Here is a 67280-nt window from a genome sequence, read left to right as displayed (position 1 = left end):
AAAAGAAGAAGATAACAGGAGAGGAAGAAAAGGGGAGTATGTCAGAGGGGGAGACGAACCATGAGAGATGATGGACTCTGAAAAACAAACTGAGGGTTCTAGAGGGGAGGGGGGTAGGGGGATGGGTTAGCCTGGTGATGGGTATTGAGCAGGGCACGTTCTGCATGGAGCACTGGGTGTTATGAACAAACAATGAATCATGGAACACTGCACCAAAAACTAATGATGTAATATATGGTGATTAACATAACAATAAAAAAATTTTAAAAAAAAGAATCAGCAGAAGAGAAATGAAAAATACTTATCACCTAGACTGAGCCCCAAAGATTTATGAAGTCCTACATATTTTATAAAGTCATCACATTTTTTTATTTCTGAAAACTAATCAAGCAGAGCAATGGTGAGCTATGTCATGCTCTGCTGAGGTGTTTTTGAAAGCTAAATAAAGCACATGTTTGGAAAACAATGTTCTAGGGGAGATGATTCATTATACAGCAAGTAAAAAGAACTGAAGAAAGTTTTTCAAATTTCAGAGGAAAAGAAAGTGCAAACTTCAGAGATTTGGGTCCTCTGTCTGCAAAACGGTTGGAAGTGAGCAGGAAGGAAGGCTTAGTTGTAATGGGTGACCCTAGAAATGTACATGGAGCTGAAGACTCAGAATTGAGTCTTCAGGCCTTAATAACATTTAGCTTCCTCAAAATAAGACCCACTTCATTCTTCCCATCACTCATTCCATAAATACTTAAATATTCTTCAGGTACCAGGCTCTGCAAGGTTTAATAATATCATTGCCTCCCAGTGCTCTGATGGTTTAACCTGGCACAAGTATAAGACTTTTTTGACAAGTGTGAGAAGGTCCTTTCCCAACCCACCTGCTATACTGGACCCCCTCCTACTCCCTGCCTGGGCAGATTTAATTATTTTCATAGTACTACATTCCTATTTCCTATTGATCCTGTTCCTATTGTGGCTCCCTTTTATTTTACAGAAAGCTGTTCAGTGTTTTGGTCTATCTCTCCACTGGTCTCTAGGCACCATGGGCACAAGGACAATATGTGTCCTTGCATTCATAGCCCTTGGCTAAGAGCATGTCTTATACATCATAACCACTCTGTAACTATTCTGGTAATATTCAGCTCTGCCAACAGGTCTTGATTCCTTGAGCCTCAGTTTCCTAACTAGTGCCATGGATAGGACAAGAATGTTGGATCAGTGCTTCGCACAGGCAGGTGTGTGTGGTGACACAGGCCTCCTGAGCACGTTAGTCCTCCTTCTCCTGATAACATCAATTAATTTCTCTTTCAGAAGTCACCCTTTACCAGTCTTCAGTCATGTGATTTCAGTGCTGCTGAGACTACCTGCCTCTTCTCCCAACACTGCTCTCTAGGCTTGGGCAGAGGTTGCTAAGTGATTAGATATCAACTTTTGAGCTGCCAAAATTGCCCACACGCACAGCCTGCCTGCAAACACTTCATGTCAAGTCTTCATGATATCGGTTGTTCTCTTAGATCCACCCCAGCCTAAATCCTTAAGCTACTCCCGATCTTGCTGCAACAAAGTACCACAAATCAAGTGACTTAAACAATAGCAATTTATTATCTCACTGTTCCAGAAGATAAAGTCCAAGATCAAGGTGTTGGCAGGTTGGTTCCTTCTGAGGACTGTGAGGGAGGGATGTGTCCAGGGCTCTCCCCCTGGCTTATAGATGGCCCGCTTCTCCAGTGTCTCTGACATTGTCTTCCCTCTATACACATCTCTGTACCTACATTCCCATTTCCATAAGGACCTCAGTCACATTGGATTAGATCTCACTCTAATGACCTCATTTTAAGTTAATTATCTCTGTAATAATCCTGTCTCCAAATAAGGTCACATTCTGAGGTACTGGGAGTTAGGGCTTCAACAAATTTTTTGAAGGGGATAGAATTCAACCCATAACAGAGGAAATAAAGTCCCTTTTTACAAGAGCTGGTTTAAGCTGGGTTTCTGTCATTTGCAAGTAAAAGACTTCTTCTGCATGGTGCATTTCAATTTCCTTCCCTTACATAACTATTCTTTGAGGTCCCAGCAAGTTTCCAGAAATGGGTGATAATACACAGAGGCACGATTTTTATTTAACCAATTCAGTTCCTTCTGAGTAGTTCTTGAGGGAAACCAGAGATTCAGGATGAGGTCGTGCAGGAGGAGACCTAGGCTCTCATTTTGATTCTTCTGTTATGAATGAAGTAGGCCAAATCAACTACAAAGATAACAGCAATTTCATTTTAAAGGGAAGTAACATAATGTTGTAAAAAGCCATTAATCTATGGAGGAAAATGTCTTTTTAGATAAAATATTCTGACTCTACCATTTGCTTTCTGATATTACGTGAGCCCCTGAACAGAGCTAAAAACCTCCTTCCTTTTTATGAAAAGGACAAGGCTGATTTCTCACTAAGTGATGGTGAAGACCAAATAAAAAATGTGCGTGAAAGCTCTTGGCACACTATAGATCACTACACACTATTAAATATTGCGGACTTTTTTTTCCACTTAACCAGTACTGAGACACTGTATTGCTTTACATACATTATCTCACTTAATCTTCACAATCCTATTAGATCTATTATCCACCCCAGCTTCAGATAAACTGAAAAATAAGGAGACTAGGAAATTTTTCCCAAGTCAGCTAATTAATAGCTCACAGGTGGTGTAGTCCAGATTGGAATCCAGGTAATATATGTCCAGAGCTTCAGCTTTTAACCAAGTGAGGGGGCACATAAGGGATAACAGACGACAGCTACAGAGATAAAATATGCCTATAGATGAACAAAAGAACAATGGGAAAATTGGCCACAGATGTTTGGTAAAAATATTTATTAGATTTTAAATGGTGAGATTAAAGCCTGTGTTTATCCTCTGCTTCTCAAAATAGAACTGCTGGCTGAGTAAGTGCCCCAGAGGCTGAAAGACCAATAAGTGGACACGAATTCATTATTCTTTCATTCTGAGAGCAGCGGCTTCATGCACAAATCTGGCTCTCTCAACACAAGCACCACTCATCCCCTCGTAGTCAATGTGACTCCTTTGTTCAAGCCCAGCCTCTCCCTCTTGTGTTTCTCCTCACTAGCAGGCTGTTAATGGTTGTTCTTCTCACTCCATTGTTGTATTGATGTCTACTTCTTGTTCTAGGTTGAATTTCACTGAGTTTTTCAATGGCAGTGTTCCTTTGAGCTCTCTGGTGAAAGAGTGTCCTCCATCAGCTTACCACTGTGGAACTATTATCCTGGCATCTTATTGTGAGTCACACCTTCCCACTCAAGTCAAAAAAGCCACATCTATTTTTTACCTATGGTTGGACTGATCCCAAGCTCACCAGGAAAGGGGATTGCATTCTCTCAACTTTGGTTTTTCTAATTAAAAAACAAAAACAACAACAACAAAGAATTGAAGCTTCGAGATGAGTGTGTAACCTTGGGCCACAAGTGCTAAAGAATAAAAACTGCATGGTTCTAGTTACATAAGCTTCACAAGCAAGACAAAACTAACACATGCAGTTAGAAGACAGATCACGGTTAACTTTGAGAAGGACAGAGATGTTTGTTCCCGGGAAGCGGGGACAAAGGTCTCCTGGGAGGGCTGAGTGGGGGTAACATATTACATTCATTTTGGGATAATTGGCTTAGCATTTGTGCATCTTTCTGTACATATTATACATCAATTAAAAAAATACACAGTAGTGAATGGAAGAATTTGAGAAAGCAAAAACAAATAATTCTTATTTTATCCAGACACTTCTGTCAAGACATTTTACCCTAAGGGAAGCTGAGAAATGGGACAAAAGCTGAAGGGGTATTTTAAAGATGGGAGAAAATGACTATTTGGGAAACTCCACTTACTCATATTTGCCACATAGGAGAAACACCTGTCCTATTACTTACTTAATAGGTTTTCTTTAAATTGACTCATTTTTAACTTAAATTTAAAAAAAAAAAAGCAAATTGCATATCCTAAGTATCACTTGCCATAACAGATGTAACTAAAATTGCAATGAAAACAAGTCATTCAATTAAAATAATTAAAAACAATTAAATGTAAGCAAAAATCAGTCGAATTGAGCTACAAAAACGGACACCTAAAAATAAGTTCCTCAGTCAGAAAACTAGAGCTCTTCATGACCAGAGAGAAGAGCACTCTGTTCTGTTGCGGGATTGCAGGCTTCTTGTCTCATGGAGTCAAAGAATGAATCTCATGGACACAAAAGAGTGAAGTGACCTGAAAGTTTAGGATGTGAAGGTGAGAACACAAAGGAAAGGAAAAGCTCACTAGCTTGAGAGGGGTCCTGAATGGGCTGTCACTGAGAGCTTTTAGTGGCAGTCTTACTGAGAACTGACTGGGAAGCTTGTCACCTTGAGACTCTTCTGGCGTCTTGGTTGGTTCCCTGATCTCTTGTTTAGCTCTGTCTCAGCCTCTCCACCTGCCAGGAATAGTTTCAGAGCTTAGTCAAGGGAGTCAGGGGGCTCTTCTCTCTCCTGTCTGTCGCTTCACCCCTTCCCTATTCATGGGACAGGACCTGTGTGCAGAAAGAGCTATCAAGGAATGAGGGGTGACTCACTGGATACTTTTTAATTCGTGGGGGTTAGGGATAGCGCAAGTCTCCAAGGAATCTGGAAGCGAGGCTTTCAGGACCTTGAGGGGCCAGCTGCTACCAAGATAAGGTTCCTTTTAAACATGAAGACCCGAAGGTAGCCACGAGTTCCTTGAGGAAGGTCACTCTGCGTGTTTCAGGGATCTGTCAGTGGGCTGCAAGCTCTAAGGAGATTTTAATTTAAGTGACATTTCTTTTGCCTTTGTTTCCTACATCAGTTCCGTGTCTATATAACCATCACACTATTGCTCATCATCTTCAACCTTACACTGTAGGCATCCTGCTTTTCACACATTCATGTTGAGTTCAACAGAGAGGCGAAGTGAAAACGCAATCACCACAACTCTGTGACAAAGGACACGGACTTGCTCAGCACCTCGGGTCATTCCCAGTTCCCTGTCTCCATGGCTTGGAGGGAAATTTGGTGCTGAGCAAAAGCCTCCCGTGCTGCTAAGGAAAAGAACCCATTTCCACATCTTTTCTTGGAAAATGCTCCTTCTTGCCTAAGTGTGGGGGGGGGGGGGCATGTGCTCATCAGCTACGGCTGGCTGCAGCACCCCTACCTGAAACCAGATAGGGAGGAGGGGCAGCCCAGAGGGGCCCTGAATAATCACCCCTGTTTCACATTTCAGAGAACACTGCTCCATAACAGAGGTAGTATTTTCCAAATTAAAAATCAGAGTGCATGACCTTTCAAAAAATTAAAAATCAGAGCTGCCCAGAAAATCTGGAATTCATAGTACTGTCCCTAGGACGTTCATTTATTAGTCCACAAATTCTGACATTTTTTTTTATCAACACCAGGGCTAAACAGCAGATATGAAAATTAGGAGACATGATCCCTGCCCCCAAGGTAAGGTTTCCAGATGGAAATACAGAATACCAAGTTAAATTTGAATTTCAGATAAATATGGATTTATTTTTTAGTATATGTCCCATATATTGCCGTAGACATAGTAAAAATGTATCTTTTGTTTGTTTGAAATTCAAATTTAAGTGGTTCTGTATTATTATTTGCTAGATCTAGGGGCAAAGTTGATCAAAACAGAGAGCATGAGACGTGTCAGGGCGAAAGGGTCATCGCAAGGTGTTTGGGTGCATGTCAGGGAAAACTTCAGAAAACAGTCTTCAGCTAAGAACTTAGGGGTTGTACCACTCATTGCAGAATTTAACAACACACCATCATGATTTGTTCTTTAACTTCTTAATGGATACATGTTTTGTCTGCATAACTAGAGCCCAAGTTGCTTGAGGACAGGGACCATTTCCTTGTGTTCCCCACATCACCTGGTACGACAGGCACACCTAACACATGTTACTGCATGAATTGACTCAAATGTTTTTAACCTCTCAAAAAGTCAAAGGGTTCTGGGGGCGCCTGAGTGGCTCAGTCGTTAAGCATCTGCCTTCGGCTCAGGTCATGATCCCAGGGTCCTGGGATCGAGCCCCGCATCGGGAATCCGTGCTCCGCGGGGGGCCTGCTTCTCCCTCTCCCACTCCCCCTGCCTGTGTTCCCTCTCTCACTGTCTCTCTCTCTGTCAAATAAATAAATAAATAAATCTTTTAAAAAAAAAAAGTCAAAGAGTTCTGTTCAGTGAAACGTAACTGGTGTTTTCTAAAAGTTCCAGGCTTCAAACGCTGCAGCTGAGAATCCAGTCTGATACTTGGGAGTCAAATTAGCAGTAAAGGTATGGGCAGTTCATAGGACAGCAACCTCCTATGGATGCTTCATGATGGGGCTGGGCATCTTTCTGAGGTTTGGGTTCCTTCCTAAGAACCCCTTGTGTGGCACATTCTTGGTTGGACCACAGCTGGGCAGTCCAATGACTGTAGGAACATTTTTCTTACAAACATGCCCCACCCACGCTTAAGCTCCTCTTTACCCTCCTGCAGTTTGGAACTGTCCCCCACCAAACCCTGTGGTCAGTTCCAAGCTGGCCCAGGGTGAGGTCTACCCATGGCCATTGGAAGCCCAGTGAAGATAACTTTCCTGACCACTTCTCCTAGCCTCCACTCTAAAGACCAAAACTGGGGAGGAGGCAGCTCTGCACCCACTGAGCACATAACCCAAAAGTGACACCATTTCAACAATTTCTAAGGCAAAATATGTTGGCGAGATAGATGTTAAACTAATCATGAAAAGACTTTAAAAGAAGCATAAGAGAAACATGTACAGAAGGTCATCAGATAGCATTTTTTTTTTAACATGCTTCTTTCCCTTCAGCTCTTTAAGATGAGTAGGAATTATCATTCCTGCTCATCCCTGGGCCCAGAACACACTCTGTGGTCTGGTCTAAGGTTCTTCTCCAAATTTTTTACCACAATATCCCTGAGGAAAGAGGGCAGATACAAGGTCTAGAGTATCACGAGGACAGGAAGCCTCACCCCAGTGACCACCAGCGTCCAAAATGTCTTTGAAGTCTGTTCACCATACGGCTTATTTTCATTATTTGGCTGCGAAGCCAGCCCGCCTCCCCCACTCCACCCCATTTAGGTCAAAGATGAACGAAGCTGGACGCTAGGTAAAGCGCTAAGGACAGTTTTAATCAGTAATACACTGTTGGAAAAGGTAACAACAGTCCTGCTCCTAACTGATTTGTACTGAGGTGGGGCAGGGAGAGGGTTGTTTTAAAGAGAGAATGAGGGCGCGGGAGGACAGAATGAGGACTCAGCAGAGTCAGGGAGGTGAAAACGACAAAAACCAGGAAGGGAGTGTCCCCTGGGGCTGTGAACCAGCGATTGTAGAAGTCAGGCTCCTACCCTCCTGCAGACCCTGGGAGACCAGACGCTGCCATCAGGTGTTGGCCCGCGCAAACGGTAACTTCTATCGCAGCCTTGAGGGTTCTCAGTCAGGCACGTTAAAGGGGGCCAAGGTCATCCTGGGGATGTGACCCTGAGCTGTTAGGAACTACGTTAGTGTTTTGTTCGAGCCTTTCTAGGCCAAACATCAGGCCCCGTAGAGAGGAGGGCTCACGGCCCTGTGGATAGAGTGTGGTCCAGGAGCGACTGTCACTCACTTCCTAGTTGCATTTCTTACTAACCGCCCCTCTCTCCCCTCCCAAAGTCTCCAGGAAGGATCTAAAGAACCCTATAACTCGAGACGCATCTTCTGTTTCCCTGCAGCCCGCCGTGCAGCTGTCTCTGAAGAGCTTTGGGGTCAACTGCACACGACAGAGACTAAGGGACTAGTTTGCTGCAGTGATCTCTTTCGGGCTTTAAAACCCTACACACAAACACGCGGGGGCGCTCCTTAAACTACCGCAGGCCCGACGTCAGGACGCAGTCAGCGGAGAACTACAACTCCCAGCAGCCCCGGCGAGAGCGAAAACTACCAGCTTCCGGGAGCCGTTTCCCGTGAGCCAGCTGCTCCAGCTCCGTCCGCGCCTTCGGAAGGCCTGAAAGTATCGTGGCCGGCAGCGGCGACCGGGGTCGCAGGGCCGCGGCCACCATGGCGTTCGGCGAGGAGCGGGACTCAGGTCCCGGAAGCGGAGGTCGCGAGAAGCGGAGCCGGGGCCGCGGAAGGGCGCTCTGGTGTCACTTCCGCTGGGGCGGGACCTCAAGCTCTCCCGCGCAAATTGAAAAGTCCTTGGTGCGCGGCTGCCACCCGGCTGCCTGTGTTCTGCGCCGCCTGCCTCGGGCGCTCTGGCCCAGGTGAGTCGGGGGCGTCGGGAGCAGGTTTCGGAACCCTCCGCCTACCTGCCCTGAAGCGGACGGGGAGAACCCTTCCCGGGAACGGAGCGGAGCGGGCTGTGCGTGGGCCCAGGGTGGCGGCCACTCGGGACTCCGGTCGTCCAGGGCCAGGAGGAGGGTGTCCGGCGGGGTCCTCCCGCCCCGGCCGCAGAGTCCCGAGTGCTGATCGCAGTGCAGGCCGAGCCGAGGCTGCCCTGAGCGCAGGGAGGGTCCGCGGGCGCAGGCTCCCAACCGCCGGACTTCTGCAGGGCTGGTACCCAAGCTAGCAGCCCCCCTTTCACCTGCAGTCCCCACTCATAAATGTGGAAAAGTGAATTTTCTTCTTGATGTCTTGCAGGCGAAAGGAAGCGTGTCTTCTGGAATGGGCTTGCGGGCCACTCGTGCACAGCCTGTGGACGGGAGTGAGGCGGTGAGGTCGACGGTGTGGTCGTACCTCGCGGGTGGCAGGCGGGCCCCCTGAGATGTTGCCCGCCTTGTGGCCCCAGGTCATTCCCACTCCGCTGAAGAGGAAACGTTTAGGCGAGCGTATTTACCTAGCTTAGAAGAGACATACAGGTTTGGCAAAATGTGTACTACCTCAGTTTCCCTCAAAGGGGAAGAAAACTCTTTTTAGAGGCATTATCTGAGAGGTAGGAGGCTAATTGCTTCTCTGGAACTGTGGCTTGAGGAACACCTGCATGCCAATTACCTGCCGTATTTAAGAGTCAGAATCTGCCACCCGTCTCCACAATTGGTGAATGCACTGCTGGCCCTGAGCTCAGAGCTTTGATACAGTCTCAAGGTGAGGCGGACTTCTTACCCTGTTCTTTCTACCTTTCCCCCCAAACTTAAATGTTTGCTGGGAGGGGTTTATGTTTTGAAACACGAAGCAGCTGTTCAGCCCCATTGCTTCTACTTTTTATCTTGAGGGGTGGGGGTGGGGGGTGGGTGCTAGAGCTGACTCTTGAACCACAGGGTTTAGAACTGTGAGGGTCCAGGCGCGCTTGGGTGGCTTAGTCGTTGAGCGTCTGCCTTTGACTCAGGTCATGATCCCAGCATCCTGGGATCCAGCCCCGCATCGGGCTCCCTGCTCCGCGGGAGGCCTGCTTCTCCCTCTCCCACTCCCCCTGCTTGTGTTCCCTCTCTCGCTGTGTCTCTCTGTCAAATAAATCTGTACAAAAAAAGAACTGTGAGGGTCCACCAATTCGCTGGATTTTTTTTGATAAATGCAGTACAGTACTGTAAATGTATTTTCCTTGTGATTTTCTTTTTATTTTTTTAAAGATTTTATTTATTTATTTGACAGAGACACAGCAAGAGAGGGAACATGACCAGGGAAGCAGGGCGAGTGGGCGAGAGAGAAGCAGGCTTCCCACGGAGCAGGGAGCCCCATGCAGGGCTCAGTCCCAGATCCTGACCTGAGCCTAAGACAGACGCTTAATGACTGAGCCACCCAGGCACCCCTCCTTGTGATTTTCTTAATACCAGTTTCTTCTCTGTGGCTTACTTTATTTTAAGAATACAGTATATGATACATATAACATACAAAATATGTTTTAACTGAGTTTATGTAATTGGTAAGGCTTCTGGCTATTAGTAGTGAAGTTTTGGGAGAGTCAAAAATCATAGGTGGATTTTCGACTGGGTGGGGGTGGGTGCAAATAATCCCCCTCCTTGTTCAAGGGTCAACTGTAGTGCTTCAGAAGGGTCTGAGCCAGCTCCAGAATTGCTGCATAGAAGGGACTTTTAAGTCCTTCTATGCTTCTTCCTGGGTGGAAGGGGGTAGATCTTAACAATGCTTTTTTGGAGAGAGAGATTCTTGCACGTTTAGCACTTCCTGGGTGCCTAGGCTTGGAACACACATGATTCCAAGTGGAAAATCACTTTGGAAAGAATAAACGTTACGGAACTATCAAGTGACGTTAGAGTTGGTGATTAGCATAAATATTCTAGACTGGAAATTCTTGGTCGGAGCCCAGTTAAAGTATTAAAGAGCAGTGATTCTCAAATATCTAAGCAATAACAGTGGCTATATCAGTTTCCAAACCCTTTTTCTTACTTTTCTAAAACTTTTGAGTAAATATATTTTGCTCTAAATATTGCTGTTTTTCCTTTCTCCTCTCACATCGTGTAGTTAACTTGGCACTATGGGGATACATGGATTACTGCAGTTTATCAAAGAAGCGTCTGAACCCATCCACGTGAGGAAGTATAAAGGACAGGTAGTAGCTGTGGATACATATTGCTGGCTTCACAAAGGAGCTATTGCTTGTGCTGAGAAACTAGCCAAAGGTGAACCTACTGATAAGTAAGTTTGGACCTTGTATTAATTAATTCTTTGTCAGCTAAGAATTAGACTTACATTGGGATCGTTTTCATTCAATGCCAGGTTTATTAAGAAGTGAGACTGAGAACATTGCCAAATCAGGAGCGACTTCGTTCTGTGATGTAGTATCAAGACACCTGTAGACAAAAACCAAAGACTGTGTCCTTTATTCGTTACTGAAGAAACTGAGTCCTGTTTGCAAAACAAAGCAGTTGCTTCAAAGGGACAAGGTGTTCTGACTCCCTTTTACTTTACTTGGGGCCCAAAGTGGTCGGCCTTGCTGATATCCAGTCATAACTGCAACTTCATTTGAGGCATGTTCCATGGACTAATATCTTCTCTATTTTTTTACATAGAGACATTAGAAAAGGAAGCAAGTATAATTTCAGAACAGGGATTTTCTGGAGCGATTTGATCGCTATTATGAATTTTCTTTTTTGCAATATGTAATTTATCTCCTGGAGGAAAGGCTCCCGGATCTTGATACGACTTACTTAATCACAATGAAAAATAGGTAAAATGTGTTAATGCTGTTTGTTTCCTGGAGGAAAGAGGGAAAGTATTGAATGGTGGATGTTTCGGGCTTTCAGGCTTCTCCAGTTAATTTGACCAAAGGTGACCCGGACCAGTACGTGTGGGATCTGAAAGCTGGGGCCCTGCTGCCACTCCATCTGAAGGCCATTTCTTTTCTGCCACTAAATTCGAATAGTGACAGGTGTAGGTGAAGACTACAAATTTTTCATTCTACCTGCAGTATTTCTTTGAATAGTTCTTCACAGGGGAAGAACTTTCTCTACTTTTTTGTAGTTCTTAGAAATTCTGAGATTTTTGACTAATTGGAAGAGTTGTCCAAAATACAGAAAATATCCTTTATTAGAGATGTCGTTGATGAACTCCACAGATCTGCCATGTAGTAATTTATTGAACTAAAAAGTTTCAGGACTTCCTACAAAGTATTGTGGACTTTTTTTTTTTTCTCACAGCAACTAATAAGTCACATTTTTTTTTTAAAGATTTTATTTATTTATTTGAGAGAGAGCATGAGAGGGGGAGGGTCAGAGGGAGAAGCAGACTCCCCACTGAGCAGGGAGCCCGATGTGAGACTCAAACCTGGGACTCCAGGATCATGACCTGAGCTGAAGGCAGTCGCTTAACCAACTGAACCACCCAGGTGCCCCAATAAGTCACATTCAATAGAGTTTATTTTTCCTTTCTTATCCACCTTTGGATGAGGATATTACCTAGAAAAGGTCAGAAAATATGGATAAGTGTATGATAAGCCTTTATGACTACTATAAGAAACGAGGTAGATCTAATATGCTGACCTGGTAAGATTTCTGCAACAGGTGTCTGTTTGTATTCTGTCTGATTAAAAAAATATGTGAGTTTCCTTTGAGATTTATTACGATTTTATATTAGCTTTCCCCCTGTCTTTTACATGATACTTCATTAGTAGGCCCAGAATTAGTACAAAGTCACTGTTCTGTAGACAAATACATGTCTATTGTTACTGGTTTACAATAAAAAGAAGGACCACATAGTCCTTCATTAAGATGAGTATTATGTGATTTAAAAGATTATCTTTAATATGTCTATTTCTGTTCTTTAGTTAAAATATCCTTTATAAACGATGGAAGTTGTAATGTGGCTCTTTTTGTTGATTGCCTTGCTGGAATAAAAAAACTAAAAGCAATACATGATCCTTGTTTAGATCCTAGACTGTTGGGGGAGGGGGGTAGCAACATTGTGCTGGAGCCAACTCATACAAGTTGGCTATACACCATCTTCTCCCAGTTCAGCATTTGGTGACCCCGCATTGGTAGTTTATTTACCACTGTAATATATTCATGTCAGGGAATTTGACAAATGCTACGGAGCAGGCACCCCTTCCCACAGAACTGGTTGTTAAACCTTTACCAGGACTCCACTAGTTATAAGAAATACTGGAACAATTGGACAAAGTTTAATATAGACTGTTTATGTTAGATGATACTTTATTGCTTTTAAATAGCTCGGGTGTGATAATGATATTGTTGGAGGAATCAAATATTTATTGTACTGTTCTTTCAACTTTTCAATAGATTTGAAGTTTTTTGAAGCAAAAAAAAAATAGGGGAAAAAGGCAAGTTTTGGAACAAAATATCAGAACTGGAAGGGGTGTCAAAACCTTTTCATCTGCAGATGAGAAAAGCATAAATAACCCATCATTTGTCACATAGACCATTAGGATCCAAGGCAGGATTTGAACCCAAGTCTAAATTAGAGTTTCCATTTCCTGTGAAAACATTTGCTTAAAAAAATAGTAAAAACCTTCTCTTTCATAATCTGTCTCATCTGATTTTAAAAAGAGCAAGAGTATTACCTTACAAGATGCCACGCACCTAAATGCGTTTTTCTTTATATTCATAGGTATGTAGGATTTTGTATGAAATTTGTAAATATGTTACTCTCTCATGGGATCAAGCCTATTCTCGTATTTGATGGATGTACTTTACCTTCCAAAAAGGAAGTGGAAAAGTCTAGAAGAGAGTAAGTTGATTCTCTAGTCACTTTCTAATTTAATTGCATTTAAGTCTGTTGCTATAGTCTTATACCAATTTTCTTAAATTTTAATTTGTTGAGGCTTGCTCTATCATCTAGTACTTGAACAAATTTCTTTAAATGTTCCATGTGTGCTAGAAAGGAATGTGTATTCTCCAGTTACTAAGAGGAAGATTATATATCTGTCAGTAAGTCAAGCTTATTGATTATGGTGCTCAAATCTGTATCTTTACTCTTTTGTTTGTTTTTTTGTCTTTTTTTTTAAATTTTTGTCTACTTAATTCATAAATTACTGGGAAAAGTATGTTAAAATCTGGTAGTGGATTTGTCATTTACCTTATAGTTCTGTCCACTTTTTGTTTTGTTTATTTTGAATCAATTGGTTGCATTCAAGTTGAGAATTAGTTACATTTTTGTGGTAAACTGAAACAATATATAGTGACTCTTTTAAACTCTAGTTAGGCTTCTTTTTCCTAAAGTCTGTCTGTCTGATATTAGCATACCTATAACTTTTTTCTATGTTTCTACTGTCTTTTTTTTTTTTTAATTCACCTTTAGCTTTACTACATCATTGGTTTTTAGGTTTGCCTCTTATAAAGAACACATTACCATGTGTGTGTGTGGTTTATTTTTTTTTTTTAAGATTTATGTGTTTGAGAGAAAACTCATGTTTGTGGGGGGGGGGGGGGGTAGAGGGAAAGAGAGAATCTAGAACAGACTCCCTACTGAGTGGGGAGCCTGCCTGCCCATGGCTGGATCCCAAGATCTTGAGCCAAAATCAAGAGTCGGCCACTTAACCGACTGAGCAACCCAGGTACCCTATGTTTTGTTTGTTTGTTTGTATCCATTCTGTCGATCTTCGCCACTTCTTGAAAATCTTTTAAATGAAGAGTTTATTCCTTTTACATTGACCATTAATTATTAATATATTTTAATACATTATTTCTCTTGGTATTTTACATTTGTCTTCTCTCTCTCTGTTTTTGTGTGTGTGTGTGTGTGTTTTGTGGTTTTGTTTTTGTTTTTGTTTTTTGGTAACTCCTACCTTGCTTGACTTCTGAATTGATTGTTTTTCCGCCCTTATTATGTTGTCTCTTGTTTCTAGTTGAAAAGTGAAGCATTCTCTTTCTCTTCTTTTAATAGTTATCCTAGAAATGTTATTCATATTTAACAGATAATAGTTATTTTATAACAATAGACCTTAGAAGGAATTTTTTTATTTTAATAAAGCAACTATGCCACCTCATTCATCCATTCTTCTTTTCCTCCTGTATTTGTTGTTATGTCCAGGAGTCATTATTTTTGTATGGGAAAGACCACTAGGCTTAGTTGTCAAAGGTAGTGTGAGTCACACCCAGATAGAATTAAGCCTCGCTGAGGGAGCATTCTATTAGGGTGCTGCTTTCTTGGTTTTGCTCTCTCTCTCTGAGCCTAGAATCAGGTTAGAGTTTTTCAGATCTAGGTTTTTCAATCTAGCTGACTTGGAGGGCTCTGATTCTTTTTTTTTTTTTTTTTAATTCCAGTATAATTAACATACAGTGTTATATCAGTTTCAGGTTGGAGAGCTCTGATTCTTAAAGCCAAAACTATATAAAGTTTATTTACAAAGGAGTAACTGAAACTGTCTGAGCCCATGTTCTATTACAAATAATGTATAGTTTACTAAATATACTCTTAATAAAAAATTAGTAGATTCTAGGTTAGTTATAAAAGGATGGGTGACAGTCCCAAACTAGTATGGCTAAGGGATTAATCCAAATCAGATCCCACCTGGGTGTCTCATGTTCTTAATTCTAATTGCAGATACTTATTAATTTTCTCTTGCTAAGCTCAAAAATGGCTTAAAAAAAATGTTACAACTGTCTGTCTGTCTGTCTGTCTCTGACCCGTGAAGTCTTTTTGTCTTTGTAGGATAAGCTTTCCCTGGGCCACTATAGCAGTGGGAGAGGCACTTAAAATCCTTTTCTACAAGCCTCTTCATCTGTGGAGCCCAGTCTAAAAGTGGAACTAGGGAATGTGTGTGTATGTGTGTGTGTGCACATTTAAAGATCAGAACCTCATGAGTTCTGACGTTCTGACTGATTCTTCCAGTTCAGACTCACGACTGTAGAGTTTCTTCCCCCTCCCCCCCCCGTCCCACAACTGTAGGGTTTCTACTTCTTCTGTAATACATCTTTATCTCCTTTCTTCCATATTGAGAATCCTTTTTTCAAGGGCACGGGGGGATGAAGTTGCAGTATCTTATAATGACTCACTTGTCTTATCCCAAAATAAGTGTAAGTATTTTATTACACTCAACAGTAGATTCAGAATAAAATACTGATAGTACGACTACCAATATGATTATTGAAAACAGTTAAAATTTCCTCTTCTTTCGCATATGCTCTCTCTTTTCCCATTTTAAAAATAGCAGTTCTATATTGTTAGAATGTGTACTATCACTGTCTCCCTGTTTAACCGTATTTGGTATTGATTCTGCAAATTACCACATATTTGCTTGTTATAGACCATTCTTCTGCAGATGTTATTTTGTTTTTTCTGAAATTTATTCTCTAGTAGATCCCACAAGCTCACAGAAACGGTATTTCTCGAGTTCTTCCTATGTCGATAAAGGTGCACCTTTATGCTTGAAAGTTCATTTTGATGGTGTGAAAGCCTTGACTCACATTTTCTTAAGTGTCTTAGTTACTCCATTTTCTTTTGACATAGAGCATTGCTGTGGAAGTCTGAGGATAAGCTTATGTGTGCGTGCATTATAAATCACTTGTGTTCTTTTTACTAGAAGCCCAAAAGATCTGGGTTCATGTTCTCAGGGACCTGGTAAACACTATCAGATGAGTCAAACTTTGTTTTTTCCCCTTGCAGAAGACGACAGGCCAATCTTCTTAAGGGAAAGCAGCTTCTTCGTGAGGGCAAAGTCTCAGAAGCCAGAGAATGTTTTACCCGTTCTATCAATATCACACATGTGATGGCCCACAAAGTCATTAAAGTAAGAAATGAGAAATAAAGCCAAAGTAACAAATGGCTAAGTTCATCAAAGCTAGTTATGAGTCGTTTATTGGTGGGAGAACAAGGAAGTGAAGGGAGGAAAATTATTCTAGGCCTAAGCTCAAGGAAGGGGCAGGTCTCAGGAGGAAGGGAGCAGTATCTCAACAGTGGAGAGGAGTCCAACAGTCTCCAAGGGAGAAATCCTCAGGACTAAGGGATGCCCTCTCTTCCTACATATTCGAGCTTGGTGGGCATCTTGTTCTGTAGAGATGGAAGGGATGGTTCCTGGAGGGCCAGCCTAACCCCACTGCCGTGTAGTCGTCAACACTTAACACCTCTACTCTTCATGGCCGTGGGATTCGTCGAACCAGCCTCTCTGGCTCAGGACCTCTCAGACCCCTCGTCTCTTCAACCTGCTTCTTCGTAGAAGCTTCTTACCACCATAGATCTTCTTCTGCGGCCGGCAGCTTGAGCCCTCTGTTCCTCTGCTTCAGGCCTCTGTTCAAACGGCTTGGTAAACACAGGAAAATAAATACAGAGATTAAATTCTGTCATTTTATCAAAACAGTGTCAGATACACTTTTGTAGTCTGAAAAGAAAGCATGTTATTTTTATGGGGAGAATATATTCAGAACTCCAAACAAATGTCTTTTATGCTTTTGGAGCATAGCTGTTCTTAAGATGCAAGCTTTCTTTCTAAAATTTGAAATAATTTTTTCTGGCTTGTAGTTGTTTCTCTCCCTCTGAATATACAGCAGTATTTTCTCCTATAAATTGATTTTTTTAAAAAGAAATCTTTGTGGCTATATGATTAGTTCAATATGTGCTAGGACTAAAAGTGGAAAAACTTAACCCAAAGGAAATGATTTCTGAAAATAACATGAGCATGTACATGTTGAGGCTGGTAATGAGATGGGAAGTTGTTGAGTGCTTTCTAGATACTCTGCTGGAGATTGACCATGACCTTCTCTGGCAGGCTGCTCGGTCCCAGGGAGTAGATTGTCTCGTGGCTCCATACGAAGCAGATGCACAGTTGGCCTATCTTAACAAAACGGGTATTGTACAAGCTATAATCACAGAGGACTCTGACCTTCTTGCTTTTGGCTGTAAAAAGGTACTTGGCTATAACTATATGCTGCTTTTCTGTGTAGTTGGCAGTGGTGTAAAGCAAGGAAATAAGGTTTTTCCTCTCCAGGAATCATTAATACCCACAGTTAATATCTACCCACAATGATAATAATTATTTCATTTAAAATGAAAAGAAGGGTTTTGCTGCTTGACATTTGTGTAATCTGGACACTTTTTTAGAATAAGCCCTTAAGGTTAGAAGGTTTTATTTTTGTTTTATCCAAATTCTTCAATAGAATGTAGACTTATTATTTTCATTTTTGGTTTAACTTATATGCTTTACATTTTTCAGTTAGGTGAGGTAAATAACTTATCCAGCTGGTTGCTTTGCAGTTATTTAGAATTATGTATAAAGCTGTTTAATGGAAAATTTTATCATGACGTAGTAAGGGGGGAATTAAGATACAAAACTACAAGATGATATCGTTTTTGTTACTGCCAATGTTATTTATCATCTCTAAATTTCATAGATGACTAGAAAGATCTGTAAAAGGATTAATGCTGGGTAACAGTGATAGATGAGACATGTCAGGCAACTTCTGTTTTCTTTCTGAATTTCTGTGTTCTCCAAATTTTCTACAGTGAAAATTGTATAAATGTATTACTTTAAGAATAAGAAAAAGGATTTTTGTATGAATCACTGTTTGATCACCATGACAGTCCTGGATGTCAGTGGGAGGTAAGAGGTACAGAAAGGGCATTCTTTATCCCAGAGTCAGAACAAGGGAGTCCTGGTGCACAACCTGGTCTGTCGTCATCTATGCTTCAATTTCATTTATTTGTAGATTTCACAGTAATTAACTGGCCTGCCTATCTCTCCTCTCTCTCAGTGCTATGATAAAGAACAAGAAAGAATTCTTAGAAATACCGCAGGGGATTGGATAATGAAAAATTAAAATGACCCTTATAGGTTTTAACAATTTCCCTTCCTTTTGAAGGTGATTTTAAAAATGGACCAGTTTGGAAATGGACTAGAGATTGACCAGGTACGGCTGGGCATGTGCAGACAGCTTGGGGACGTGTTCACAGAGGAGAAGTTCCGCTATATGTGCATTCTCTCGGGCTGCGACTACCTCTCCTCGCTGCGTGGGATCGGCTTAGCAAAGGCTTGCAAAGTGCTAAGACTGGCCAATAATCCAGACATCGTGAAGGTAAGAGTGAGTCGCCTAGTCCGGTTGGGTTTCCGGAGTATTTCTTACATCATAGATAAACCCTTCAGAATATGAATTTTAAATATTCTATCCTCTCAGTAGCCCATATCATGTGTCAAAAGGACAAAATGACTAAAACACTAGTATTTTGCTTTTGGCAACTGATGGACCTGCTTTAAGCAGTTGGCAAAATTTTTTAAATGAAGACTAATGTAAAGAGACTTAAGGGCAAAATGTTCTAGATAGAATTAATGTTAAAATGTATTATCTTTCAATTTCTGTCCTATTCTCTGTAGTGGTGGCTCTCAGATTTTTTGGTCTCAGGGTCTCTACCCCCTTTAAAGCTCTTGGTGGCAATAATTTTTGTTAAATGGGTTACAGCTGTTGGTATTCATCGAATTAAATTCAAACAAAGATAAAATGTTGGTTAATTTAAAGCTAATAGTAATAAATTCATTACATGTTAGCATATATAGCATATTTTAATGAAAAATAGCCGTGTCTTCTGAAAATGTGAAAATTCTGACCGGGATTGCACATTTATGTAAATCTCTTTCACATGGCTTGATAGAAGACAGCTGGGTTCTCCTGCCTACTTCCTCTGACATAGTATCATGTGTCCTGTGGAAAACTGAGACACCTGCATCACCGCTCGATCATTTCTCTGATAGCTTTACCTTTAAAAAAAAAAAAAAAAAAGGCAGCATATGTTGAAGAAGCTCATTTCGCCACCCCCACCCCACTCCCCTGGCGGGGTGGGGGGGTGCAGAGGGGAAGGGAGCCACGCACTAAGCTGCCGGTGACCCCAGGGTCACTGACTTCCGCTCTCTGGCTCTCCCCTTCTTCGTCTGTGAGTGTGGTAGGAAGTATTTAAACCACTACCAGCTTTAATCATCCATGACTCTAACAGAAGTTAGAGGTCGACTTCATTTTAATTCTCGGGTTTTGTATGTTTGTATTTTGCTTTGTGGATGAAAGGAACTTTGAGGGCGGGGAATGTGTCTTTATGTCACACCTGGGAATATAAACTAGATGTGTAACTGACTTGTTCGTAATAATAGAAAAATCGAAGAAAATACTGTTACAGTTTTTAATGATATGACATGGTCATGTTTGCTGGTAGAGGCTTCCAGTGCAGATAAAATCAATTGATTTTCTGTCTGTCCTCAGCCTCCTCTAATGTGAACCAGTTGATCTTGGTGATGATACATTCCCTATTCTGTACTTGGAGATAACTAGTAAATATTTTTGCATCCATTATTAGGTTATCAAGAAAATCGGACACTATCTTAAGATGAACATAACAGTACCAGAAGATTACATCAAAGGATTTATTCGAGCCAACAATACCTTCCTTTATCAGCTAGTTTTTGATCCCATCAAAAGGAAACTCATCCCTCTGAATGCTTACGAAGATGACATTGATCCTGAAACACTAAGCTACGCTGGGCAGTATCCTTTCTGAACCAGAATAGTAGAATTTTGCACTTCTTCCATATTTTTATGGTGAAATTTTTAGTGAGGCATTCAGTAAAAAGCCTGCAAATTGTTTTTTCTTTCTTTTTTATAGTGAAACCTATGTCTTGTTCATTTTAATTATCATGCTGGTGAAAATTCAGAGCATGGTTTATAAACCTGCGGCTCATCCATCATAACGTGCTAATTACTTAGGTTGCCTTGACAGAAACCCGTACTGAGTCGGTCATTTAAGGTACACAAACCAAAGGTGGTACTTCTTGGCCGGCAAGCTCCACTTCCTAGGAGGGGCATTGTGGATGTGTGACCCCACCCGTTGAGGATGCCCTGCACGGAGACCCTGGCTGCATGCACGCAGGCTGATTCAGAGCCCAGTCATGTAGCTGGTGGTCAGGACTCCCTCTCCGTCTCCCTGGGAAAGAAGTCATGACTTGGGGCTTTGCTTCCAAAAACAGCCAGCCCCTACAGTGACAGAAAGAACCTAGAAATGACCCCTGTGGTTGTCGTCTCCTACGGTGACAGAACGTAGCAAATGACCCCTGTGGTTGTCGTCTCCTATGGTGACAGATAGAACCTAGCAAATGACCCCTGTGGTTGTCGTCTCCTACGGTGACAGATAGAACCTAGCAAATGACCCCTGTGGTTGTCGCCTCCTACGGTGACAGATAGAACCTAGCAAATGACCCCTGTGGTTGTCGCCTCCTACGGTGACAGAAAGAACCTAGCAAATGACCCCTGTGGTTATCGTCTCCTACGGTGACAGATAGAACCTAGCAAATGACCCCTGTGGTTATCATCTCCTACAGTGACAAAAATAACCCAGCAAATGACCCCTGTGGTTTCAGTCATGCTGAGTGTGGAGAGTAAGGAATACACTTTTTGATCTTAATACGTTATTGTACAGTTGTTAATAAAGGCATTTTTCCTTAATCTTACCAACCAAGGTATTTTGATGATTCCATAGCTCTTCAAATAGCCCTTGGAAATAAAGATATAAACACTTTTGAACAGATTGATGACTACAATCCAGACACTGCTACGGTAACATCTTAAGGACTTTTTTTTGTAATGACTTCACTTTTAGGGAGCACATTTTAATTACGTCTCAGGAACTCTGACTGAAAGATTTTTATTTATTTGAGAGCATGAGCAGGGGGAGGAGCAGAGGGAGAGGGAGAAGCAGACTTCCTTCTGAGCAGGGAGCCTGATGCGGGGCTCGATCCCAGGACCCCGAGATCATGACCTGAGCTGAAGGCAAGACACTTAACCAGCTGAGCCACCCAGGTGACCCAGGAACTGTGACTAAAGGCAAATCTTCCTTTTGTAAGCATCTTCTATGCATCTCTATATCCCAGCACTGTGCGGAGTATGGGTTTAAAACAATTCGATGATAGAGAAATTATCTTAGAACAGATATATTGTTTTTTTCTTAAAAAGCGACCAAATGATACATCACCAGACCTTTAGACATGAACATTTCGTCTGAATCTACAAGCATTTGATGACTTTCTTCTCGTCCCACCCCATTCGCCTCTGACATTTGGCATAGTTGAAAGTTCAAACCTAGAAACGCTACCATTGGAAGTAAATGCTGTTTTCTCGCTCACTCACATGCACTGCACAAATATTAATGGAACACCCCTGAGCTGTGTCCCTGAGCCCTTTCCTATTCACTTTTCCCCAGTTGTGTATATCCCTTCTGACACTCCCCCACCATTCTCTCCTTTCCCAGACTGTTCTCTTTTCTGTTCAAATTTATTCCTTAAGTAAGTTTATCTTATTTATGCAGAAAACTCCCACATCTTTAACCTAATCTCTAGTCTAACAACAGCTGCATAATTCTAAATGTTTCTTGGATCTCTACATAAATGATTTCCTATAACCTTAAATCTATCCACAGTCAAAAGAATTCCTTAACAGCTTTCCTTAATGACATTTCTCCTGTTTAGCACTTACTAATGCCTAAGTTATGTCTCCATAGTTTACTTTGTGATTCTTCCCAGCAGAATATAATTTTCATAAAGGCAGGGCTTTATGTATATATATGTAAAATATATTTAAAATATATTTACCACGTTTACTTGTTGAAGGAATGACTATTAGTTAGTTACATGATCTCTTTCATTCTCAGACTAAAAGACTTGGAAATAAACTTGGGCTTCTCCTTTACTGCTAATTCTTTTGCTTCTTTTAGTTCTTCTGAATGATAGGTTCTTCTTTCTCATAGCTTCCAGTCTAATTCGGGTCTTTCTACCTTTGCTCACTAATTCAGTTCTTGACTGAGCATTTATTAAGTACTAAAACAAGCATAGGTTAGCTAGTGTTCTGGAATGTAAAGAAAAAATAAAATTCGTCCTCGGGTGCTCATTGCCTAGGGAAGGGAGATGCGGTTGTGTATATAGAAATGTGGAAATTTCTGTAATAGAGATATATTCTAGTCTCCATGAAAAAGGGGGGGGCATGTACCTAACTCCACCTAAGGGAAGAATGCTTCATAATAACAATAGCAAATACTGGTATTTACTACATCCTAAATGCTATTTTTTTTTTGAAGATTTTATTTATTTGAGAGAGAACATGAGGGGAAGGGGCAGAGGGACAAGCAGACTCCCCACTGAGTAGGGAGCCTGACACGGGGCTCAGTCCCAGGACCTGAGATCATGACCTGGGTCCAAGTCAGACATTCAACTGACTGAGTCATCCAGGCACCTCCATTCTAAATGCTATTCTAAGCACCTTACACATAGTAACTCATTTACTCTTCAACAAGCCTGTGAGGTCAATACTGTTATTCCCATTTTACAGATGAGGAAATGAGAGGGAGGTTAAGTAACTTGCCCAGAACACACTTAATAAAAAGGGGAGCTCTGATCCCAGGTCAAGCTCTCTCTGTCTCCTTTAGAGAAACTGAGGTGTCCTGGGTTTGCAAAGATCAGTGGGGAGTTTCAAGATGAGATAGAGGAGTGATGCCAGGCTGAAGCAAACAACGTGTGTGGAGTAATGAGTAGTTAATTATGGCTGGCCCAAGACTGTCCTAGTGTTCACTATGTGAAGGAAGCAGAGCTCCTTGAGAAAGAAGACGAGGTGAGCCTGGAGAAGCTGGCCAGTGAGAAACCAGGACCGGTTGAGCGTTGAAATCATCACTGTCAGCTGAAACAAACCAAGCTGCTAAGAGAACACAAATCCCTAACGATACTCGGAAAGAACCTTATGTGCATCAATTCAAATCACGTAGACCTTACACTCAGGTTTCTCTTTCCCCTTTTTTCTCTTTTTAGAACTTTTCTGAATTAGATGTTAGATTTCCTAGTCTTCGACTTTTTCTGTCTTAATCATGTCTTTGTCTTGTTTGTCTTCTGACTTTGTACTATCCAGTATAGTAGCCAGTAGCTACATATGGCTATTTAAATTAATTCACATTGAATAATATTTAAATTTCAGTTCTTCAGTTGCATTGGCCACCTTGCAAGTACTTAGTGGCTAGTGGCTATCCATATTGGACTGTACAGAACATTTCTGTCATTGCTGAAAATTCTGTTGAATTTTTTTCTACAGTCATTTTCTTTTCTAAGGGTGCTTTCTTTAATTGTACTTTTTTAAAGATTCTGTGTCAGGGGTGCCTGGGTGGCTCAGTCAGTTAAGTGTCTGCCTTTGGCTCAGGTCATGATCCCGGGGTCCTGGGATCAAGCCCAGTGTCGGGCTCCCCATTCAGCAGGGGGTCTGCTTCTCTCTCTCCCCCTCTGCCACTCCCCCTGCTTGTGCTCCCTCTCTGTCAAATAAATAAAATCTTTAAAAAAAAAAAAAGATTCTTTGTCATGGATCTCTCTGAGAATATCAGTTATAATTTCTTGCACATTTTCTCCCAATTTCTGCATTCTGTGTTTGCTCTGAATTGTTTTTTTTTTTTCTATTTGTTTTGGCCTTTTCTCTTCCATGGTGGAGACTTTCTTCAAACATCTGAAGCTTCTTGTCTATTTGTTCTTATTTGAGAGAGGCACCGTGCAGCTGGAGAAGATTTGTGAACAATTGGGGCTTATAATCTTGGGCTTTACTCTTGGGTGATCTGGTTGCTAACAAGCTGGCTTGATTTTGTTTTCTCTGCATGGTTCCATTTTTCCAGAAAGGGATCCTCCAGTTTTGACTTAGCACATGTATACGTGGCAGTTTGCATTTTGAGAGCAGGTTAGGGAAAGCGAGTTGGGGTGGGCCTTTCATTTGACCTCTGTCTTCAGACAAATGGATTTCCCCATCTTCTGAACTGCCTACTCCTGGGTTTCAACTGAACAGTTGCTCTGGTTCTGAAGGCAGGTTGGTGTGAGTTGACTGTATGGTCGGATGGAAGATGAGGGCCCAGGGATCAAATAGCCTCAACTTAGCCCTTCCCCATGTGGGGCCCGCATGGTACCTGGTGCCTTAAATCCCTGAGCTCTTCTCACGTTTGTGTAGGAGAAATTGACTTCCCTTTGGGATTCTTTTCTGCAGACACTTGGGCTTGGTCTAAGTTCTTAAAATTTCTCTATCTGTACTCTGTCTTCACTATGATTTGAGCCATACAGATATCTCCTAATTTTACTGCAGATGGAATTTGATTATTGTTTTTGGGAGATAGTAATCAAAGGAAGGGGACTAAAAAGTGTTTACTCTGCAATCTTCTTTACACATTTGAATTATTGCTATTATTATAATTTCGTCAGGAATGGTTCTTAAGTTATTCCTTTGTCTCAGAAACTAAAATAGTTGGTTGTGTTGAATGTGTCCAGACATTAACGAGAATGTTATGGTTCACTAAGATGGCCATCCTTTTACAGAGAAATTTCTGTAGGAACCATTAATTGTACCAAACTAATTCTTTTTGTTTATCTAAAATTTAGTCTTCCCAGGCTGGTTTTCTATTTGCCTGTTTCTCTTTTTTCAGTAAAACCATCAGTGGGATCTAATGCCATGAGCTATTATGCTTAAGCTGTTTTTTATAACCATTCACTCAATTATTCCAAATAACTGTCTTTGTTAATTCTCAAGGTGTATCCTGAATAATGTCACCTTGTTTTATTTATTTTTATCCTTTAAGTGAGAGGCTTCGATTAGATTCCAAGTTTAGGTGGGATTTTTGTCGAGTGGAATTCATGCCCTAAGTACCAACATTGTTTATGTCTTTGTTAATTTTTATCTTTGCCTCTCTGCTCTATTAGAATATCATTGATATCCTCTTAATAGAGCATTATCATCCAAAATATGTTGTAATTGTGAATAAGTTATATTAGCATTAAGAATGACTGCTTTACCAACACTTACTGGCAATAACTCTTTTATGCAAGATTCAGTGTAGACCCAAGTAGCTTTCTGTTTGTCTATACTGTCCACTAAAGATGGCACTAAGTATGGGTCAAATAGAAACTAGAGTTTTAAATTAGATCGTTTTGGGGGTGTAAGTGGCTCAGTGGGTTAAACATCTGCCTTTGGCTCAGGTCATGATCTTAGGGTCCCGGGATCGAGCCCCGCATCAGGCTCTCTGCTCAGCGGTGAGCGAGTCTGCTTCTCCCTCTCCCTCTCCCTCTCCCTCAAATAAATAATCTTTTAAAAAAAGAAAAAGAAATTAGATCGTTTTGGTTTAAATTCAACCAGGTTTTAGAGATGGGATGGTCGCTTACTTTAAATATACAGTTTTATGGTCTTGACTCTCAGGTGCTTTGTAACTAGGGTAAGTGACTAGAGGCTTATTGCCAGATCATTATTAAACTTATTGGTATTGTGTTTTGAAATAATATTCAAATTTTAAAAGTACTTGTTCTGGCCACATTTCTTCAAGTATATTTTAATTTCTTGCACTGTTCATCTTAAGGAGATTCACTTTTTATTTCTTAGAAATGAGCTTACAAGTCACTTGACTTTCATTAGAAGAGAAACAGACCCAGGAGCACAAGACACATTTAATGGAAAAGTGTAGTGCCATCAAAGTAGAAAATGTTATTAAAGAACAGATATTTCATTAGAAATTGCTCAAAAGAGTAAATTATTTGCTTATGGTTTATATTGATAGAGAGGGAAATATTTGGCTATTTTCCTTCTTCAAGTCATCCTTTTCGATTTTACTATTTTAGCCTGCCCAATCAAGAAGTCAGAGTTGGAATGACAAAACATGTCAGAAGTCATCTAATGTTAATAGCATTTGGCATAGGAATTATTGCCCTAGACTTGAGCTGGATGTTGTTTCAAATGCTACAAGATTGAAGGAAAATCCAAGTACTGTGGGCATTGAACAAGTGATCAGTATTAAAGGGTTAAATCTTCCAAGGAAGTCATCCATTGTGAAAAGACCAAGAAATGGTATGTATTTTTGCCTGCAGTATATATTGTGAAATATTAGTGAGTGTTGATCACATTTAAGAAATCTTTGCCAAACCCAAGGTCACTAAAATTTTCTGCTTTTTTTTTTTTTCTAGAACTTTAGTAGTTTTAGCTCTTAGATTTAGGCTTTTGATCCATTTTGGATTAATTTTTTCATATGGTGTGAGGTAAGGATCAAGGTTCACCTTTTTTATATATGGCAGTCCACTTGCTCCACCATTTGTTAAAAGATTGTCCTCTCCCCATTGAATTGCCTTGGCACATTTGGTGACAATCAGTTGACCTTGACCATATATGTGTGAGTCTGCTTTGGACTCTATCATTCTGTATCATGGGTCTCTTTCGCTATCTTTATGCCAGAACATTATCTTAATTATTGTAGGTTTCTGTAAATCTTGGAATTAAGTAATATAAGTCTAAGTCTATTCTAAGTTTGTTCTTTTTTTGCAAAGCTGTTTTGGCTACTCTGTTTTTCACAATTCCATACAGATTTTAGAATCAACTTGTCAATTTAAAAAAAAATAAAGCCTGCTGAGATGGTGATTGGAATTTAGTTGACTCCATAGATCAGTTTGGGGAGAATTGACTTCTTACCAAGATTGGGTTTTCTGATGTATTTATTTAACTCTTCTTTCATTTAGTGTTCAGCAGTGCTGTGTGGTTTTTAGTGTCTTGCACACATGTATTGTCAAATTTATCTCTGTTTCAGATTTTTGATGCTACTACAAATGATATTTTAAATTTTGATTTCTAATTGTTTATTGCTAGAAATCCAGTTGACTCTTGAACCAACAAGGGTTTGAACTGCGCAGGTCCTCTTATATGTGGAATTTTTTTCATAAATACAGTGCAGTAAATATTTTCTCTTTATGATTTTCTTAATATTTTCTTTTCTCTAGATCACTTTATTACAAGAATACAGTGTATGGCACATATAGCATACAAAGTATGTGTTAATTGGCTGTCTCTGTTGTAAGTCTTTTGGTCAGCAGTCGGCCATTAGTAGTTAAGTTTTCAGAGAGTCAGTAGTTAGATACAGATTTCTGACTCTGGAGGGGGTCAGCCCTTAACTCCTGTTGTTCAAGGGTCAACTGTAGGATTGAGTTTTGTATTTCAGTGTCCTGTTTGTACCACAAATCCGCATATTAGTTCATAGTGTCTCTTTCATAGACTCCACAGGATTCTGCAGAGACAGTCAAGTCACCTGCAGATAAAGACAGTTGTGCTTCTCCTTCTCCAATCTGGATGCTGTTTATTTGTTTGTTTTTTATTTGTTCATTTTTTTCCCTTCCTCCTTTTATGTCTTTTTCTTGTCTTCTGGAACCTCCAGTATAATGTTGAACAGAAGTGCTGAGAGTGGAATACTAAGTATTAGGGAGAGCTGTTTTATTTTTATCATAGAAGATGTGTAGAAGTAGAAAGACTAATTGTAATCTGGTCCTTCTCTCTCTCCTTTCCTTCAGACATGAATGAATGAAAGTCTAACAACAAACAAAACAAGCCCTTTGCAAACCTTTTAGCTCATGCTTTTGCTTTTCAAATTTAGGTATAGATTATTCATGTTTTGTCAAAAGGTATTCCTTATGAGCATAAATCTTTCCCTGATAATATCTCTGGACCTTTGTTTCGTCTTCTGAAATGGGAACTACTGCCTATTCACAAATGTTTGTGTATGTTATGTACTGTAACGTATAAAAGCCCCTTGTCCATGGCAAGTACACTGCATGTTCATTCCTTCCCTTCTGTTCCCATGAGGATAAGCTGTTCATTTTATGTAGAGAACTCATTATCTCTAAGTTCTTTATGTCACAGTCTGCTTTGCTATAACTGCCACCTGTCAATGGATTTTGTGCCCTGGACTCACACAAACATAAAATAAAACAGTAAAATTTTTTCCCTCTTTTAGCTGACAGGCCTTTCATGTGTTTAGAGACAACCATTGTGACTCTCCTAAATTTCTTTTCCAAGCTAAAAGTTGCTTACCTACCCAGTTTGTGCTTTGGATACAATACAGGTTTTAATAATTGTGTGACTGTTATGGTGAGTGGTTGTTGAAGTGCAGTCTTCTTACCACAGAGCACAATAAATGTTTAGAATTGTGTCAGTATTTTCAGCCTTCACCCAGAGACTATGCTTGTATTATTGCAAACTAAGATAGATTTTGTTAACATTCCTGTCATTTTACTGGCACTTACTGAGTTTATAATCAAAATCCACTAGTTGTTGTTAAGGCAGATATAGTTATACTTTTAAACTTAAATCTGGATTAAATTATCTCTACTGATGCAATCAATTCGTTAAAATCGATTTTTCTGCCTTTCCTGAAAAATCTTTGTGTTATCTACTAACAGATGGGTATTATCTGTGTCACCTGGAAATGAGAGAAGTATGGCTCCCAGTGTCTCAAAGTTTTGAATAAAATGTGTTTGCTTACGTGATGTTTAACGTACTGACGTCGAGAGCACTTACGCTAGATTCCAGACTGTTCGGACTGCTAGTCACCTGCGGTCTTTCTGGGCACTTCAATTTGCTGTAATTCCACATAACTCATATCCAGTTATTTTGCTCTGCCTTGTCCACTAGGATAATATGAGAGACACTGAAGTGTCCTGCTTAGCATCTAAACCCATGGAATTCCCCCCAAAAGCTAGTCGAATAGCCTTATCACAGTAGGAAAAGGCGGTTAGCTTGGCATGGCTGCTGCTTGGAGAAACCTTGCTAAGGATCCTACAATGTTTGTGTTTACTTCTTCCCTCTTCCCTCTTCCCTAAGGGCTCACAAGTCTCTGCTTATAAACAAATTAAGGCTTTTATAAACAAAGTCAAATTTACAGATCTGTAGCTTCTTAAAAATCTGTGTATTTGGGCTCAGTTGGTTAAGTGACTGCCTTCGGCTCAGATCATGATCCTGGAGTCCCAGGATCGAGTCCCGCTTGGGGCTCCCTGCTCAGCAGGGAGTCTGCTTCTCCCTCTGACCCTCCCCCCTCTCATGCTCTCTGTCTCTCTATCTCATTCTCTCTCAAATAAATAAAATCTTTTTAAATAAAAATCTGTGTATTTTTAAATTTGAGGTATCCTCTTCTGGTCTCTAGTATTTGGTACCCCCAACCATTTTACTGATCTCCTAGGGTAGTGAGCACTCTCTGTTCAGGCTGAGAATTAGTTGTAGTTGGACTGATTTCAAGCACCTGCCCACTCTCTCTATGTTGTTGTCTATGTCGGGCATCAATTGACTGTATTGTTTAATCTTATGATTTATTCTGCCATAGAATACATTGGTCACACAAGTTTCTCAGGCCCCATGGCTAGGTAATGAGGATCAGAACTAGAGCACAGGTTACTTCACTATGTGACAATCTCATATACTTCAAAGGTGGTAATGTATCAGTGGTGGTTATAAGTGGCTGCTGGTTTTATTGGAACATTTTAAAACTCAGATAGGAAATCGTACATTGACGTGTAAATTGCCTTAATTTTTTTTATTCAAAATCAAGCCTTTAGTATCAGAAGTAAATAGCCTTACAGAATTGATTGTATCCTGAAATTTTGGTTTCAGTAATTTCACTTTAAATCATACAAATAATTGACATTACAACTTAACTAATTTGTGAAATTGTAAAACACAGCTAAGGGAATTCTATTTCTTTTGAGTCATTCTTGTATCTCCTTTTGTGATGCATCATTAAAGAAATAAGACTTCCTCCTTAGGACAGCGAGATGTGGACTGTAACAGTAAGGGTGAGTCTCCACACGGAACAAAGATTTACAGACCATTTTGTTTTTATTTAGAAGAGCTGTCAGAAGATGACCTGTTGAGTCAGTATTCCCTTGCATTTACAAAGAAGACCAAGAGAAATGACTGTGAAGGTCCTAAATCCTTGAACTCCTCTGAAATGCTCATGCCTGACGTGGCGGGTGGAAGTACTGTTAGAAAAAATGGGAGCGCAACACTTACGAGGAGAAATAAATTTGCAACGTTTTTACAGAGGAAAAATGAAGACAGCGGTGCAGTTGTGGTACCAGGGACCAGAAGCAGGTACAGTTCATCTACACAATGTTGTGTGTCTGTTGTATCACCTACTCCATCGGTCCTTAGTCCAGTTGTCCTACGTAAACACTGAATCCAGGTTGTCAGTGTGGAGCCCGGCTTCGTCCATGTACTGTTTGTGTTATGTGTCATCTGAGTCCCAACGTAAATGCACATCCGTTCTCTTGAACATCTCTTCATACTAAAGCAAAATAAGAATTGTAGACTTACATTTTACATTAGAAAAATTGTGTTGTTTTGGAGGGTCCCTTGCTTATTTCTACTGGTTTTTTTAAGAACTACAATTTTGCAGAGTAGGGTTTTTTTGTTGTTGTTGTTTTTAAGATTGATTTATTTGAGAGAGAGAGAGAACATGAGCAGGGAGGAGGACAGAGAGAGAATCCCAATCAGACTCCCTGCTGAGCACGGAGTCTGAGATTATGACCTGAGCATCAGGAGTCAGATGCTCAGTCAACTGAGCCACCCAGGCACCCCAACAGAGTAATTTTAGAAATATATTTAAATACAGAGTTCTAATATTAATTGAGAACCTAATACTATAGTAGACATTGGGTTACAAAAATGAGAGACATAGTATTTGTTGAGAAGCTTGTAGTGTAGTTACAAAAATAGATCCATAAAGAAAATCTGTACAGTGTGGCAGGTATAACAAAAGTATGCCTACGGTGTTCTGGGGGCATTAAAGGGACATCTGCTGAGTGGGTGGTTGGAAAGAGTCAGAGAGAAGGGACAGGTATCAGGTACCATTACAAAGGATGGAGCCTCTACCTTCCCTGTGGGCAGAGACATGGAGCATGGGGGCAGCTACTTGCTGTCAGCCGCTCCTGTTACTACTCCTGCCAAAATGTAAGTCTGCAAAAGGACACTGACGGAGCAGAAATAGACAGGAGGCCAGTTCATGGAAGGTTTGTAAGCCAGGCTAAGGAACTTCTCTAGACTTTAGAGGTGATAGGAGCTATTTGGTGAATTTTAATCAGGGAAGGGGTATGATTTGATTCCTGCTTTTGATAGACTGTTCCAAGTGTGCTGTGAAGGATGGATTCTAGAAGGCCAAAAGTGGAACAGAAAGATGGGTTAGGCTGTTCTATAGTCCCTGTGAGTGATGATGAGGTTTTGGAGTCAGTATAATGTAGGGGTCAGGAACTGAGAGCCTGGGATTGGACCACCTGGATTTGAGTCCTGTTCTGTTCGCTCATGAGATGTTTGACTCAGGCAGATTAAATTCTGGGTGCTTCTGTTTCCTCTTTAATGGGGCCAACAATTATGACAAGCTCAGGGCCATTGTGAGGATCACATTATGACTGTACACAAAGGTGCCTAAAGCGGTACCTGATGGATGGTAAATACACGGTGACTAGCTCTTACTTTATGGTCTGGATGGTGGTACCACACCGAGCGGCAGGAAGTTAGAGTGTCAGAAGTTACCTAGGCATGACCTAGTAGCCCAAAGAGAACACCGATCAGCCCCCACATTCCTCTGGAAGACTTAGAACAGATGTGTTCTTCAAGTTTAATCCACCAGGCCGTGGCCAGTCTGTCTAACCATGACAGTGGGAGACGGGCATGAAGGAACCAACCGCTGGTCATCCCTGAACCTTGCCGTAGGCGGCGTTCCAGACCCTTCTCCCATCGGGCCTTCCTAAGGAAAACAATCACATCCCGATTAAATGACCATTCTGATTCTGCCTGTACTAGTCCCTCTCATGGAAGGTGCTTGTTACTAGTGGAATGATGAACAAGGAGGCTGCAGACAATGGAGAAGACATGATACATGCCAGTTACTATGTTCTAGAAAGTTGACTTTCCTCTCTTGTAGAAATCCTTGGAACTTGTGTTTCATTTTTCCACGTGGATGAGAATAAAATTTCCCTTTTCTGTCCCTCGATGTCCAGCTCTTCTCTGAGGACAGCTGATGAGGGCCATGTTTGCTGATGTCCACAGCACTGGCCTGGTCACCACCCAAGTTTAATGAGATACCCGTTCAAAGCTGCACATCTCCACTCTAGTTTAGGCAGATGTGTCACTGATAAATTGTTAAGGGATCCTTGGAGAAATGCATTTTTTTTCCTCCATCAGTTTCCTGTGAAATAATAATTGTAAGTCCTTGATGTAGGATTTTCTGACCTGGGTGGTATAGCAACATCCAATAACTAGATATGATTAAATTAGTTTTCTTAGCTAATTTTTGAAGTTGTTTAATACACTCTCTATTCCTCACAGCAAAATTATGAGATAGTCAGGGTCGCTGTTTTTTTCTCTATTTTGGGTTAAGACACTGAAGTTCTGAGAGGTTAAACAACTTTCCCCGGGTGGTGTAGTTAGTACCATGGACCCAGAGGTTCCTAGTCCTCATCAGTGCGGTGGGTTGAAAGGAGCAAACAGTCTCATTGGCCTGGATATGAATTCTCACTGTGTCATTGAATTAGTTGAGGGATCTTTCACACACCACTGAATTACCCTGAACCTATTTCTTCATAAAATATGGATGATCAGCTACTGGAAGCTGTTCTGGAGACGAGCAGAAGTAGATCAAGCATCTGACACAGTGCCCAGTCACTAATGTATATGCAAGAATTTATTATCACCTCCCCATAATGTGATTTATATTTAATGTAATATCACCCGCTACATTAATGTAATGCAACACAAGCTATTAAATATGCCAAAGGTTGTCTCCATCCCATCTGCTTTTTTGGAAGTCTGCTTTAACTCTTCTTTATTACATAGATACTTATCCTAGAAACATTCCAGTTTATCTTTTGAGACCTAGAAATAGAAATATCAGTTAAGCAACACTGTAGGCTAATTGGGAAGAAGTAGCCCTGATCTGGGAGGGTGTTCTGGGTTTTAATTCTGCTTTCTAGCTGATTAATTTTATAACCTTGGGCACTGTCACTATTAACTTCTCTTACCCGTGAAATCCTACCTGGAAGACTCTTTGGGTATCATAGGGGTTCTTATTTACTTAAAAATGAATGATGTGATCAGACCTGGGAGCTCCTGTTTTGTGCTTAGTGAATAGCCTAGTAAGACCTGTCCTTCCATGGACTGCTTCCTTCCTGCCCTGTATCCACACCTCAGCCGGGGATTTGATAAAGGACAGAGGGGATTTTTACCCTCCAGCATGTAGTAAATATTCTGTTTATCATTTTGGATTTGAACTAATGCTTATTAAGGAGGTAAATTCTCTTTAGGTTTCATATTTATCTGGTCATATACCCTGGGAATTTCTTTTTTTTTTTCCTAAAGATTTTATTTATTTGTCAGAAAGAGAGAGCTCAAGCAGGGGGAGTGGCAGGCAGAGGGAGAAGCAGGCTCCCTTCTGAGCAAGGAGCCCAATGCGGGACTCAAACCCAGGACCCAGGGATCATGACCTGAGCTGAAGGCAGACACTTAACCGACTGAACCACCCAGGTGTCCCTGAGAATTTCCTTTTTAACCTCAAAATTCTCTGAGTACATCTTCTCCATAATGATACCGATCTTTCTTTTGTATTGGAGTGTTTATAAGTGACTTTTTAAAGATGCCACACTAAGTAATACCTCTTATTAATACAGAATCTTATGATAGATATGAAAGTCATAACCTCAATACTTCAAATAGTGTAAAAGTTTATAAGGTATTTATTTTAAAAGCCGGTAGAGTACGTACCACTACAAGTTCCCAGATGATTTGCTACTAGGAAATAAGCTAAGATAAAGAGTAAGTGGCTAATTTCTTTTATTTTGCTTTTACAAAATAAGAGACAGTAGTTGTAAATTGTCCCCTCTGTTGCATATTTCCGTAACTCTTCAAATATTTGACTGTCAGCCATGTGTTAGCCACTAGTGTAGGTGCTGTGGATGGTACCTGTCCTCAGGGAGCTTCTAGTCTGTCTGGGAGTTTATTAAATAAAGGTTAGAGGGGAAAGACCTATGTGACGATTAGGTGTAGATAAAATATGCACGTTCCAAGTAATGTATGTAGAGAGGACTGCTTTTAGGAAATCCTATCTACAAATTCATTGTATAAATAAATTTCTAAATGTGTCAATGTTGGTATAACCAAAATTTAAGCTTTCAAAATATTTTATCTTTATTTACGAAATTATGTATTCATGAGATTTTTCTGGAAGAATCTAGACCATTTTTCATTTCCTGAATCTTAACCACCTTTGTGGCAAAACTCTAGAATATTTATAGGTTCTTTCTGTTGTTTTTTTTCTGGCAGGTTTTTTTGCAGTGCTCTGGATTCTAACGACTGTGTATCAGGGGAAGCAAGCAGCCAGCCCCTAGAGGAAGGTGCTGTCACGCAGAAAGAGACCAGTCTAAGTGAGTCAGATTGCATAGATGGCCAGAAGCCGGCTGGGTCGGACGTAGCTCGTAGCTCAGGTGATCTGACTTTAGGTGATGGAGCCGTGATGACTGACAGTGAGTCTCAGTCTTCTGAGACCAGTAGGTTCACCAGGACCATTTCACCACCCACTCTGGGCACACTCAGAAATTGTTTTAGTTGGTCTGGGAGTCTTGGAGACTTTTCAGGAACTCCAAGCCCTTCGCCAAGCTCTTCTCCACACACAGCGTTGCAGCAGTTCCGGAGACGGACTGACCCCCCTGCGGCCCCGCCTGGCTGGAGGGAAGTGTCCCATGTGTCTCAGTTAAAGAGCGATGGGTCAGGTGATGAAGCGCCTCCCTTACAGCCAGCAGGGTGCTCTCCACAGTCTCAGGAAAGCGCAGAATTATCGCCACACAATTTGAATGCATCAAAACTTTCTCAGCCTTCTAGTAAGGATTCGGATTCAGAGGTAAGTCACATTATGAAGCCTTTGTTTTCAAATCCATGTGGAAGAGGAAATAGGATGTTAAGCAGATAATTGGGGAAATGTTGCCCACGTTTTGGAAATAATTGGCGGTCTTAATTTTTTATTCTAGATCTTACTTGTAGAAAGTTAACATTCTATCCATCTTAAGGACTTCTCCGAATGTTCATATTTTAAACTCTTGCACATTCAATCTAACCCTGTATTTCCTAAGTCACTATGTGCTCCATCGATAGGTATCTCAAGTTGTGCGCAGTTAAGACGTAAGCAGAATGATACATTATAATACATTTAGTATTTATTTCCTTAATATTCTCTTGAATTCAGATAACATTTGAAACCTTATAAGGAAATGGCCTTATTAATTTGCTGGTGTTCATCTTAAGCTTTAGTACTTAAAAATATGTTTTCATTTATTCCTCTTATTCTTGCTACGCTTCCCCTTCTAACAAAACAAAATAGTAGTACATGTGACTTTGTTACTCTGTTTTAAGTTAATAAAAGCATCCTAACCATTTTTTTCCTTATTTATAAAATACCTTTTAGTCTGATCTAAATCAAAACTTCAAATAAGTACTGCTCATAAGCTCCAGTGACGGTTCTATTTTAAAATGGCACGGTAGCTTCCTTTACATCTGAGTCACCTCAGACTTGCCAGTATAACATACTTCATTTTATCTTCACCAACTCCAATTATGAAGTTGTAAGAACAATTATAGCCATGGTACTATTTGACAGAATTTTGATAATCCCGAACATTGAAGAGTAATAAATCAGAATAGCTTATATTTATCAAAAGGAAAATACTTTATTCAGGTTCCCAAAGGAAACATGAATTGTACTGGATTCAAACTGAAGAGAAAAACTAACCTAAAATGTCAGAACAAATTGTTTTCACTTGGAGAAAGCTGAAATCAGTTAATATATTGAATCCAAAATCTGTTCCATGTGGTGTTTGAGTTTTTTGAAGAGTGGGGGCAGCCTTTGAGACTTGGGCTTTTCTTTCTCCTTTCACTTGCTTTGGCTTCAGTTCATCCATACTGGTCCGGAACCCCCTGTTTCTTTTAATATAAGCCCCCATTTTAATACCATCATTTTCATTTTGTGCTTCACACTGCATTTGCTCTTGGCCCCATGCGGGTGCCGCCACAGCTGCTTTGTCTTGAACATCTTTCATAAAAACATCACCACCAGTTTATGAGAATACTCTCAGTTCTGCTGAGCTCTTTCAGGATATTCTTTTTCCTTTTTCCAGCAGGCTTTTCCTGTCTCATTTTGTAAGCTTTTAGCCATGTGTTGCTGAGAAGCCTTCCTAACTCACAGGCTGTGGACTGGGCATGCTGATGGAACTTTCCACATTTCTGAATTCTGGATAACCATTTTTTGTATCTCTTGCCACCAGATGTAGTAAACTCCTGTTAGGACAAATAAATTGTTAATTCTCAAAGAATCAGAACACTAACAGGTAACATAAAATTAATCTTTCTTTGATTCAGAAAATGTTTCAGAAAGCCACAATACTATTGGGCTTCATTTTTAACATTAGTTTTTACCGGATGGCTCTGTGAAGAAAATATTTCTCTAGTGGAGCCTTCCATTGGTAGTTGACTGTGAAAAGCAACAACTATAGATTCTATGTGTATTGAGTTCATTGACCCTATTTGAGGTAAATTAATCTTAGGACCTTACTCATGACCTTTATTTTAAGAAATTTAACATCTGAAACTAACATGTGTCGACTACACTTAAAAAGAAGAAAGAAAAAGAAACAAATGATTCATCCCAGAGTCACCACAACTGTTAGCTATGAGTGAGGAATATTGGAGTTTCTGTGAGTTACAAGCCAGTTAATGGAGTTTTCACTTCAGGATTATTTTTTTAAGTATATAATACTGTAAAGAATCGCAAGATAAGTTTTTTTAAATCCTCTTGAAGAATGCAGAAATGTAAAGTCTTCTGAATCTTCATTCATTGTCCTTTTTTATGTGACTTTTGTGGGAAGCCAGATTATTCTGTCTATAGAAAAGCTCTACATGATGGGATAGCCAGAGGCGAGATCTCAAAGTCACTGTGAAAAGTAACTGCATTTGACACAGTATTACTCTACTTCTTCAAAGTAGATCCCCCCCCTTTTTTTTCTTTAATGTTGAACACGTTACCCAATTAAAAGATGTGACTATTCTGGTTCAACTTTTTGTAGCTAGTAATTTATGAAAACTATCAGCTGGGCTTGGGTAAACCAGTAACGTTGCGGTAGGAGACTTGTCTTACTTGAGTCAGCATTTTGACAGGCTCCTGAAAGGGTTAGGAAAGCCTTCAAATTTATTTATTTTTTTTTTTTAAAGATTTTATTTATTTATTTGAGAGAGAGAGGCAATGAGATATAGAAAGCACGAGAGGGAAGAGGGTCAGAGGGAGAAGCAGACTCCCCGCTGAGCAGGAAGCCCGATGTGGGACTCGATCCCGGGACTCCAGGATCATGACCTGAGCCGAAGGCAGTCGCTTAACCAGCTGAGCCACCCAGGCGCCCCGGAAAGCCTTCAAATTTAAACAGATCCTTTATTTTATGCAATTTCCTTTAGCTAAAGCATCTTGCTAGTTTCTTCAGTGAAACTTGGGGAAAGCTGGCAAACACCATTTCCACTTCGATTCATTTTCTTTTCATACTTTTGAGTATGTTTCGTGTTTCATACTTTTCTGAGAAATTACATTTTTTATTTATACTGATTTTCTTGTTTCACTTGTTTCGTGTTTTGTTGAATATGGGTTAGTTGTCATAAAGAATCCACAGTCAAAATCTAATTTTTTTTTTAATCTGGGGGAATCTAGGAATCTGACTACAATATGAAGTCACTTGATAATCAAGGTAATCCGAAATCCAAGCTACGTTTATCTCAGTTTTTGAAAAAAGACACACTTCTAAGAAACAAGGTAAAAACAAACACTTAATTTTTTTTTAATTTCAGAAGCAGTGTATGTTTATTACCAGAAACTGAGGAATATCAACAAAATTAAAAATTAAAGTGCCTATATTTTTATTTATAGGAAAAACACCTACTTTCAATCCTTTTAGGACCATGTTTATACCTGATTGTAGGTGGTGAAGTTGTGAAACCCTTATCTTCTCTTGCAGGTCTTTTTTACATGTGCTTCTATGGATTACTTGTAACAACTGAGCAATATGCCATTGTATGAGTTTAGCTAATTCCCTTACATTTGTCATTTACCCTAAACATATTTTACTGTAGTAGATAGTACTGCATTCAAGATCTCGTGGATAAATATCTGTATACCATTTTTGATTGTTTCATAGGGATGAATTCCATGGGCTGGTATTACTGGTCCATATGATTTAAACCTTTGACGTATGTTGCCAAAAGACCTTCTAGAAACTGAATATCCAACAAGCCAGGTTTTTTTTTAATCAGAATATATAAATATTTCCATGACTGCATAGTGAAAGCTCACCAGTTAAAGTATATTTTATGTATTTTATTAAATGTTCTTGCCTGCAAATATGAAAATGCTCATTTCTAACTCAAAAATGCACAAGGGATATAAACAGTATAAAAGAAAAAGTAGAAATGGTTGATTAGTATATAAAAACATGTGTAACCTCATTAGTAGTCAAATAATGCAAATTAAAATAATGAAATGTAATTTCTTACCTCTCAGATTTTCAAAAAATATTTTTAATTTTAATTACTCATTTTTATAAGTGTATAGTGAGAAAATAATCACAAATTAATTGTGTATAAATTGCTCTGCAATTTCAGGAAAGCAATTTGAACGGGTTTAAATAATTCAGCCCCATAAGTACATTCTAAAACTCGAGTCTAAGGAAATAAAGAGTTTAAGTACAGGAATACTTATCCTGCATTGGTTACAATAGTGCAAAATTGCAAATAGCCTATCTAAAAATAAAGGAGTGAACTATTAAATACATAATTGGTTTTAGCTCTTAGGTGGTGGGAGTACAGGTGAATTTTTTCTTGTTTTCTCATGTTTTTCCATAGTGAACACATTATTTTTCTAAACAGCATAAAAACTTTTTTAAAATTCAGTAAATGGTCTGCATATCCATTTGAAAAAAGATCCTCGTCTCATGCTATGCAAATATAAATCCTAAATATATTAAAGATTTAAATGTAGAATATGTAAATATAAGACTCTTTTTAAAATCTTTGTGTGCAAAAGGCTTTTTCAGACCTACACTGCCTTGGAAGGGTGTCCATATTATTTTTGAGTAAAGAGGAAGAACATGAAGCAGTATGTATGGTGTGGTATTTTTGCTTAAATACTCAAAATACTCATGCAAACTGTGTATGTTTATATAATCATAGTAAAAAGTCTGAAAAGATGCCAAAATTATTTGCAGTGACAAATAGGACTGGAGATGTAGAAAGTACTTTCCCAAAAGAAGTTACGTCGACATTAAACCGTCGTCTTCGTCATCTTTATTATTATTGTTATTGCTCTCAGAGTTTTTGTCAGGGTTTTAAATGTCACTTCTGTTTTGGTGAAAACTCCCCAGGTGGACTTTCCCTCTTGCTCCCCAATATCCATCTTTATTCAAAATGAAACTCACCTTTTTTGTTGTTGTTGTTATACCTCAAACCAGTTCTCAGAATATTTTTTTTCATCTACCTAACATTATATTATTCTCTTTGTCATTTAATTTCAAAATCTTAGGGTCCTTTTTCTTTTCTTTTCTTTCCTTTTCTTTTTTTTCTTTTCTTTTTTAAGATGTTATTTGTTGGACAGAGAGAGACACAGCGAGAGAGAGAACACAAGCAGGGGGAGTGGGAGAGGGAGAAGCAGGCTTCCCGCTGAGCAGGGATCCCGAGGTGGGACTCGATCCAGGACCCTGGGATCACGACGTGAGCCAAAGGCAGACGCTTAACGACTGAGCCACCCAGGCAGCCCGGGTCCCTTTTCTTTATAACTGCCAATTCGATCCTTCTTCTGCAGGGGGTAAAGAGAAATAACCCCACATCTGAACCTATCCAAATTCTAATGTTTCTTTCTTTGTCTTGTTTCTCGCTCTCTCCCTTTTCCCCTCACCAACACCCCGTCAAGATATCATCTTTAATGTGTGAACGTTCCCGTTCTTTATACCTCCTCTGGCAACTTCATCAATTTGAAAGCCTTGTTTTATATGCCGCACTCTTACTGTCATAAAGAACAACAACAAAACGTTGATGGCTCCATATTTCCCACAGGATAAAAATCAACCCTTGGATAGAAAGCTAAATGTCAGTAGAGATCTGTTTGAACAACCTATTTAAAACAAAATTCACTTCTACATGTGAAAAGGAAAACTATCCAATCAAAACATACTAAGTGAAAAAAACATTTTTACACTACGTTTATTGGTTACATTTCTATTTTAATGTGCAGAGAGTAGTTCGAAATTAACTAAAGGTCATTGCTTGAACAAAACAGTATTAAAAGGGGCATTTACTCTTCAGGTTCCTGGGCTGTATAAATCTAATTCTGTGGACAATCTTTCTACAACCAAGATCAAGCCTCTAGTTCCTGCCCGAGTCAGTGGGCTCAGCAAGAAGCCATCGAGCATCCAGAAGAGGAATCATCATAATGCTGAGAACAGGCCAGGATTGCAGATAAAAATCAATGAGCTCTGGAAAAATTTTGGATTTAAAAAGTGAGTTGCCTTGTTACTTACTCTAAGGATAAATTTTTTTTTATAATTTCTATCACTTTTCTCCAATTTTTTCTGTTTTCATAGGAGTCAATTTTGTTTTCCCTTATCCTAAGAGAATTATTTTCGTCTATTCTCTTTAGCTGACTCTTCTTAAGTATATTTAACTTCAATGTCTATACCTTCATTTAGTGAAAAGATGACAAATTAAAAAGCCACAGTTCTTGGTCTGCCAGGGTCTATTGTTAAGCAAGTGACTTTTTCTGGCCTAAGTGTCTTGGCTTCCTTCCTTACTAGTCTCTCAGGATTGTATTGAAAATAAAGTTGTTTTAGACACGAGGGTGGGAATGTAATGCTCTATCATATTCCTAGATTTAAAGCAATTTGTTCCCCTAAATCATCACATCTGAAATGGGGAAAATCACTGAGCATATGTGATGATTGTGCCAGATTTCTAATGTATGGGACAAACACTGTTGTTTTTTTTTTAAAGATTTTATTTATTTATCTGACAGAGACAGTGAGAGAGGGAACATAAGCAGAGGGAGTGGGGGAGGGAGAAGCAGGCCTCCCGCGGAGCAGGGAGCCCGATGCGGGGCTCAATCCCAGGACCCTGGGACCATGACCTGAGCCAAAGGCAGCTGCTTAATGACTGAGCCACAACAGGCGCCCTAGAACAAACACTGTTTTAAAAGAACGGACCCTTGGGCACCTGGGTGGCTCAGTCGGTTAAGCAACTGCCTTAGGCTCAGGTCATGATCCTGGAGTCCCAGAATCGAGTCCCACATCGGGCTCCCTGCTCGGCGGGGAGTCTGCTTCTCCCTCTGACCCTCCCCCCTCTTGTGCTCTCTCTCTCTCATTCTCTCTCTCTCAAATAAATAAATAAAATCTTTAAAAAAATAAATAAAAAAGAGCGGACCCTCTGTATATTTACCTTTTTTGAGCCACACAGTACTTCCTTCCATTAAACTACAAAATTAGTCTCAGAGTACCACGATTTATAATTAATTTATTCCCTTGTTCTTCTCAATAAAGCAAATGTGCTAAGAATAGAGGAGGGAAAGTTACATGGGTGGTGGGATTAAACCTTGCTTAATAGAAATGTTGTCACAATCAGATGAGATGATCTGAGCAGAAACACTTTGTAAATAAGTGCTGGACACAATTATTTTTATTTTGCATTGTGTAAAGTCTAGGATTAAACCATATAGCAGCAGTTCTCAAATATCTGCCTTCAGGCACCCTTTACACTTAAAAATTACTGGGGGCCCCAAAATATTTTGGTTTATGTGGGGTTATACCTGTCAATATTTAACTGTCTTAGAAATTAAATAGACATGTTTAAATAACAATGACAAACCCATATTAAAATCAATAGTATATTGCTACAAAAAAATAACTTTTCCAAAACAAAAAAAAAAAGTGACAAGAGTGACTTTTTTATACATTTTTGCAAATCTTAACTGGTTTAATAGGACGGAGCTGGATTCTTACATCTGCTTGTGTGTTTGATCTGTTTTGATAGGTTGTTTTGGTTGAAGTATAGGAAGAAAATCTGGCTCCACACATATTTGTAGTTGGGAAACATATTTAATAGACTTTTTATTTAGCTGTAAATTTTCTACTTTATTATACCAACATTCAACAAGGGATGGTTTCTTAAAGGTTAGTTACAATATCAGATATGAAACCAAGTCAACTGACTTCTCATATTCTGTGTTTCATTACAGTCTGTCCGTCCGTAGTGCACCTTGAGTGTGTCTTTTACTCCCGCATGCATTGGTCATCTAGAAAATGTTGATTTGTTGAGTTGTGTTTATCTTCCAAATGTAGACACATTTCATTATACAATATAAAGAAACCACAGTTTTATCAGAAAGTCTTTAAGTATTGAGAAGCTGTCAGGTGGCAGATACAGGTTATCCAAAATTCTGACTTTCACTTGAAAGCTTGAATTTTATAGTTGGCAACAAATCCTGTTAGTTGTTTCCTTGGGGGTAACAACCGGCTTTCTTTGTTCATTTTATTTGTATTTTATTTTATTTTAAAGATGTTTATTTATTTATTTGAGAGAGAGAAAACACGAGCAGGGTGGGTAGGGGGTAAAAGGAGAAGCAGACCCCCGCCGAGCAGGGAGCCCGATGCAGGACTCGATCCCAGGACCCTGGGATCATAACCTGAGCTGAAGGCAGACACTTAACTGACTGAGCCACCCAGGTGCCCTCTTTGTTCATTTTAGAGAAGCCCTTTGCCAGATAACTAAATTTGAATAACCATGGTGTTGCACATGCTTTTTCACTTGAGATAACCATCATACTTCACTACCAACAGAAATGCCTCATGTTGTATTTCCCATTTTGTCATATAGTACTAAGAAGTTGAGAGGGTTGAGATTTAAATAAAATGAATGATTTTTACTACTTCATCAAGAACGTTCTTAAGTGAGACTAACTTTTTTCTTTTAACTGCAAGTACATGGAGCTGGAGAATACAAGTGCTGCTAGTATTTCTTGTGCAGTTTGGGGCTAGTGTCCTGATTCGTGCTGAGTTGCCAGTCGCTTTGATTCAGCTTTGCTTTTGGATCGTCAGTACAAATGTCAGCACAGTGGAAAGCAGATAAAGTCTAAATATTATTATGAAATAGTTTTAATCTTGTAAACCCCCTGAAAGGATCTTGGAAATTTTTAGGGGCCTGTGGGCCATACTTTGAGAACTGCCACTGAAGAGAAGTTGAGGATACAAAAAGTATGCCTAAATGCCTTTTAGGAAAAAAAAATAGTGCCTTTTAGAAAATAAGACTACTTTGTTGACAGGCGATAGAATTACCTGTGTTATCTTCATAACAGGATGAATTTTTATAGACCTGGAGCTCCCTTCCAGCCAAAAAATAAGTTGGGGGGAGGGAGGAGTATAACACAGGGCTTAAACCTGACTCAGGCGTCACTTAGGTTGGTGCTTAGCCAGCCTCGAGAAGCGTGCCAGGGAGAAAGGGACTGAAGTTTCTTTACTGGACTCATTCTGCCTCAGCTAGTACACGTTTAGTAGTGGCCTTGCACCTGCCTCGAAAGGTGATTTAGGAAACAGAAAGGGGAGCTAAGAAGCAAAACTCAAATTTTATTGCGATACTCAGAGGAGACCTGAACGTGTCATATATTAAATTAGGACAAATTGAAAGGTCTTTTCCTCTTTATATACCTCTCTTCGGTCTAGGTAGACTATTCTCTATAATTAGTACCCTGAAAACACCAATTCATTTTATTATATTTTGCAGAGATTCTGAAAAGCTGCCTTCTTGTAAGAAGCCGGATCCCCTGTCGCCAGTCAAAGATAACATCCAACTAACTCCAGAAGCAGAAGAGGATATATTTAACAAATCTGAATGCCTGCGTGTTCAGAGAGCAATATTCCAATAAATGCAGACAGCTGGGAGGCTATTGCCTGCAAGAGAATATCAATTTGAAGTGCTGTTTGAGAATGCATCAATTACCAGACTGAAAGATTTATTCATAGACATATGCCATTTTTTAAATAGCGTACATTTTGTATATTAACTATGTAATTATTTCTTTTGTTCAGCTTTTTATATTTTCATAAGCTAAGTAGAGAAATCATTTTATTTTTGACAGTTTTTGGAAGTTTTGATGGTTTGGGGCAAGTCCCCTGGAATTGATAAAAACCTACTCTATAAAGATTTCTGTCATGTTGTCAAGTATAAGGATGGTAAATGAAAAGCCACAATTCTGTAATCATTTTTATCCTGGAGGGAATCACTATTTCTCAAGCTTTAAGTGTTACCCCCTGCCCTTTCCTGTCTCTTTCAGGGTTGAATTGAAAATAAAGTTGCTGGCATGGGAGGGATAGCTGGAAGGGTCAAAGATCGCTGCCCACATGGCACAGTGCTCTGTTATCTCTGAAGGTTTGCTTGGGTTATGGATTGACAGTGAAGGAAAACTGCTTTCAGCCTCCTGTGGAAAGAGCTACTTCTATTGTTAATATTCTTAAACTTCAAAATAGCCTGTTTTTCCCACTATGTCTTTTTTAAAGTGTGGACTGAAAATCCCTTAACTAGGGTCTTAGGTGTGATGCAAGATCCTAAAGCGTCAGGGTTGGTGATGTGTACACTCTGCAAAGACATAGGCAGGGACCTGGAAAGAGAACCAGCCATGCCAGTGAATATTGGGAGGGAGGAATGAGAGGGGTAGGGGAGGGGGGAGGTAAGGAAGGACGGATCTGGCTGGAGACAAAGGTGTTACCTGAGATACAGAGGATAAAGTAAAGGGATCCCAGAGTATTTTAATTTTTAAATAAGACTTGATAGAAGACTCCTGGATAAAGAGAACGGAACAAAAAACAAATTGTAAGAAACAGCATAAAAGTTGTAAAAGAAATAAAAACCAACCTGAAAAAGACCCAAAGAATGCAAGCAAATTCGAGCTCTCTATGAATGTTTCCTGTTCTGGAACAAATTAAGAATGTGACTCCAACAGTGTCTACAAATGCTTATCTCCTCGCCCACTGAAAATGCCACTTAAATGACAGAAAAGGAATAAAACAGTATAAATCCATAAAGGTTAACAGAGGAAGAGACATCAGGCAAGGAAACAGAGGGATAAGTTGTAAGTGATTTAGCAAAAAAATGATCAGTTCTGCAGCGGTAGAAGCCAACAGGAAGGAGACGTTTAGATGGGCTCAGTAAATGGACACACGCAGCTTCCTCCGAAGCCAGGGGCCCGAGCTGAGTCTGAAAATGGAACTAGCTGAAAACCTTCAAAAATCGTAGGGGAGGAGGGGAAGATGGCAGCAGGGCCATAGTTTTCCCGTCTCCAAATCCCCACGTAACAGCAACTGGTTAACAAAACCAAAAACCTGTGAATAGCTGTACAACAAATTTCGGTGACGGTATTCTTAAATCACAAAATATAAGTGGGTGAAGACAAGCCACCAACAGCCACAATTCCACAAGATGGAAAAGCAGAGGAAGGTAATAGGGCATCGACTGGACCTGAGAACAGAACGTTAGAATAGCCATTAAAACACACAGCAAGTGGTGTTGGACCTGGGAGAGGCTTTCCCATTCCCATCGTGAGTGAGCACAAGGGGCATCTGAAGGAACTGGCTGGTCTGGTCCATGTGAACTATTGGAACTGATCTGCTGAGTTGGCCAAGGTTCCTGGGATGGGGTCCCCCACAGAAGAGAAACTAGTGCGAGGAAAACCAAAATTGAGCAGGACAGGGACAAGAGAAGCAAAGGAGAAGAGGTTGAAATACAAGTAGAAGGAGGAACAGGTCAGCCAGAAGTCTCAGCAAAATACCGTCTTTGAACACTAGAAACGTTTGGGGCCCCTGGCTGGCCCAGCTGGTTAAACAGCTGTCTCTTGATTTTACCTCAGGTCATGATCTCAGGGTCCTGGGATCGGAGCCCTGCTCAGCAGGGAGTCTGCTTGAGATTATCTCTCCCTCTGACCCTGCCCCCACTCCTCTCTAAATATATAAATAAAATCTTTTAAAAAATTTGATGTTCAAGAAGCTCCCATGAACTATGCTTCCTTCTCAAAGAAAACTAATTTTACTTAAAAAAAAGCTTTTAGATCAATCTCTTAAGATGTTCACTTAAAAAGAGCAGAATAACATCTTTATAGATAGTGAAAATCTACCAAAAAGGCCCACAGAGCAGATGAAAAACAGTCCATTTGAAAATGTGGTAAAAGTTATTAAAATGATACAGAATATGGAGGAAATCTAGAACTGGGAAAACTTAAGGTAAACTCAGAATAAGCATTAAAAATAAACATTTCGGAAGTGAAAGCTAAACCAGAAGGAATACAAGCAAATAAATACTAGAGATAATGCCTTAAAAGATAGGAGGTAAAAAATTAGAACAAAAGAAAAAAAAGATTAGGAAGTAAATATTGAAGATAGGGACAGACGTTCCATTATATAGATAATAGTCTGAAGGGGAAAAGGATCATTTCAGAAAACTTTACTAATTAAAATTTTGAACCTTTTTTTTAAGACCACTTTTCAAAAAAAAAATACATTTTACTTATTTAGAGAAGAGAAAATGTAAGCATGGGAAGGGGCAGAGGGAGAGAGAGAATCTCAAGTGAACTTCGCGCTGAGTTCGGAGCCTGACACAGGGCTCACAACCCTGAGAACATGACCTGAGCCGAAATCAAGAGTTGGGACACTTAACTGATTGAGCCACCCAGGTGCCCCTCAAAAGTGCACTCTTGTACCCAAGATTATTGATCCAAAACATGCAACACCAAGACTAACATAGTTAATTTAAAAAAGAAATCCTTGGGGTAGGCAAAAACAGCAAGTGACAAGGAAAAATTTAGATGATCATCAGACTTTTCCACAATTATCCTTTGTGCTTGAAGAAAATGGAGTAACATTTTGAACATACTCAAGGGAAAATGCAAGAATTTGGGAAATAGTGTTCCCTTAAACTGTTCTTGAGGAATCTATCAGAAAATGAACTCCATTAGAAAACCAAAATAACTAGAGAAATAGCACCATAAAGACTAGTGGTGGGCATTAAACATAGTAGCCCTGTACAATTAAAAATTAGTTACAAGACAGTATGGTATAAGATGCCTGTATGTCCAGATGACAGAGTACAACTGAAAAAAGGAAAGCAAATGCAGAAATACTTGGCTTAGCTGGGTGGTAGTCTGATAGTGTTATTTAGACTTGGGCATATTAATGTGGGGTAGAATAAATGGACATTTATGGGATATTTTAATTCATTCCCAGTTTTCTTGAGAACCAGGATTCTTGATGTGGGAAAGAGGAAGTGCAGATGTGGGTTATTTTTTTTTAATCCCTGTAGTTATGAATTTGAATTGAAAGTAGTGGGAGAAACTTAAGAATATATAAAATATGTATATGTGTGTATATATATATATATACACATATATACTCCTTATACATATATGCTAGATGTATACACGCTGAAGAGACATAGAAAAAATCCAGTACCAATAAGCATTACTGAGTTTATAGTCTTAAAATACCATTTTTTAATCAAAGGAAACCAGAGCATCTTGGCAAAAAAAAAAATAGTCTGGCAGGAAATACAGCAGAAAAGCCTGGAATATCTTATTAGAACAGAAGTTATCACGGGCTACTGTGTAATTTCATAAAGACGTAAGAGCCAACTTGAACAGGTCCAAACATTGCTAGATTTGATCTTGAAAAAGGATAATTGCGACCTATTGAAACGTATCATAAACATTAAAGAGCATTGGTCACCTATTAATTATCTTGAAAATAGGGAAATGGACATTTTCCTGTCTTTCCTCTGGACTGTACCACTGGGTAACCAAACAGCAGAAGCGGGGGAAACACCTTTTCGGTGTTCCAATAATGAAAAAGATATGCGATTATATCACCATTTTGCAACACCTTGTGGATTAATGGATTTAGACGTTGAGCGTCAGCTGCCATTAATATTCCAAAAGGGGACAACCAGACATGTTATACCTCCTAGTGAAAGAAAGCATCTTCTATAGTCTCGCCGAGGGATGGGAGGGGAGTCTGATCATGCCTTTGGGTCCAGCTGCCAAAATGCAGGAACAAAGAGGACAAAGGAATGTGTGGAGCTTAAATGTGCAAATAGCACAATCCAGACCAGGAAGCCACAGGTTTCATACGCTGGGATTTTCAACAGATAAATTGTAAGAAGGGGTGAGGAGGGAAATTCCATATTTTTTCTTTAAATGGACAAAACTAAACTAGATAATTTAGGGATGCACCCTTTGCTGATAAAACAACAGAGATGGGGGGATTCTGGGAGTGGCTAGCAAAGTTTTATTTGATGACTTGGGTGTAATGTATAATAGGGTTTGTCCTATAATAACATAATAGCTTATTAAGCTGTCCATATCATAAAGTGTTAGCCTTATAATAACATAAGCTATTTATTCTGTGTGGTTTTCTGTTTGACAATAATTTTTTTAAAGTAGTAACATCATTGAAGATGTAATTGATTGTAAGATGTACCTTTTTTTTTAGTTTTTTGTTTAAGATTTTATTTATTTGAGAGAGCAATACAGAGATAGAGCACAAGTGGGGAGGAGAGGGAGAAGCAGGTTCCCTGCTGAACAGGGAGCCCAACGTGGGGCTTGATCCCAGGACCCTAGGATCATGACCTGAGCCAAAGGCAGACACTTAACCAACTGAGCCACCCAGGCACACCACCATTATTTTAATCATTGAAAGAAAAAATCTATTATATTGACACTATCAATTTTAAGACACACTATCTTCAAAAATGTTACAAAGCATACCTTAGAATAGATGAAATGCAGCACTTAGACAACACCGATCTCGTCCCTCATGCACAAAATCCAGCAACTATCTTCACTTCCCAAAGACTCGAAGCTTACTCTGGACGCTCGGCACCAGACTGCCTCTGATCTTGAAAGACCTGGAACATGGAGGAGGCAAAGATGGCATGTGGTTCTGGAAAGCAGGAATGACGTGAGAATAAGCTAGAGTACGATCCCTTGTCCCATCTCCCTACTTAGCTCCCATTCTCGCTTCTCCTGCTGGGATCCCAATTCTATTGTGTTAGACTTTCAGAATTGTCCCTCACCTCTTAACACTCTTGTGTTTACTTTCTACTCTGTTTTTCTCTGTTTTCAATTAGTTAATTTCTACAGATCCATTTCCAAGTTTACCGGTTCTTTCCTTGGCTCTCTATTACTATGTTTTTGGTTTTTATTTCCAGCATTTCTATTTTACTCTTATGGTATCCATCTCTCTAGTGATGTTCCCCCATCTGTTCATGCATGTTATTCATTTTTCCCACCAGAACACATATTAGCCATAGTTATTTTAAATTCCTTGTCTGGTATTTCCAACATCTGGGTCATCTCTGAGTCTGTATCTTGTGTGTGTGACAGTTTTCTTTTGCCCTGTTTATTTGTGTGTGTGTGTGTGTGTGTGTGTGTGTGTGTGTGTCATAGTTTTTGATTGAATGCCATCTACGTTGATGCAGAATTGTAATGGCTGAAATAATGCCTATGCCTGGAAGTGGGCATGCCTCTTCTACTACTATGGCTAGAGTGGGGCATTGGTAAAGACTAGTCAGGAGTTTAATGGGGTTGGATTTGTTGTAGGTGCGCCATGAACTTCACATTCCTTGAATGTTGCCTGTGGTTGGGTGGTGCTCTGGTGCAGGGTTGTGTTGCTGTTTTCGTCATGTTCTCGCTGTTTTCGTCATGTTCTCGCTGTTTCCTTGGTGTCAGCCTTCCTCATGCACCTGTGGCTCAGAAGGGGTCTCTCTCCACCCCCTTGCCCCTCTTCGGCCATTGGCTGCTGTTACTTATTTGGTGCTTGTATGATGACTAAATACAGCCTGGGGGGTAACACTAATATTAAATGTGGCAATTCTGTTAGATTTTACAGTCCACTACACAATAAAAGCATTATCCCCCTTTGTTTCTCAACTCCCAGCAAGATCCTAGCAACATGGTCAGTGTCCCACATCCCTCTTATTAAATGACCTCTAGCTACCAGGCATTGTACGTTGTACAGAGATGACTTTCTAAACACATTTTGGTGTTTAACACTTGTTGACTTATGGTTTGGGGGAGGGAGAAGAATAGTTGAAGAATTCCAGTTAGGAATCAGAAGACTCCATCTGTAACTCTGACTTGCCTCAAGGAAGTGACTTTGGGTAAACCACAGGACCAGTGTTGCCCTCTTTTGCCTCGTGGGTCAAACACGAGGGGTTGACCTGAGAGCAAGAAATTGCAACTCCCAAATTCTGTGAACAAAACAATAAATTGATTTGTGAGTAACCTTTTAAAGGCTGTTCCACAAGGTCCACAAGAGGGCAGCCCCTCCACATTGTTTCATGTCTGAAGAGCCCTTGCAAGCACGGTTAAGTCTATTTTAAAAAATTCTAACATTACAGCTTCAAGTCTCTTTTGGTTAGTACCCCCAATCCTAATCCCCTCGCCCTGTTTTTAGGTCAGTGGGTAATCTTTTATGTTGTTTTGTTTTTATGTGGTTTTTTAAAACATGATTTCTGCAACTAACTTTTTATTTTTTATTTATTTTTTTAAAGATTTTATTTATTTATTCATGAGAGACAGAGAGAGAGAGAAGCAGAGGGAGAAGCAGGCTCCCCGCGGAGCAGGGAGCCCGATGCGGGGCTCGATCCCAGGACCCTGGGACCATGACCCAAGCCGAAGGCAGACGCTTAACGACTGAGCCACCCAGGCGCCCCAGATTAACTAATTTTTAATTACTCTCTTTAACTGCATAAGATGCAGGTCTTAATTTACTTGTTTCTTAATGACTTTCAGATTTTTTTTCAGTATTCAAACATTTCTTCAAATATTTCAAGTACTACATTTTGAAAAAAGTGAAGAACCTCACAAGATTTCATGGTAATTAAGATTTTAAAGCTAATTTTTTAACCAAAGTAGGAATATTTTAGTTATTTTACTAGCCACAACATTCTATAGTCCACTTATAGAAAATGGACTTAAAAGGGAAAAGCACTTGACAGCCTTCCTTGGAAGCATTAGGTTTACTCCATTCCCCAATGTAAATCATCCTGGGATGCCAGGCCTGTCAGGGAGGGCATTTGACAAGTATGTTTTTTTTTCCTAGACTGGATTAGACCCAAGCAACACATAGCCTCATCGATGCAGTGAACAGAAACAAGAAAGGAATGACCTAGTGTGGCCACCACGGTGCGGATGGAAGATGGGTCTTAGTTACCTCTGTATCCTCTACAATGTCAAGAAAATGTTTGCTGGGGGGGCGGGGGCGGCGCCTGGGTGGCTCAGTCGGTTAAGCAGCTGCCCTCAGCTCGGATCATGATCCTGAGGTCCTGGGATCGAGCCCCACCTCTGGCTCCCTGCTTGGCAGAGAGCCTGCATCACCCTCTCCCTCTGCCTGCCACTCTGCCTACTTGTGCTCTCTCTCTGTCAAGTAAATAAATAAAATCTTAAAAAAAAAAAAAGTTTGCTGGGAATGAGCCAGCATTATTCATATTGTATGTACACAAGAAAAGTTAAATATAAACCTGCCTGACAATATTAATGTAAAATGAGTTGCACCTACAACAAATATTCCTGCAGAAAATGACAGGCCCCTCCTCAGGACCTTTTTAGGATTTACAACCTGACAGAGCTTGAATGGGATATATGTGTTGGAGATAGATAAGAGGCATTGGGGTGCGGGGTGCATTCCACACAGGGACTTTGTGTGAGCAAAGCTTAGGGAAGGAGGCACAGAGAATATGTTTGCAGAAAAGAGACCAGCTGAACCAGATCAGAGGGCTTGAACTGGGGGAGCAGGATGGGGGTCAGGTAGGGGCTCAGACCGCAAAGGTCTTGACTGGAGTTTGGACTTGACCTCCGGGCAGTGAAGTCAGTGAAGGTTTCCCGAATGGCCAGTTTCTGTTCTGTCTCCATTCCCAGTTCTGAAGTTCCAGTGAGCAGTTATTGTGTGTGAGTGGGTAGGAAAGGGAAAGGTGGGTAAGCCAAGAACCAGTATCTGAAATCCAGTTCCAGTGTGAATACCCACGCGCAACCCCCAGTTAACTATCTTCATTTTAAGTCGCACTTGGGATCTTACCTAGATTTCTGTGTGTGTTATTATTGTCTGTCTCCTCAGTAAGCTGTAAGCTCCGTGAAGACTGGAAGACTGCGTAACTACAGTGACTGTTCTCCATCATACCCTCAGCACCTACCACAGTGCCTGTAACAGGGTAAGACTTTTTTTTGAGTAAATAATAAATGTATGTTGCTATAGAGTCAAAATAATTATTTCCATTAATTTTTAAGAGACATATTTATTTATTTTGAGAAAGAGAGAGCACGAGCAGGGAGGGGCAGGAGAGGGAGAGAGAGAATCCCGAGCAGACTCTATGCTCAGTGCAAAACCCGATGTGGGACTCCATCTCACAACCCTGGGATCACAACATGAGCTGAAACCAAGAGCCCAACGCTCAACTGACTGTGCTACCCAGGTGCCCCAATTATTTCCATTATTATAGAAGAGGAAACAGAAGTACAGAGAAAATAACTCCTATGGTAGCCAGCCTAGTGATGGGCCCTGATGATCCCTGCCTCCTGGTATTCACAGTCTTGCATAATTTTTTCCCAAACTGATAGGGCTCACCTGTGCAAACAACAACAGTGCAGAAACAACAGTGTATGACTTCTGAGGCTAGGTCATAAAATACTGTAGGACCTCACTTATATGTGGAATCTAAAAAAACCAAACTCAGAGAAACAGAGAGATTGGTGGTTGCCAGGAGCAGCAGGGTGGGAGAAATGAGTGAAGGTAGTCAGAGGGAACAAGCTTGCAGTTATAAGATGAGTAAGTTCTGGGGATCTAACATATAACATGGTGACTACAGTTAACAATACTGTATTATATAATTGAAAATTGCCAAGAGAGTAGATCTTCAAAGTTGGTACCACACACCAAAAAATGGTAACTATGGGAGGTGATGAACCTCTTAACTTCATTGTGGTTATCACTTCACAATATATAGTTATATCATTACACTGTGCACCTTAAACTTATATTTTAAGCTTATACAAAATGTTATATGTAATTCAATAAAGCTGTGGGAAAAATAGACATTGTGACTCTCACCTTGTTCTCTTCCTAGATCAGATAAGCCAGGGGCAGCCAGCTGCCATGTTGTGAGGACATTCAAGCACCATGATGAAGTGGTCCTTGTGGCAAAGAACTGAGGACTTCTGCCAACAGCTGACATCAGCTTTCCAGAGACATGAGTGAGCCATCCTCTGGTCAATCCGTGAGATGACTCGAGCCCTGGCCAACATCTTCACTGCAACCAGGTGAGACACCCCAACACAGAACTACCCAGCTAAGCTGCTCCTGAATTCTTGACTCACATAAATTGTGTGAAATAAGAAGTGCTTGTTGTTTTAAGCCACTACGTTTTAGGGTAATTTGTTATGCAGCAATAGCTAACTAATGCAGCTCCCAAAGTGCTCATAACTAAGCTTCTCTAAATCAGGTCACATGGCTGGGGTCAGGCTGGGAAAATTCTTAATGCACCAGACCAGCAGGTCATGGCGACTGACTGGCATTGTGTCCTCCTCCCAACCTCCAGAACTCTAAAAATGGAGATTTCTTAGGAGGCCAGAGGGCCAATGCCCAGATGTCTTGGAGAGTACATTATAACAAATGCAAGAGGTGCAAAAAGCAAGAATTTGCTTAGGGTGACCTTTAAGTTCCAAATTAGTTTGAGACAAGGTATTGTATATATCAATAAATTTAACCAAGAAGGAAGATAGGAAGGGAGGGAGGGAGGGAGTGAAGGAGGGAAACAAATAAACAAAAAAGAATTTGCTTAGGATCTTAGAAAGGGCTTGGAACCCCCTCTGTGGCTGATCCCATCAAGGCCTGTAACTTTCTCCAACTGGGTTTCCAAATTGTTTTCCAGACCCATATTAGGCTTATTTTTCCCCTACCTACTTTCTTGTGTCTAAAGGATGTTTTTCATGTTTCTTAATCCCCGTGGATAAGACACAAACATCTGCAAAGCTGACTCCTGAAAGGAGACCAGGGATTATGGCTGGAGGTTGTGGGCACTGCCAGGCAGGACCTCAAATCACTTACCCTGAGACCCCAGAGGACCTGAAGACAGCCTACTCACCTTCACTCAAGGATGCATGGTTTCTAAAAAGACCATCTGTGATGGCGTTTGGGGACTAGGGAAGAAATAGTCTTCACATCAGGAGGGATAGTGAGTTCATGCTCCATTTTGATCTGAACTCTGAAGGTCTGCACAGTGCGAGGTACAGAGAGTCTGGTAGGAGGAGACTGCTAGAAGGCTGCATCAGAAAATATTTCTATACAGACCACAAGATTTTGTACCCCAAAGTTTTCTGCTTAAAAGTCAAGAATGGGACACATATTATAATGGAACAAGCATGGTTTCGTGTGGTATAAGCACAGGTTCAAATCCCACCAGCTGAGCAACCCAGAGCATGTCATTCATGTCTCTGGACTTTGGTTCTCTTTTTTAGAAGAAATAATTGAGAAAATATGGGTAGCGATTAGCACAGTGTCAAACACACTTCACAAGTGTTCTTCCTTCCTATTCCAGTGAGGGATAACAGTGATGATGAAGAAGTTCATGCTGTTGATAAGCCATGTCTGGTGTCCAGACCAACCTTGTCTGCTTCAAAGACTCTGTGTCACCTCTCTGAGCCTCAGGCTCTTCATCAGCCAAATGGTGAAAACAGTAAGTAACTTCCACTTATTGAGTGGTATGTGACAGCCACTGTTTCAAGGCTCTCTGCATGTATTAACTGATTCGTCTGATGCTCACAGTCACACAAGGTAGATATTATTATTATTATTATTATTTTGCACACAAGGTAACTGAGGCAGAGAGAGGGGTATATCAATTGGCCCAACATCACACAGCTGGTAGACGATAGATCAAGAGTTCAAACCGAAGTGGTATAACTCTCAGGGCCCCCACTCTTTTTTTGTGTGCAATATTAAAATGTAAAACCAATAAAGAACATAATAATTGCTGGGAAAATAACAAACAATCTTTGTGGTGGAGAAAATTAGTGCTTATAATCATAGGTAGGGTCAGATGGTTACTGTTCATCAGTGGAAGGTGAGTGGACACCCAATAGGTGTCACTGAGTCTGAAAAGGTTAAGAGCAAGTGTGTCTCTTCCCCTTGTTTTCTCCTCTGAACTCATGGAAGCCAAAGACTTTGACAAGACACAATTGCAAGTGTAAAGCCACACACGAACCTGAATTTCTTCTGGAAGAGAGCCAAACAGGAAAGCCTCCCACATGAGTTGGGCTTGGGCTGTGATGTGGTAAGAATCAAGCTTTTGTTACGTTTCACTTTTCTTTTCTTTTTTTTTTTTTTTTAGAACCTGTATGACCCAGGGGGAGGGGCAGAGGGGAAAGAGAGCTAGAACCCCAAGCAGGCTCCACGCTCAGCTCAGGACTCAATCTCACGACCACAGCCAAAACCAAGAGTCAGATGCTCAATTGACTGAGCCACCCAGGTGCCCCATTATGTTTCACTATTGAATGTTGGGGTATGCTTCTTACTGCAGCATAGCATAGCCTATTTTAACTACAAAGTCATAATGGTAGTAATGACTCTTTTCTTTAAGTAAAATGTAGATAACCATGGAAAGAAAACTCCTGAAGTTGATATGGAATGTGTAGAATTCTTTCTTGAGTGGTGGGAAATACATTTGGAAAGCCCACAGCTCGAGGGATTGGGTGAATGGTATGGATGGGGACAGGGAAGAAGACAAGAGGCTAAGATAGGGATGAGAAAGGGGCCCCAAGGCAGTCGTGTCTCCGTGGGAGATGCACCAGGGCCCTATGACTAATGCTACTTCGATGCATACTTGGATTTTAACCACAGTTTCACCTCTTTTTATCCGGACAAATCACTCCACCTTTCTGGAGTATCTATTTCTTACTGTGAAAACTAGCAGCATATTTCAGGGTGAAGTGAACTCCATCATCAACTTGCTTCATTACTAGCTTAGGCCCATAGGTCCATGTTAGAGCACAACATTGTAAATTTAATGTCTTTAGCAAAGACAAATTCTGAACTGATCGTGAGCAAAGTGACTTTGAGCAGCAAGCAGGTGGCTGTTCTCTCTCCAGCCTCAGGACTAACCTCCTCCTGCCCAGGGAGGGGGAGGAGAGGGAGAGTTGGAGAGGCCTGATGTCACACAGCCCTACATAAGGGCCTCCTTTAGGTTCCTGCGGGCAGTTTGGAAGCAGCTGAGGAATGAGTTAGGGCCCAGTTGTGGGATTTTTTTTTTTTTTAAGTCAGACACAGACACAGCTGTTGAGCAAAATGCAGACTCGCAGACTCCACAGAAAAACCAAAGCCTCAGACCCTTCAAGCAGAAGAAGAGTTTAGGTAATGTTCTCAGAGTAGCTGTCTGGGTTCTGGCCCTTGAGACAGGGAGCAAAGAAGATACAGACTTCTATTACACGCTGATGTATTAATTTGATCTTCGATGGTCATAGCAATCAGAAGAGAGGGAGTTGCTAGAATCTAGAAGTTCCCCAACAAGATCCCGGTAAGACTCCTTTGTGCTTCCTGAGAGCACCTGCAATATCCTGTTCTGTGAAAAACCAAAACCCACCCAATGACCTCCTCGTCTCTGTTCCAAGTTCCTAAGACACCGAGAACAGAGCACTTCTTTGGTACCTTCTCCAAAAGAGAGTCACACTGAGACTCTTGACAGGCGGTAAGGGAGCGCTACCCCGAGGACAGGTTCCTGCCCCTGCTGGACAACACCAAGTTCCTGGTCCCACAGGAGCTGACTGTGACTCAGTTCCTCAGCGTCATCTGGGAGGTGACATGGTGTACAAGGGGGTGTGTGCTGTGTGTGCCCAGGATTTTTAGAATGAGAAGATCTAGCAGAGGGAGACAGGGAAGAATTTCTGCTTGAGTTTTCCCCTTAAGTTGTGCCTTTAAAAAGGATGATCTCCTGGGGCACCTGGGTGGCTCAGTTGGTTAAGCGACTGCCTTCAGCTCAGGTCATGATCCTGGAGTCCTGGGATCGAGTCCCGCATCGGGTTCCCTGCTCAGCAGGGGGTCTGCTTCTCCCTCTGACCCTCTTCCCTCTCGTGCTGTCTCTCATTCTCTCTCTCTCTCTCTCTCTCAAATAAATAAAAAAAAAAATCTCTAAAAAAAAAAAAAGGATGATCTCCTGAATGACCGATTTTGCAAAGGTGGCAAGTACCTTGCAATCAACTCTAAAGAAATCGAGAGCTCTCAGTTTGATATAACAGGTGTTTTCTCTTTTACTTTTTAACATTTTGCTGGGACAGTGTTTTAATTTCTGGCTTCAAATTTCTCTAAGAATTTTCCAAAGGAGCCTTTGGAAATGAATCCAGATAACCCTCAGGTTTCAGGTGTTTTAAAAGCCCAATAACAGCATTTTGCCTCTGAGGAATTTTTGGTAGGGAAATGCTCTGTCCACCTGCAGGAATCACTGAGCAGAGGAACCTGACCTTCTGCACATCCAGCTTCCTCCCGCTCAGAACAAGGACAGGCAATGTCAGACAAATGTTGCTGACTATAAAAAAAGCTTAGGGAATTGAAGTTGTTACCTGCCAGCTGGCCTCAATAAAAAAAATAATAAAATAACGTGAAACCAAAAATAGTTGACTGGGGGCTCAGTAAATATGGCTGGTGTGTGAGTCTCCCAAACTGGAAACAACCTCTCAAAGGTTTTGGCCAATGCAGAGTTCATTTATTATGATTTTTTTTTTTAATGAGCCCTTTTAGAACACTTTGCATTCTCCTCTGACCTGTGAAGGGTTAGGTTAATCCAGTGGAAAGTGGGGGCAACCAAAGGAAAACCAAAGTCAGCCTTAGATCCCAACTTCTGTCAGACTCCAGATGCTGGAAGTAACAGTGGCTTTACTGGAAAGTGAGTTTTGACACCATTTCCCCTTTTTTCCACATAGGTGTGCCTCCAATTTTCAGGCACTGCCCATTCACCACCCCAATAATTTTGAATCTCTACACTAATGCATTTAAACATACTGATATGAAGCACCCATTATGCATCAGGCACTGGTGCTGGGCTCTGCGCAAAGAACAGTGAACAAAACAGATGAAAATCCCTGTCCTAAACATCTTCCAAACCACAGAGTTCACTCTTGGGGACTCCTCAACTTTCACAAAATGAGAGTCTGGTAGAAGAAAGGAGATGAGGGGCAGTTTTGAGGCACAAGATTGCAACAGCCACTCCCCCAGCTCTACCCTTTCCTGGAGGACAGAGTAGCCATTTGCTTCCCCAAGGGAGAGCAGTGCAATGGTCAGGGTTTGGTCTTTGGATTATCTACCTTTCAGTGACCAGATTCGGAAATTCTCTCCCCTCCCACCCACCGTATAAACTTGGCCCCTCATCACTGTACCCCAGGAGTGGCCTGGCTGTGCCCCTAGTATTTGGGTGAGGGTGATTAAACATGGCTAATCATTACCAACAGACTCAACCTGCTCTGAACTCCAACCAAATGTGGCTTCTTCTCTATAGCATTAACTGGCCCAAAGAATTTCAGATTTTCGAGTAGTAATTCCTTTCCAAATGCTCCCCCAGTGATGCTTCCATGACTTGTCAGAACACACAGGAATTTCTTCACTTGAAATTCATAGCAAACAGGGGAGATGAGCAAGATGGTGGAGGAGTAGGAGACCTGGATTTTGTCTGGCCCCAGGAATTCAGCTGGATAGGGATCAAACCATTCTAAACACCTATGAACTCAACAGGAGATAGAAGAAAAGAATAGCAACAACTATCTGAACAGAAGAGCGACCACTTACTGGAAGGTCGGACGTGCGGAGAAGTGAATCCGAGGCGATATTCAGGAGGATAGACGGCGGGGGAGGGGGCCTCCGTTGGCCGCTTCTGGCAAGTGATAGAGCCGCGGAGCACAAAATCGGAACTTTTAGAAGTCAGCTCCGCTGAGTGATGTCACTCCACTGACTAAGCTGGGGGTGGAACCCTCACTGGGACAGTGTGGTCTCAGGACCCTTGCGGTCACAGGAAGACCGGGGGTGCCTGAGTGCGGCGGAACTCCCAGGTATCAGAGCAGGGAAGCCGGCTGCAGAGACAGAGCCGAGGCGCGGGCTCTCAGCTTGGGGTTGCCATAAACTGTGATCCGTGGCCCAGTCGGGCCACAGCTCCTCCAGCAGGGACCCTACAAGCGGCAGAGCCGGGGAGACTCCCCTTTCTCCCCCAGGAGGAGCGGCGTGGGAGCGCACCGCAGGGATCTGCTGGGTTTGGAGATTCCACACGGGGTCGGGTGCCAGAGATAGAAATGCTCAGTCACAGGCCAGGTGAGTACACAGTGCGGCTGGAGACCCAGGAGACAGCAGGGATTACTTTTCTCTGGGGGCACACTGAGGAGCAGGGCCCCGAGTTGTCAGCTCCTCTGGGCGGAGATTGGGAGGCCACCATTTTCACTCTCGTCCTCCAAAGCTGTACGGAAAGCTTGCAGGGAACAAAAGCTCCCGAGAGCAAACCCGAGCAAATTACTTAACCTGGCCCCTGGCAAGGGTGGGGCAATTCTGCCTCCGGCAAAGACATCTGGGAACCACGGCAACAGGCCCCTCCCCCAGAATATCAGCAAGAACACCCAGCCAAGACCAAGTTTACCGATCAATGAGAACGGCAGAACTCCAGCACTAGAGGAATACAGCACATAGAATTCATGGCTGTTTTACCATGATTCTTTAGTCTTTCAAAGTTAATTTTTTTAACTCTTTTTTTTTGAATTTTTCTTTTTCCCTTTTTCAACCAACATCTTATCAATCCCTTTTTTAAAAAATCTTTTTTATTTTTCATTTTTAGAGTTATATTCTATCCCTTCATAGTAGTTACCCTTATTTTTGGCATATATATATATAAGTTCTTCTCTCTTTAAAATTTTGAGATACAGTTTCTTCTAACAGATCAAAATATACCCTAAATCTCTAGTGTATGGCTTTGTTCTAGTCTCCTGCCTGATCACATTCTCTCCCTTTTTTTTAATCCTCTTCTTTCTTCTTTCAACCAACTTCTTATCAATTCCTTTTATAAAATCTTCTATAATATTCATCTTTACAGTCATATTCCATCCCTTCATCGTATTAACCCTTATTTTAGTACATATATAAGTTTTTCTTTCTTTAAAATTTTGGGAGGCACTTTCTTCTAACAGACCAAAATACACCCAAAATCTAGTGTGTGGCACTGATCTATGCACCAGCCTGATCATATTTGATCATATTCTGTTTTTTTTGTTTTGTTCTGTTTTTGTTTGTTTTTATCTTTTTCTTTTTCTTTTTTTTTTCTTTGTCTTTTTTCTTTCTTTCCCTTTCTTTTCCCCCAGTTTCAGGTCTTTTCTGATTTGTTTACAGAATATTTTCTGGGGATGTTGTTACCCTGTTAGCATTTTGTTCTCTCATTCATCTTTCTCCTCTGGACAAAATGACAAGATAGAAAAAATCACCTCAACAAAAAGAACAAGAGGCAGTACCGACTATCAGGGACCTACTCAATACGGATATTAGTACGATGTCAGAACTAGAGTTCAGAATGATGATTTTAAAGATACCAGCTGGACTTGAAAAAAGCATGGAAGTTATTAGAGAAACCCTTTCTGGAGAAATAAAAGAACTAAAATCTAACCAAGTCGAAATCAAAAAGGCTATTAATGAGGTGCAATCAAAAATCGGGGCACTAACTGCTAGGATAAATGAGGCAGAAGAGAGAATCAGTGATATAGAAGACCAAATGATGGAAAATAAAGAAGCTGAGAAAAAGAGAGATAAACAACTACAGGATCACGAGGGCAGAATTTGAGAGATAAGCGATACCATAAGACAAAACAGCATTAGAATAATTGGGATCCCAGAAGAAGAAGAAAGAGAGAAGGACAGAATTATAGCAGATAAATTCCCTAATTTGGGGAAGGAAATAGGCATCAAAATCCAGGAGGCACAGAGAACCCCTCTCAAAATCAATAAAAATAGGTCAACACCCCATTATCTAATAGTAAAACTTAGGAGTCTCAGAGACAAAGAGGAAATCCTGAAAGCAACTTGGTAGAAGACATATGTAACCTACAGTGGCAGAAAAATTAGATTGGCAACAGACCTATCCACAGAGACCTGGCAGGCCAAAAAGGAGTGGCATGATATATTCAGAGCACTAAATGAGAAAAATATGCAGCCAAGAATACTATATCCAGCTAGGCTGTCATTGAAAATAGACGGAGAGGTAAATAGCTTCCAGGACAAGCAAAAACTAAAGGAATTTGCAAACACGAAACCAGCCCTACAAGAAATACTGAAAGGGGTCCTCTAAGCAAAGAGAGAGCCTAAAAGTAACATAGACCAGAAAGGAACACAGACAATGTACAGTAACAGTCACCTTACAGGCAATACAATGGCACTAAATTCATATCTTTCAATAGTTACCCTGAATGTAAACAGACTAAATGCCCCAGTCAAAAGACACAGGCTATCAGACTGGATTAAAAAACAAGAGCCATTGATATGCTGTCTGCAAGAGACTCATTTTAGACCCAAAGACACCCCCAGATTGAAAGTGAGGGGGTGGAAAACAATTTACCATGCTAATGGACACCAAAAGAAAGCTGGGGTGGCAATGCTTATATCAGACAAATTAGATTTTAAAACAAAGACTATAATAAGAGATGAGGAAAGACACTAGATCCTACTTAAAGGGTCTATCCAACAAAAGGATCTAACAATTGTAAATATCTATGTCCCTAACATGGGAGCAGCCAATTATATAAGACAATTAATAACAAAAGCAAAGAAACACATCAACAACAATACAATAATAGTGGGGGACTTTAACATCCCCCTGACTGAAATGGACAGATCATCTAAGCCAAAGAACAACAAGGAAATAAAGACTTTAAATGACACACTGGACCAAATGGACTTCACAGACATATTCAGAACATTCCATCCCAAAGCAACGGAATACACATTCTTCTCTAGTGCCCATGGAACATTTTCCAGAATAGATCCCATCCTAGGTCACAAATCAGGTCTCAACCAGTACCAAAAGATTGGGATCATTCCCTGCATATTTTCAGACCACATTGCTTTGAAACTAGAACTCAATCACAAGAGGAAAGTCAGAAAGAACTCAAATATATGGAGGCTAAAGAGCATCCTACTAAAGAATGAATGGGTCAACCAGGAAATTAAAGAAGAATTAAAAAAATTCATGGAAACCAATGAAAATGAAAACACAACTGTTCAAAATCTTTGGGATACAGCAAAGGCAGTCCTGAGAGGAAAGTATATAGCAATCCAAGCGTTTCTCAAGAAACAAGAAAGGTATCAAATACACAGCCTAACCCTACACCTAAAGGAGCTAGAGAAAGAACAGCAAATAAAGCCTAAACCCAGCAAGAGAAGAGAAATAATAAAGATCAGAGCAGAAATCAATGAACTAGAAACCAAAAGAACAGTAGAACAGATCAACAAAACTTGGAGCTGGTTCTTTGAAAGAATTCACAAGATTGATAAACCCCTGGCCAGACTTATCAAAAAGAAAAGAGAAATGACCCAAATCAACAAAATCATGAACGAAAGAGGAGAGATCACAACGAATACCAAAGAAATACAAACAATTATAAGAACATATTATGAGCAACTGTATGCCAGCAAATTAGATAATCTGGAAGAAATGGATGTATTCCTAGAGATGTATCAACTACCAAAACTGAACCAGGAAGAAATAGAAAACCTGAACAGACCTATAACCACTAAGGAAATTGAAGCAGTCATCAAAAATCTCCCAAGAAACAAAAGCCCAGGGCCAGATGGCTTCCCAGGGGAATTCTACCAAACATTTGAAGAAGAATTAATACCGGGCGCCTGGGTGGCTCAGTTGGTTAAGCGACTGCCTTCGGCTCAGGTCATGATCCTGGAGTCCCAGGATCGAGTCCCACGTCGGGCTCCCTGCTCAAAAGGTAGTCTGCTTCTCCCTCTGAACCTCTTCCCTCCCATGCTCTCTATCTCTCACTCTGTTTCTCAAATAAATAAATAAAATCTTTAAAAAAAAAAAGGATTTGATACCTATTCTCCTGAAACTGTTCCAAAAAATAGAAATGGAAGGAAAACTTCCAAACTCGTTTTATGAGGCCACCATTACCTGATCCCCAAACCAGACAAAGACCTCATCAAAAAGGAGAATTACAGACCAATATACTTGATGAACATGAATGCAAAAATTCTCACCAAAATACTAGCCAATAGGCTCCGAGAGTACATTAAAAAGATTATTCACCACAACCAAGTGGGATTTATCCCTGAGCTGCAAGGTTGGTTCAACATCTGCAAATCAATCAATGTGATACAATACATTAACAAAAGAAAGAACAAGAACCATATGATCCTCTCAATAGATTCAGAAAAAGCATTTGGCAAAGTACAGCATCCTTTCTTGATCAAAACTCTTCAGAGTATAGGGATAGAGGGTACATACCTCAATATCATAAAAGCCATCTATGAAAAACCCACAGCAAATATCCTTCTCAATGGGGAAAACTGAGAGCTTTCCCCCTAAGGTCAGGAACACAGCAGGGATGTCCACTATCACCACTGCTATTCAATATAGTATTAGAAGTCCTAGCCACAGCAATCGGACAACAAAAAGACATAAAAGGCATCTGAATTAGCAAAGAAGAAGTCAAACTCTCACTCTCTGCAGATGATATGATACTTTATGTGGAAAACCCGAAAGGCTCCATCCCAAAACTACTAGAACTCATACAGGAATTCAGTAAAGTGGCAGGATATAAAATCAACGCACAGAAATCAGTGGCATTCCTAACACACAGACAGAAGAAAGAGAAATTAAGGAATCGATCCCATTTACAATTGCACCCAAAACCATAAGATACCTAGGAATAAATCTAACCAAAGAGGCAAAGAATCTGTACTCAGAAAACTATAAAATACTCATGAAAGAAATTGGGAAAGACACAAAGAATTGGAAAAAAGTTCCATGCTCATGGGTTGGAAGAATAAATATTGTGAAGATGTCAATGCTACCTAGAGCAATCTACACATTCAGTGCAATCCCTGTCAAAATAACAAGAACTTTTTTCAAAGAAATGGAACAAATAATCCTAAAATTTGTATGGGACCAGAAAAGACCCCAAATAGCCAGAGGAATGTTGAAAAGAAAAGCAAATCTGGCGGCATCACAATTCTGGACTCCAAGCTCTATTACAAAGCTGTCATCATCAAGACAGTATGGTACTGGCACAAAAACAGACACATAGGTCAATGGAACAGAATAGAGAGCCCAGAAATGGACCCTCAACTCTATGGTCAACTAATCTTCGACGAAGCAGGAAAGAATGTCCAACAGAAAAAGGACAGTCTCTTCAACAAATGGTGTTATGTAATTGGACAGCCACATGCAGAAGAATGAAACTGGACCATTTCCTTACACCACACACAAAAATAGACTCAAAATGGTTGAAAGACCTAAATGTGAGATGGGAGTCCATCAACATACTAAAGGAGAACACAGGCAGCAACCTCTTCGACCTCAACCACAGCAACTTCTTCCTAGAAACATCGCCAAAGACAAGGGAAGAAGGGAAAAATGAACTATTGGGACTTCATCAAGACAAAAAGCTTTTGCACAGCAAAAGAAACAGTCAACAAAACCAAAGGACAACTGACAGAATGGGAGAAGATATTTGCGAATGACATATCAGATAAAGGGCTAGTATCCAAAATCTTTTTTTTTTTAAGATTTTTATTTATTTATTTGACAGAGAAAGACACAGCGAGAGAGGGAACACAAGCAGGGGGAGTGGGAGAGGGAGAAGTAAGCTTCCTGTGGTGCAAGGAGCCCGATGTAGGACTCGACCCCAGTACCCTGGGATCATGACCTGAGCCAAAGGTAGACGCTTAATGACTGAGCCACCCAGGCGTCCCTAGTATCCAAAATCTATAAAGAGCTTATCAAACTAAACACCCAAAGAACAAGTGATCCAATCAAGAACTGGGCAGAAGACATGAACAGACATTTTTCCAAAGAAGACATCCAAATGGCCAACAGACACGTGAAAAAGTGCTCAACATCGCTCAGCATCAGGGAAATCCAAATTAAAACCACCTCACACCAGTCAGAATGGCTAAAATTAACAAGTCAGGAAACGACAGATGTTGGCGGGGATGTGGATAGGGGAACCCTCCTACACTGTTGGTGGGAATGCAAGCTGGTGCAGCCACTCTGGAAAACAGTATGGAGGTTCTTCAAAAAGTTGAAAATAGAGCTACCCTACAATCCAGCAAATGCGCTACTGGGTATTTACCCCAAAGATACAAATGTAGGGATCCGAAGGGGTACGTACACCCCGGTGTTTATAGCAACAATGTCCACAATAGCCAAACTGTGGAAAGAGCCAAGATGTCCATTGACAGATGAATGAATAAAGAAGATGTGGTATATATCTAGAGAATGGAATATTATGCAGCCATCAAAAGGAATGAGATCTTGCCTTTTGCAACGACGTGGATGGAACTGTAGAGTGTTATGCTGAGAGAAATAAGTCAATCAGAGAAAAACATGTATCATATGACCTCCCTGATATTAGGAATTCTTAATCTGAGGAAACAAACTGAGGGTTGCTGGAGTGGTGGGGGGTGGGAGGCATGGGGTGGCTGGATGATAAGACACTGGGGAGGGTATGTGCTATGGTGAGTGCTGTGAATTGTGCAAGACTCTTGAGTCACAGATCTGTACCTCTGAAACAAATAATACATTATATGTTTTAAAAAAATGACGAAGAAAAAGATAGCAGGAGGGGAAGAATAAAGGGGGGAAAATTGTAGGGGGAGATGAACCATGAGAGATGATGGACTCTGAAAAACAAACTGAGGGTTCTAGAGGGCAGAGGGGTGGGAGGATGGGTTAGCCTGGTGATGGGTATTAAAGAAGGCACATTCTGTATGGAGCACTGGGTGTTATTTGCAAACAATGACTCATGGAACACTACATCAAAAATGAATGATGTAATGTATGGTGATTAACATAACATAACAATAAAAAAGTAATTGAAAAAAATAAAGTAAAAATTTTAAAAATGAAAAAAATAAATAAAATAAATTCATAGCAAACAGAGACTTCTTTGCTTAGCATATTTGAGCTGTGACTATTTTTTTCTGGCTGATGATGAGATGGCCTTCCACTATGAGCCCATCTGGGAGTCCCAAGGCATTTTAAATCTCCAGCATAGTCAACAGACTTCTGGCAGGATTCTGATAGCTGTCTTATCTCCCCAGGGATACTGCTGAGAGACCTGTCCTTTCATTTCTTCTATTATTTTATTTTTATTGTGATAAAAATGCCATCTTAATTATTTTTAAGTGCACAGTTCGGAGGCATTAAGCACATTCATACTGTTGTACAACTATCACCACCGCCAAGCTCCAGAATTTCTCCATCTTCCCAAACTGAAACTTTGTCCTCAGGAAACATGAACTCCCCATTCTCTCTGCTGAGCCCCTTGCAGCACCATTCTCCACCGTCTCCCCGATTTTGCTGGTCTGGGTACCTCATGCAAGAGGAACCATACAACGTCTTTTCCTGGCTAGCTGATGTCACTTAGCATAAGTCCTTAAAGTTCATCTATGCTGTAGCAATTTCTTGTCAGAATTTCCTTCTTTTTAAGGCTAATACTCCACTGTATGTATGGTCCACTTTTGGTCATCCATTGACCCATAGACTTGGGTTGCCTCTACCCAAACCTTTAACTTCTGTGCCGGGATTTCTTTCTCTGTTATTAAGGGAACCAAATGGGCCAAGGACTGAAGTTTTATCTAAAAAGTTAAGTAATGACCAGATATAAATCATTGTTTCAGCAGTAACTGGCAGAGGAGGGAAATACACCTGACACTTTGAAAGACTCCAGGCAGCAAGCAGGGGCAGCGGGTGGATGGAGTGTG

General features: G+C 40.6%; 1 protein-coding gene across 6 annotated transcripts; it reads left to right on the top strand.

The window, feature by feature from the left end:
• The first annotated feature begins 8201 nt into the window (after window positions 1–8201).
• On the top strand, window positions 8202–44446 carry EXO1 (exonuclease 1). Of its 6 annotated transcripts, none has more exons than XM_025878142.2 (16): window positions 8202–8277; window positions 8654–9097; window positions 10430–10603; window positions 13031–13150; window positions 16028–16151; window positions 17127–17264; window positions 18217–18429; window positions 19694–19881; window positions 20850–20946; window positions 26004–26229; window positions 30039–30285; window positions 34507–34607; window positions 34857–35080; window positions 37925–38026; window positions 40567–40760; window positions 44029–44446. In XM_025878142.2, exons 3-16 carry the CDS (start codon window positions 10443–10445, stop codon window positions 44168–44170), a joined length of 2277 nt encoding a protein of 758 aa, XP_025733927.1. In that variant the 5' UTR covers window positions 8202–8277; window positions 8654–9097; window positions 10430–10442; the 3' UTR covers window positions 44171–44446. The 6 variants fall into 6 exon arrangements, with proteins under 6 accessions (XP_025733927.1, XP_073756015.1, XP_025733926.1 ...); XM_073899914.1 differs by adding an exon at window positions 9602–9764 and having other exon boundaries at window positions 34507–35080; XM_025878141.2 differs by having other exon boundaries at window positions 30042–30285; window positions 34507–35080.
• The last annotated feature ends 22834 nt before the right edge of the window (window positions 44447–67280 follow it).

This window comes from Callorhinus ursinus, unplaced genomic scaffold (genome assembly GCF_003265705.2).
Source record: "Callorhinus ursinus isolate GAN/ISIS: 27379988/994484 unplaced genomic scaffold, GSC_fseal_2.0 scaffold13, whole genome shotgun sequence".
Classification (NCBI taxonomy): domain Eukaryota; kingdom Metazoa; phylum Chordata; class Mammalia; order Carnivora; family Otariidae; genus Callorhinus; species Callorhinus ursinus.
The sequence above is the reverse complement of the archived record's forward strand: the minus strand, read 5'-3'. Positions and strand labels throughout refer to the sequence as shown.

Coding starts and splice junctions, on each gene's coding strand:
- EXO1 (XM_025878140.2), top strand. CDS start 10,443: ATGGGGATACATGGATTACTGCAGTTTATCAAAGAAGCGTCTGAACCC. Junction 16,152..17,126: donor TGGCCCACAAAGTCATTAAA/GTAAGAAATGAG, acceptor CTTCTCTGGCAG/GCTGCTCGGTCCCAGGGAGT. Junction 30,286..34,506: donor GTACCAGGGACCAGAAGCAG/GTACAGTTCATC, acceptor TTTTTCTGGCAG/GTTTTTTTGCAGTGCTCTGG.